Here is a 60,948-nt window from a genome sequence, read left to right as displayed (position 1 = left end):
TCTGTCTTATTAAATTGGAACTTTAAGGATAGCTCTGCCTTGAACTCTGATTTAATTCTGCATGATATTTGGAACGCTGACACCCTCATGATTAGGGGACCATGATGGTAAAAATAATTATAACCATTTTAGCAAACCATCTATGAATACTTTGCCAAGAAAACTTCAGGGGCATGTCAGGTAGTCAATAGGTGTCAAGACTGATTTGAAGACACAAATATTTATAGAAGTAATGTGGTTCTCCTCCTACAATGTCTAAAATGTGATATGAAACAGAAGATGGAAAACAGCAATTCAGTCAGCCAGGAAACTTTCAGATGCAGGTTGTGAAACAGACAGTGAATTACAGGTTTAAAATTAGAAGATTGTTATACCAGCAAGTTTTAACTTAGAAGATGTATAGCCAGGATATAACAATCAGTGGGAGGAACAGATTCAATACATTTTTTTTACATGGAGATTTTATGGAAAGAAACAAGAGACAGTGTGAAAACCAAGATAGCTTTCAGAAGAAGCAGTCATGATAACCAGGGAAAGACATGGACAGAAAGAAGGGCATACAGTGACAAAATGGCAGATTTAATAAAAAGAAAGAAAGAAAAGGAAAGATTTCTCAATCAAGATTGTCAACAAATGAAGACATATCAAGAAAAGAGACCATTTTAGAAAAAAAAAACTACAGTCAAAGTAAGACAACTCAAGAATAATTATACAAAAATGCCAGTAGAGGCACAAGGGATTAAAAGCGGTAAGACTGTTTTGAGAACATTTAAAGATGAGATGATAAAATAACAATTTAGAAATTTTCAACAGAGATAAAGGTGGTCCTTGTTTAGTGACCACAATTGGGACAATAAGACAATGAATGAAGGACAATATTAGGAATGGTACTGGAATGTCCTTGCAAGAGTTCTGTATTGTAAATTAATAGGGCTAGACTGAGATGGGAAAACATTAATACAGTCTCTGGAGTTTGACTTGATGGTACTAAACAAAAAGAAAAAAAAACATTAATGGACTTTCTGGTCCAGGACTCCAGAAAGTCTGTGGTTCCAACAGGTGATTATAATTGTCAGTACAATATTGGCAATCAACATACTGATTATGCTGTGTGCAATCCATATATACTACTCAAGGCCCTTCTTCCCACCTCTAGTGTGTAGAATTGAGGATCCTTCTGCAGTTTATATATGGAGCTTAAATCAACAGATAATTGTATTCTGTTTATACTGCATTTATTCACAAGTAAAGAATTTTTTTTTGTGAAATGGGAGATTAAAATTGGAGTATCAACGAATAAAATGTAGTGGGAGAAACATTTTACTTTAGGTAGACTGACCATGCAGTATCCTGTAATGTTACCTTGTGAAATGTAACCATTTGACCTCACAATATCATCTTAGAGCAATCTGCATATTGTTTAAATGTTTTCATGAGTATATATTTCTTGAATGCCAAACATTTGAGGGGATTGGGTCCTATATCTTTTTGTAGAGAGTACAAACTACTCTGAACCTTAATGAGATTAATGGCATTCTATTCAGCTGGCAAGCAACCCTCTTTTACATACAGACATTCATGTGCAAAAATGTATGAAATTACCTATCCCAATATCTTTTTCTTAACTTAGCCCTGGATCCTGCACTATTTATTTAAATATCCTGGCTTATGACATAGTTGAGTATTTGTAGTTCATTTCACATGTATCAAGGCAGAACTTAATATATGCAGAAAAAAATTAACCTTGCACAGACTTCCTGCTGTATGGCCAGCATCACTTTCCTAATCTATCTGGATTCTTTTGAATTTACTGTGGTGGTTTCGGCGCCTTCCAGGGCAGTTTTCAGGAAGTAGATGAAAGATGGAGAAGAGATGAGTAATTTGGGGAGGGGGGGGGAGAAGAATTAGTGTTTTTTTTTTGCTAAATGTTGTTTCCCAATCAAATGAGCAGCACTGATATCTCATATTAAAACAAGTGCTCCTAAATTAAACAGTAGAATGTTTCTCATATAATCATTTTATTAGGAATTTCTAAACAATATTAAAACAATGTTATTTTCTGTATTTTATCTTCCTCTTCAGAGCTACATCTCTGTGACATGATATGTAAGGCCAGTATAAGACTTTGTGGATGTTTTAAAATAATATCTCCATACATAGACTCATGACACCTTACCTAAAACTATGAAACTTGACATGTATAAAGGAAGCTTGACAGAAACTGAAGTTTGTTGACTTTTAAAGTCGAAAAATTGAGATTTTGTACCCTGAAGATGGTTGTTTTTCATTTTGTTTTATATCATTTTTACAGTTCTGTGAGTAATATTACTCCCAACGCCAAACATATGTGCATTATGTGTAAAGCCTTTCTCCTTTTCTTATTTAACATACGTATCTATATTTAGATAGATAAAAAGCTTTTTCTACAGTTGATAATGTTTGAGGTAATTACTAATTCATTGAAGACATACTGAGATGCTTTAATCCAAGGCTGCATACTGACTGCATCAGCAGAAACTTTAGGAAGATGAGAAGCTCCTTCTGTTTCCTGCGGAGAGTTATAGATGCCTCAAAAGATCACATTCACAAGCTTAGCACGTAAATTAGGCTTTAGGCATTTATAGATTTCATACTTTATGTGTCTCTCTGTCTATCACATACACATGCAAACTTACTGCCTCAAGCAAATAGTCACACTGTCTTGAAAACCTAAATGCATTTTTTACTTCAGGAGTTAAATTGCATATTTTTACTAATTAACCATAGTGAGTGATACATTTGAAATTTTCAGTATTCAGGATATAACAGTAAGATGGAAATTAATGAAAAATAGATAAATATATGTGGTATGTTTCTGAAATCTGATACTTCATTTTTGTTGTTAAATTTCCTTTTATTGTATATTCTCTGGGGTAGTAATTAATTTGCAGTTTTGGAAACCTGACATGCATGCTATTATAAAATCTTTGCGATGGAGGACTTGTATGTTCATAATGTAGTTGCCATGATGATATGGTTAATCAAAAATCTGGGGAATTGCTGCCATCACTGCTGTCTCTAATACTACTGCTTTCCTATTTATACCACTCCCCATAATTGTATTTTTCTAGTTAAATAAAACCCTAAATTGTACTTAAGTTTGGGGGGGGGGTTGCCTCCAGTGTCTGTATAGATCATAGAAGCCACCACCTTGGTTTTTTCCCTCAAGTAATTCTAGAAGCTTACTATGTAGCTTTCTACTTTCCCATTTACTAAAAAAAGTGTCCATATTTAGTTACAGCATTTTTTCATTTTGCAGGATTTGAAAACAGGAAAATGACTTTCATTTATATAATGCAATTGTAAGTGGATAACATGGCCCATCAAACTGTCAGCATATTATATAGTATTAGAATAACTAACTTGTAGATAGTGTATAATAGTTATTTTCTAATTTACTATTCCAATGGCTATTTATAATCTTTGCTTTCTTTCCTGATGATGGTATCTAACGTTTTCTCTCAAAAAGCACTGTGCCAATGCTTCAGGTTGTTTGTTGTGATAGATACATTCATACCGGAAATTGGCAATCATGGAGAACCAAAGTCTTACATGAGAAATTAGAAATGAGGAGAGCCAACATTTTCTGAAGACCTGAATCATAGTGCTGATCTCCTGAAAATTGAAATAGTGTAGCAAGGTGGATATATTTGAGCACCTTGTTTCCTAGTGCAATCTTTGCAAATCATAAAAGCAAAAGTGAGATTATTACTGAAAATAGCAAACATGAGGCAGATTAACTGTATGGTTTTGCAAACTACTTTGCAATATATGTATGTGTAGATTCACACTGCAATGTTTTTAAACATTTTGTGGAGAACAAATGAGAAATATTTTGTCCATATGATAACAAAATAAGTTTGAAGCTGATAAATTAGTAATATTTAACATGTGCATCATCTTTCTGTGCTATCTATCAAGGAAACTTTTTCTATTTTAAATGTTCACATAGATGGCCTTATTTTTGTATACAGTACTTGATATAGCTTTGCTAACATTAGAACCACAATTGCAGTATGATCCTTTAGGCAGCTGGCAATACTCTAATGCATTTTGTAAGTGACTTAAAAAGGAAAGAGATATATCTTCTTTCAGTAAGCATGTGTAACTCCAATTAGTGTTAATAGGAGTTACGTGCTTTGGGATGAAAACATGTCTCTGAAATATGTAACTATTTCCAGTTGAAAATAAATATACCCTATTAGCACTTCATCTTGCTTTTAATGCAAACAGTTTTTCTCAAGAAAAATGTATGCACTCCTGCAAATCTCTCATTTATTTCATTTTATATTCCTTACTTTATCAATGGAAAAAATGATGAATTTACAGCTCTTTATCATTGTACACATATCTTTTCCTTAAACTATAAGTTTGCCATGCATTCTTATGTCATCATTGTACATAGTTAGAGCCTCCTCCCCTCAATATCTTTCATGCATCTAGCTGCTTAAAAGATTCCTCTACAGTTGAAATTATTTTATAATGATTTTTCAGAGTAGGGGTGGTGGTGGAAAAAGGTGAAAGAAATGATAATGAACATTAGCTTTCTTTCTTACTCTTCAGTATTCCATAAAAAATAGATTCCCTAACTATCTAATTTTTCCTAGATCTGATCAATATCTTCTGCATTCTATCTACTAATTATTTCATATATTATGACACTAACAAGAGAAAAGGAATGCAAGTGACATTACATTCCCATTTCTATAGAAAAATGGTTATAAGTTAGACTTAGCTAGAATTGAAGATATGAAGTACAGAATGAACATAAGTAAAAAGTGGAAACAATTGAAAATAGTAAAGGGATCAGTGGCAACATAGGTAAAATAAATACCGTACATTGCTTTGAATAAAAACTATATAAATTGCCAAAAAAAAGAAATTATGGAAGTATAAACTTTTAATTAATAAGAAGGAACCAATGAAAGCAGGCATAAATTGCAGTTAGCTGTAGCACAGTGGTGTGATTAAAAAAAATTCCAATGTTTCTGTGATGGGCATGGTGTGGTTTGGTGGGCATGACTTGGTGGGCATGGCAGTAAAATCTCCATTTCCTTCCAATCAGTTGGGACTCGGGAGGCAGAGAATAGATGGGGGCAGGGCCAGTCAGAGATGGCATTTACCGGTTCTCCGAACTACTCAAAATTTCCGCTACCGGTTCTCCAGAACTGGTCAGAACTGGCTGAATACCACCTCTGCTGTACCAGAAAGGAGCCACACTGAAAGAGGAAGGAATGGATAAAATTGGATATTTTATAATCGAGGACAGATGTTTACTGTTTGGATGTGGGAATTTTGGGTTGTTTCATATATAACTATTGTTTGTTACTCAAGAGTAGAATGTACCTTTTTCGCCCTGCCATTGTTTCCTGTACTGTGTGCACATGAAGAAGATTAAAAACCTGCTTGGTCTCTTTCGGTAAAGTCAGTAGGTTCTCCTGTCTTGAGTGGAACCATGTCTGTGAGCTGCTACTCCATTTTCAATGCTAAACAGAGATGGATTGATAAGTATATTTCTAGTAGCTGTCAGTTTCATAAATTTATTTTGGCTTGTTCGTATACAACCTTTTTTTTACATAAACAAATGCCTGGCTAGGGACAGGCGGGTAATGTGATCCAAGATGGATTAGCAGTCAGGCTTTCTAACGGAGGCTTAGGGATTTCTGGGGCCAGCAAGAAATAAGGCAGCCTAAAGATGGGCTGGAGAGTAGATTCCAGAGGAGGGGGAGGAGAAGAGAGAAAAGGAAAAGAAAGTTTACTACTCTGCATCTAATTGCACTAGTAAATTGTTTCAAACTGTGATATTTAAAACAAGGGCTTATAAAGTCTGCTATATCCACATTATCTTGAATGATCATCTGCCAATATTTACACTGATGATCTAGATGGACAAGTACCTTAAGTTTTAAATCTAATCTAGTAGTTAAAAGAACAGCATCATCTACATATAGCCAAGCACAATTTTTCTTTTGTCTAATATTGGACAGTGGCTATAAATGTGATGTAATGTAGTCCCCAGATCATTGACATCTATCTTAAATAATGTTGGGGAAGAATACAACGTTGTCTCACACTCTTAGTCATTACTATGTTGCCTGTAAGTAGGTTTTTCTGTTGCATGTAACCTAAAATTATTATTTTGATATAAAGCTGACATTAAATATGTAAGACTCCTGCCAAGAACTAAATATTCCAGTTTAACCCAAAGTATGGGTTCTATTAACAGAATCACTTTTTTGAATGAAATAAACATTTATTAAAAAAAGGAAAACAATATTTTCCAGACAAGTAGATTACTGTTGATTTATCATTTCTAAAAATAACCTAAACATTTGTTAAACAGTGGTCTTTAAGGTGGGAGGTTAATTTTTCATTTAATAGCAATAGCATTTAGACTTATATACTGTTCCATAATGCTTTACAGCTCTCTCTGAGTGATCAGTGCCTCTGAATGCTCCAACAATCTAATTCCTCATTTTACCAAACTCGGAAGGATAGAAGGCCAAGTCAACCTTGAGCCAATCAGGATTGAACTCTTGGCAGTGGTCAAAATCAGCCTGCAATACTGCATTCTAACCATTGCGCCACCACAGCTCATGGCTATCTGTTTAACTATTTGGAATATAATTTCCCCAGGACTGATAGCAAGCTACCTGGCATATAATTGACATTGCCTTCCATATTTCCCTTGTTATACAACTCTAATCCAGCCTGAAACATTTAAATCTGAATTATTATAATAAATAGACCCTAAGACAATCTAAGTTTCATTTGAGAAGCTTAATGGGTGTTTTATTTGGGCTGGTTACCTTACAAGATTTTACTTTTGAAATAAAATAAATAAGATCAACACTTCCTCAGACATTAGTTCCTAGTGGACAAGGTGAGCAGCTTTGATAAGATATTATTTCCTATATTCATAATAAGCTGTTCCTGATCCCCCCCAAATGATTTGAAATATTTATTTCCAGATCTTTGGTGGTGTGCAGCAATCTTGAATTGCGAGAGCCATGAAAGCCGTGGAAATGAAACCACTCATCCAGGTAATGAAAAATAAATAAGGAAACTTGGTTACCAGACTTTCATTCAATCAATTTCGCCGCTTAAATAATCCAAAATTGCAAAGCACTCTTGTTATATAGCCCAACTTCCTATTTCTAACCCAAACTACCTCTGAATGAAAACAATTGCAATAATTCTGTATCTTAATTTATTTTAGCATACTGTACATATAAAGGGCAGATACAGGCTAACTGGCTGAGAAATGCACAGTTCTTATTACTTATCAGAAGTTGATTTTTTTTGTTTAGTATAATTGACATTTTTCAAAAGTACTTTATGCGTATCAGCCAAAATGACACAGAGATAAGTCCAAGCAGGGGCAAATTCATTCATTTCTTAATAAAATTAACTGAATTAAGTTTCAATTTTAAGATTATTCTTTTCATTACATTCCAATGGACTTTACATATTGCACATCCTTTGAAAATCCTTGCATCGCTTCACACCAGAATTGTATGGATTCTCAACATTGCAGGGAATATTTTTGTTCATGCACAAACACTTTGGATCCAGTTTAAAGTTGTAATATTATGTAACTACTACATGCAATAATTATTCACTTATTAACTACGTGCAGTAATATCGAGGAATCACAGCACAACCTAACACTTTATGTGTAGCAAACTAACGCTTCATGAGTAGCAAACTCTATGAGAATGTAGAGGATACAGGCTTTGTTTCAAGCTTTCTTTGCAAAGAATGACACCAAAAATACCAGGGATTGGATGTAGATTATTATGGCAAGCTGTTTTGGCATTAATACAAGTGCTTTAAATTAAATAAAAAGCATACTCTCCTTTGTGCACTTTATAGCAGAATAGAAACAATTATTCAAATATGAGATAAAGTTCCAGTACATTGCAGCATATATCTAAAGCAATGGAATATGACATTTTGACAATAACTTATAATTTATAGCTTTATTACATATAAGCTATGCATTGCAAGTCATAGACACTACATATTAGGCTATGAAGTGATACCATATGGCATTAGCATTATGACCGAACAAACATTTTAGCTATCTTAGTCTTAGACATCTATGTAATAGCCTTTTACTGCCAACTGAGTTTGTTTGGAATAGTTCTATTAAGTCCTGCTAAATAGCAATGTAATGAAAACAAATGTTTGTGCGACCGTGTGTGTGATGCGTTGCTTTCATCTATATAACTCAGAGAACAAATCACAGAGTCAATTACAGTTCAGTAATATAGATTATTTTTCGCTGTTTGTTTTGGATGGAAAAATGGTACTGCTCTTGGGAATTAGAAGAACATGAGCTGACATTTGGGTGGCATGAGCATTACTGTATGAAAAAGTCAAGGTTAATGTGGATTTTAAAAACCATTATGTTAGACATTCCATACTGAAAATATGGAATAAATATACTGTAAACCCAGGTTGTGCAGAAAACACCTTTGTGGTTCTCCCACACCAAGCATTTAATAAACAAGACTAGAAATAAAAGGCAACAGAAATGGCTAATTTATCATGAGATTTTTGTTAAGGAGAATGTAAAATCAAGACAAATATAATTTCCTCTTAATGCAGGGGAATATTATTGTCAATTGTTTTCTTAACAATAGTTATTAGAAAGATTTAAAATAGACAAAGGTATTTATGGCTTTGACACTATGAGGCTGAGTTTGAAACAGAATTGTGTGCAAATGATAAACAATTGCTAAAACAATGAACATGCAATTGCTAAAATGCAATTGCTTGAAATTTGAATTTTATTAAATTTGAAATAGAAGAACAAATGGAAGAATGAAGTGGGCTAAAGTATATTTTAGATGCAACAATGGGAAAATGTGGTTGAAAGAAGCAAAATTTATACTTGTCTTAAAGAGAATTATTATAAATGATAAACCATTAGAATATATCACTAGACAAATTATCTTAAATGTATAAAAGACACTTCAAATCTATGTTGGAAATGTGAACAAGAAGAGACATTTGATCATGCTTGGTGGATGTGTAAAAAAGCTTTAAAAATGGATTCAAATACATATACTAATTCAGAGGATTTTAAAGATTAATGCACAACTGAAACCAGATATTTTTCTTTTCAAACCAATGGACAAATAGTTGGGAAAAATCATGGAACATGGTTTTTTGTATAACTGCATCAAGATTACTGTATGTGCAAATTTTAAAAATTCAGCTCTACAGATAATGGAGGAATGGTTGGTGAAGGTGATGGAACTTGTTGAGAAAGCTAAATTGATTTCTTTGATTAGAGAAAAGATGGTGTATATTTGTTGATTGTTGATTGTTAACCCCTTATTGACTTTTTGTGTAAAACAGAAAAATGAACTTATTATTTGTGGTTTTGATTAGTTTAGTTTAGTTTAGTTTTAATTTATTTATATGCCACCCTTTTCCCTGAGGGGACTCAGGGCGGCTCACAACTCAAGGGAGGGGAAATACAAACAAATAACAAAAAAACATAAAACCATACACAGTTAAAAGCACAACAGTCATACCATTCGAGTGGGGCAAAGAGTCTTTAGCCCCAGGCCTGTCGGAACAACCAGGTTTTAAGGGCTATGCGGAAGGCCTGGAGGGTGGAGAGGGTACGAATCTCCACGGGGAGTTCGTTCCAGAGGGTCGGAGCAGCCACAGAGAAGGCTCTCCTCCGGGTAGTCGCCAGTCGACACTGGCCAGCTGATTATTAGGTAGGATAGATTATAGCTCCCTTCAGCTGCTTCTCCCCTTTAGGCTCACTGGGTCTAGGAGCTCGCTTTCCCTACCGGACAAATCCGGAACCCGGAGAAGAGACGGCTGTGGTGTTTTGAAGGCTACTTGCATTGCGGTCCTGCAGATGTTGCCTCAAATGTATGTAGCCTTGAGTCCGTTGGTCTCCATTCCTAGTAGGAAATGAGTGGCAACCTGCAAGGTTGTGAAATTCCGCCCCATGGGGAATTTTCTGACATTTTGCAAGGCAGCTCTCAAAGAGAATGAAGCTAAGGTCGGAAGAGGAAGAGGAGCTGAGGTTGGAGACCAGAGCCATGTTGCACACCCCCTCCCAGCCTTCACTTGCGCCAGCCTGCCCCCACAGTCCCCATCATGGCTTCGGAAGATGCTGGCTGGTGCGAAGGCATGGACAAAGTCTGGGAGGGGGCTGCAACATGCGGGAGGCTCCCCGCAGTTCCTCGGCTCCTCTTCCCTCCTCAGCTGTTGCGAAGAAGCGCCATGCTCCAAATCTGGAGAAATGATTCGGGGGCGTGGCAGGCCTAGGTCACTGCCAGTTCCAGTAACCTAGGCCTTGGCCGAACCGGTCCAAACCGGTAGGAACCCACCTCTGATCTGGTATTTGATGGAGAAGAGGAGCTACTCAGTTGTTCCTTTAGTGTCATATCTGGATCAATATTAATATGAATGTTTTGTGGGCACTTGACTGGACTGGATTGTACCTTGGTATTTATATTTTGACTAGACCTCTGGGTTTTCCTCTTTTTGGGGTGGGGCAGAGGGTTTTATCAACTTTTCAGCTGGTATGGAGCCGAGGATGGACTATGTTTGCCATGGCTGTTCTGGCCATATGTGCTGCCTTGACTGGCAACTGATGGACCCAGAGGGTTTCAGAGAGAGCTGGAGGTTGTTCCTGCCAATCTGCTGAATGATCCAACCTCCATTGATGGTATCCAATTCTATATGTCTTCTTCTGGCAAATTAAGCAATGCCATGACTCTGAGGATCTGAATGAGGAAAAATGGGCTTCAGCTGAATCCTGATTGAAGTTTAAGTTACTTTGGGTTTTGGAGCCTACTGATTATATGACTGTGCCATCTTTGGTGCTGGATGCAGTTGCACTCCCAAAGCAGACCCAGTGTGCAATCTGGGGATTCTTCTAGACTTGCAACTCTTGCTCAAAGAGCAGGTGGAAGTCATAGCTAGGAGGATCTTTGTACAACTTTGTGTTGTGTGTCAATTGCACCTATTTTTGGATCAGGAGACTCTACTCACAGTCATTCATGCCCTGGTCATCTCCTGGTTGAACTACTGTGGTACACTCTATATGATGCTTCCCTTTCAATAGCATCCAAAAGCTTCAGTTGGTACATGCAGTGGCGCAGGCAGGCATGTGTACTTCCAAAACAAAACATGTTACACCTCTGCTTTATGAGCTGCATTGGCTACCAGTTTTCTAATTGTTCCAATTCAAGGTGATGGTTTTAATCTTTAAAGCCCTTCGTGGCATGACACTGGGCTATCTGAAGGATCACCTGTGCCCAATTATAACAGCTTGGTCCATTAGTTCTGGCAGAAAAAGAATATTGTGGGTACTATCTACTAGGGATTTAAACTAGGGCCTTCTCTGCTGTGGGTCCCACTTTATGGAACATTCTCCCCCTCCCGCAAAAATCAGGTCAATTCATCATTGTTAATGTTCTGCAAGCCCTTGAAGATCTGATTATGTGACCAGGTATGGGAACCAGGGAACCAGAGACATTCTAAGATGGTTCCATTATTGCATTTAATATAGTCAGTCTTTTTGCTTTGTCGTATTATTTTTTTAAAAAATATATTTTTATTTTTTATATCTACATACTTCTTGTTTTATGTGATTGTTGTATGCCACCCAGAGTCATTCCCAAGTAAGATGGGCAGCTTCATACATTTGATTAACTTAATAAAATAAATAAATAAAATCACATTTTCTGTACAATAAAGAAATTTAGAATATAAAAAGTGCTATGTAGATTATCAACTATTAGTTGTAAGATGGAAATAAGGTAAATCTTTTTCTATTTTATAATAGGTTCGGTAAACTGATTAAAATCAAAGACTGCAGAACTGTTATGCCAAATCAAACGTTAAATAGCAAAACTGAGGTGATGATTCCTAGGATAATATGTGAGCTCTACTTCCTTAGAAGATCAAATACTCTAAAGTACTATTCTAGAAATTCTATTACTTCATCACGAGTTTTCAGGCTCATCAGTAAGCCAAATATTTGCATACTATGTCCTGAACTCAGTGTAAAATAAATATGTGAAATAGTTGGTGAGTGACGGCAAGCTGTCATTGGGAGAATTCCCCTCTTACTCAAGTTCACATTGGCCTGAATCCATGGAAATGCTAAGACTCCTGAGCTGCATGGAGATCTGCTAACAAAAGCTGGCATCAATGTAGGATTTTATTAAATGCTGCATGGCATGACCATGCATGAATTATTAACTAGTACTTTAAATAAAATTTATCCCATACAAAGAATGCAATTTGCATAATACAGTTTGTATAATACTAAATAAGCTTAGTCTTAGAATACATGTGATTTGATATTTACACATTTTAAAGGATCTATTTATTTAGAGTACAGAAAGATTTCACATAACTAGTTTATTGCAGTATCAAATTACCGTTGAACCCAAGATCTAGATTATTTAATGAATCTGTGTGTCAATGTATTAGCATGTTAAGAAACTGCTAGCTGTTATCTTCCATGCTAAAATATATTCTACAGAACAGAAGAGCTTCTTAACCAGCCTTTTTCTACTCTTGCCTCTGATGCCCAAATAGCTTTGCACTGTAAATTTGAATACAGTAACACAGTAATATTCAATTAAGTCCAAATATAGCTGCCAGAAGGTAAAATTAGCATCCTGACTTTGCCTTCATTATCTTCATGAGCCAGCAAGCATAACTTGATTGGCCACTATATGCAACTAGAAAAAATGTTTAAATATCACTGAAATAAAAAAAATACTTTACAAAATTACAATAGTATAAATAGAATGGGAAGAGGAGAACTACTAGTGACTAATATCTAGTATGCTGCAGTATCATGCAAATAAAATGTTAATGAAAACCAATATAATAACTGGAATTTTGATATTATAAAAAAATTAAAAACTTTCAACAGAAATTACAATGGTTATTGATTGCATTTCAATATTTCATATTTAAAATAATATTCCTGACAACAAATACAGTAGGTAAATTGTGTTGATCAAAATATACAATAATATGTGCATTACATGCGTTTATTACATACATAGAAAATAAATCTAATAACAAATATACGATTTTAGCACTTGAAAAAATGCCATCAGTTTTACATTGTGAGCAGTATTACAGACAATGAAAAGTTGATTTTGCTTTGATTTTTATCAATACAGAGGTCATTATTTGTACAGTTGGATCTAAAACATATCAAGTGAAGAGGACCAGTAGTGTTCCAAAAATACTTTTTCAATATTTTATGCAAGAGTTCAGCTTTACCTATAACAGTAGTCCTTTACTTCATTTTTTTTTAAAAAAACACCTTCATGCAGGTCAAATTTTTATGCAATTCCCTACTGGGATTTAGATTCATTTTTCTCACATGATGTTTTAGTGCAAAATATAAAAAAATTATTTCTGCATCTGCAAGGGCATCCTTAGACAGACCACATAAAGTCTCTTATGTCTTTATTTTATGTCACACTAATGCAAACAAACATATATATTTACTTGTTTTATGGATTATTTTGCTTATGTTCCATATCAACAATTACTGTGTTCTATTAATTCTCCCATTCAACTTTCTGTAGGGTGTTGGGGGTGTGTATTCGTATATATGAATATTTGAGTGAAGCCATAAGTATTATGGAAGATTAAATGTGTATATTTGTCTTTTCAGGGGTGTAAGAATACACACTGATTAAGAATGTACATTGCAAAAGAAGAAAAGAATTTAACATACCAGTAATCCAAGTACAACTTTATGTGGTAGAAAAAAACATACCCATGTGACGCATCATATACTCAAAGTAAATTAAAAAAAGAAACATTTATTTACAATATAGTATTTTTTGTGTGTATATAATAAACAAAACTTGTAATATATCAACATTTTATTTTACAGTACTGTGCTCATTAATTTACCAATTGTATGTCATTAGGCAAACAAGGTTGCAATATGACTATAATAATTTTATAATTAAGTACTTTTGATTTTTTAATCTTGTCAGTAGATATTTGCTACAATAAGGACCACACATAAGCACACACAAACTTTAATTAAAATTTCCATGCTTTGTGAATAATTAATAAACTATAATTTAGAATCCTATTTATTGTGCTATATGTGTCATGAACATTAATGCCTGAAACCCTGTTGGTGTGCATTGTTCTACTACAGTATTCAGTTTACAGTAATCTTATTTTGGGTTCTTGCAACAAATAGTTAGGATTGCATATTGAATCTACTGTGATAGCACCTTTGCCAGAAAATAATTAAAATAGTAATTATAAAAGGAATGAAAAGACAATGAAATTATCATAATTTGTGGATGTATCTGCACTGTGGAATTTCATCTTATCTGTTTTTATACTATAAAATCAATTCAAGTCTTTTGAGGATAATTCAGTGGTAATCGTCATTCTGTATTTTGCCAGAATATCCTCTAGTGTAAATATAACAGTAAAATAAATTGTTAAGACTATGTACTATATTAATAAACTCCTTTTAATTCTTTGGAATACAAGGAGGAGTAACTTTATATATTTCTATTTGTTAATATATGATTATGGTTCTGTGTAAATGAAAAGATAGCTCTTTTCATAGCAAGTAAATCATAAAATCTTGAGCGGTTGATTGTAGTTTATCATATTCATTGATTAAAAAACACCACTTGCATTAAAAAATGTCTTTCAGTTCATATATTGTATTTTGCCTGTTAGGAAATCTTTACAATAGCCTAAATATAACCTATAAGAGGTAGGCCTATTCTTTAAAAATTCACAGTTTTCAAAATTGCTGAATATACAAATATTGGTAAATTCCATATTTTATGAAGCAGCAAACTTAATGCCGAATTCATGAGCAGCCACAACGATCTACTACCATAGCTGGTATTTTCCCATATATTATTTGTTCTTTTCCATTGAAATACAGCATATTTATTGGAGACATCTTAGTAGGTGTGCAGCAAGGGCCAGCTGAACCTCTTGGATTTGCTTGATGTACCAGATGAGTATGTGGATATTTTTGTAAAAATACAAATTCACATTCTCCAGAGCAATAGTTTGCTTTATATCTTTTGGGTGCAATAATCCAGTCCCATCCAAAGGCTTCAAAATCCACTGTCAATGGGTAACGACAACATCGAGATTCTGTTGAGTGTTCGTCACAGTCAAGCCCAAAATCTCTACGTGATCTTTTTGGCGTATCTGTAATCTTGACCTCTAAAAAAGGATTCTATAAATAAAAGAAAATGAATAGTATGTTGGGAAAAGATAAATTACTCAACATTTCATATAGGATATATATTTTTCCGTGACCTGACAAAGGTGCGCCCGACAACAGCGCGCCGACAAAACTGCAGCAAAAAAACCACGACGTTGACAGCGCGCCCACAAAGGCGTGCCAACAAAAGAGCGCCGACAGAAGCGTGATTAGGGTAAAGGTAAGGGTTAGGGTTAGGTTTAGGGTTAGGTTTAGGGTTTTTACGTTGTTTTCACGTTGTTTGTTGATGGAGCGCTTCTGTCGGTGCTCTTTTGCTTTTTTTGTGCACGCCTTTGTCGGTGAACCATATTTTTCTATCTATTCTCTGCCATTTAAATACTGTCCTCTTTGAATGTCCAATTTTGACTACAAAATAATGACCCCTTGCAACTGATTCTAGTAATGTTTGTATAAACTTTATTTTTGCAGATAAATTTTAAAATTTGAACTGTAACAAACATCTCTTATCCACTGAATGGTCTCTAGGAACTACAAATACTTGTATCCTTGAGTTTCTTGACCAGCAGCAACCTCTAGTACATGGCAATTTATTTTAGAAAAGGAATTATGCTTATTGAAATATAATGTAACAGGTTTACAATTTTTGGTAGTTATTTAGTCTCTGATGTTATAACTATTGCAGAATGAATAGAATAGTTACAAAAGAAACTGATGAGCAAATGTGTAATCCACTGAAAGTCTCCTTTCATTAAGTAAGTGATATCATTTCCTTACCAATGTTATATCACATGAGATGTCAGAACTTTGAACACTACTTTTCTACAATTTAATGAAATGACTTCAGGATGCACATTCTATTCAATTGTATATAATAGTAGAAAGGATAGGCAGTGTTTCTTTCTGTCAATTCCTCTCACAGTGGCAGAACTATAGTAATCTAGTGAGTTAGTGTGGTCTAATAAATTAGAATGGCAAAATACATTTTTATAAAACATTACACAATAATGTCACAATTCTTTCATTTAAATTAGTAATTCACAATTTTAATATATAGATATATAGTATATAGATATCCTAACAGATAGTAGGGTGTATAGTGATTTTCATCCATTATTTATTGTAGATATTTGATATTATTGTTTATAGTGGATGTTTGATGTTTACATTTACTTTGAAAATTTTATTGTTTTACGCTATTGTTTGAGCTGGGAATGTATTCATATGCCACAATGCATAGGAATGAAATTAGCAAAACATAAACTTGATAAATAAATTTGGCTAATAAAGGCTGTGCATAGCATTCAGCATTCAGGCTTTGAAGCAGCTATGCAGATCTTGCAAAAGATGTAGAGGCTTTAACAACTCTAGGGGAGATGTTTCATTTCTGCTCTCCATTGCAAAGCACTTTTTTCTCAAAGCTACCAATTGCTACTATTGTAATGGCTCTCTACCTCTGATATCAGAAGCAAAATGCATAACATGTTTCAGAGAAAAACAACACAAGAAGGCTATTTGTTGCCGTCTGTTTTGTAGGGTTTTCCTAGGTATCTTATTGTCCACTATTGGAACCATGATTTTAAGGATATACATTTTGCTCTACATAATATATATTATTAGCTTCATTGGCAGAAAATTAATAAGGGTCATATTTAATTTTACTCGATTAATCTGCCAAAGTTTTCCTACTACAGTCCTAAACAAAATGATCTAGAGATAAATTCCAGGAATTTCAATGCCAAGTAAATATGCTTATAATCACCACCTTTAAAAAGCTCTGAGGGTTTTTTTGCTCATTACTGATACCAAGTGACAAAAATGCTGAGGGCTTTAAAGAAGAACTTACCAAGCCTTCTTCTCCTGGTCCTGGGTAGGTCACTGCAATATCTCTTCCCTTTTCATTCAAAGCTTTGATTTCAATGCCCAAGTTGGATTCAGGTTGTTTAAGCCAATTTTGCAAAATAGTCTTCACATCAATGCTCTGCCAAATACCATTGCCAGGGTTCATGTCAAGTTTCAAGGATCGAATTGCAATCGAAGATGTACCATCTTTCATAGGTCTGATGAGTCTCAGGATCTGCACAAATATTGTTGTAGGCCTCTGGACTTGTCTTAAGTAAATCCACAACTGGGCTTTAACTACTCTGTTATACTGTATTTTAGAACTAAATTTAAAGAAGCAACATTTGGGTTTTCCTTCCACGGGTATAGGAAAATCAGCTATAAGTAAATGGATAAGAAAAGAAAACTTGCTTGCAAATGAAAAATATTTTTTTAAAAGTATAATATTTCATGACTGCAGATTGGCAGTACAAGAGCAAGGAGGTTCATTCTGAATTGTGGGAATGATCCATAAAGTATGCCATTTCAAAGATCATCTCCATAACCCAATGCCCCATATTATACCATTTCTTCCTACATTATGAGGTTACTATATTCTTTCCACATGCTCTTGATATGAAGTTAATTTTTATGGTCAATCTCAAAGAGTATAATTTCTATGTAGAACCAATGCATCAAACTGTTTACCACATAGACACAAGCTTGTTGCAAAAAAAAGTGATTCTTTTTTTCCACTGAAGTTGATCACACTAAATAAAAAGGAACAGTGAAAAAATGCATATTGTTTACTGCTGCAGAAGGAGGGAATCTGTGCCTTTGAGTACACAAATACAACTCCCTGCATCTCCAACTTTTACATCTCTCATCATGGACCAACTTGGATTGGACTTCTAAGAATGATTGACTCTCAGTATCTGGGTGTACTCCATCCTTGCCACAGGAACTGTATTGGACTTCGGATGCATGCTATAATCTCTTTATTTAGTAAGAATAAAAATTAAATTACTGAAGTTTCTAAACTAGTTTAGAAACTAAACTAGTTCACAGTACTCGTAACATACAATAATTATTTTATAAATGGCCCTATGGAAGCACATACAGGTAGTCCTCAACTTACAATAGTTCATTTAGTGACTGTGCACTGAAAAAAGTGACTTGTGACCATTTTTTACACTAATGACCATTGCAACATCCCCATGGTCACATGATCAAAATTCAGATGCTTGGCAATTGGTTCATATTTATGACGGTTGCAGTATTCTGGGATCATGGGATCAGCTTTTGCAACCTTCTGACAAGCAAAGTCAATGGGGAAGCCATATTCATTTAACAAATGTGTTATTAACAACAATAATTATTCACAACAACTATTGTAAGAAAGCTTGTAAAATGAGGCAAAACTCACTTAACAAATTCTTTTAGCAACATAAATGTTGGCCTCAATTGTGGCCATAACTTGAGGACTACCTGTAGTAGAAAAATGCAGAACTTTGAAATACTAAAATTAAAATATTCTAACTTTATTAAGTCTAAGACAGTGTTTCTCAACCTTGGCAACTTGAAGATGTCCGGACTTCAACTCCCAGAATTCCCCAGCCAAGAGCTGGCTGGGAATTCTGGGAGTTGAAGTCTGGACATCTTCAAGTTGCCAAGGTTGAGAAACACTGGTCTAAGAGATTTAAAAAAAGCCCTGTGGGACAAATTCATTAAATCTTAAGAAAACTAATGAAAATATTTAATCCAAAAGCTGCAGAGTAAATTAAAATGTTCATAACACTAGCATATGCATAGATTTTTTTAAAAATTTATCTTTCAGCCTAGTATTTCATGTTTTGCAATGTGCTGTGTTCTTGTGAAAAATTAAGTATAATCTTTATTGTCAATTGTACTTAAATACAACGAAATTGGTTAATTACTTAAGAAGAAAACAGATTGTAAGTACTCCCTGGGATTCTTTGGGAGTTTATTACTTAAAGTAACTGACCAGCTGTACAAGTCACTCTTTGAAAAACAATTTACCTAAGAATACATATGCATGCCTGCAGGATGTCTTTCTTATATGTGCCTTGGTGTGATATGGATTATATTAATAGAATCACATCACTTCAGTGTACAGAAAACCATACCTGGAAGGCATGTTATATGTGCTTGTAACGTTACTATTCTCAATAGTAGCAAGAGTGCTAAAGTTGCACTTATTCTTTGTCTCTTTTTATGCATGACTCTGCCTCCTGATTGAGGTGAGATTTGGGACAGATCTGGAGATTATAACAGAGCACATCAAATTGCACAGCACAGCTTTGTGCCTGAATGCCTTGCTGTGATGTAACTAACAGCAGTGTTTAAATTCTTCTTATAATCCTGGAAGTAAGATCCACTGAAATATATTCTTGAAGATAAAACTCCACCAGATGTACACATTTAACATAATGAAAATGAAATGAAATGAATGAAATTCATTTTCATCACAAATGAAAATTCAAATAAATAGAATTTTTTTTTTCCAGAAGGTTCTCCAGTCTACAAAAGTGAATAATTTTTGAAATGATTTGCAGGCATTTTGTAACAAAAGCAATTTAACTCCTTCTTAATACTTACGATTATTCTTAAATAGATTTAGATTATTGCATTTAGATAAAATAGATGCTATTCTTAGTATTATATCAAATGAAATCTCAGTATAGTATATCACTTCTGTCTGCTGATAGCAAATCTGTGTCATCTGGGCCTAAGTTTTCATTTTACAATATTTCATCATTGCCTTAAGTGTTATTCTGAAGACAGCTGCCATGTCCAACTTTAGCTAATGAAGAACATAGGATACTATAATATAAATTCAGCAAAGATACTTGATAGGAGCTGTGGCAGATGCGTAGCACTAAGGCAATAACGAAGAAATGCTCATTCAATAAATAACTTCATTTCTTCTTAACATAACTAATGTTTATTCATAAACGTTAAATATAGCACTGTTGACAATTAAGGAGTGAGTTTCATTATGTGGCTGATAAAACTATATAGTTTGTGTTCATTGATGTCTGTTGTCAAGACCATGAGTTGGAAAAAAAAATATATAACAGTTGAGCTCAGCTTGTAGTGAACTTTTTGTATACCACTTAATTGATTTTCCAATCAATTCAGTGGTTCAAAGGGAAAGGCTTCATTAGGAGAATTTATCTGAAAGTGGATTCCAATGTTTTGAATATAATTATACTGGAACAAGGATTCAGGGTGAAAACCTTGTGGATATTTATCTTGGTAGTGAATCGTAATCACTCTGAGATGAAATTGAATTGGTTCTCCCAATATATGATGTCATAGTATTTGTTATGTTATTCCTGACTGGTTGATATTATGTAAATACAAAAGAAATTAGAATAATTAAAAAAGCACAAACTAAAGGAACAAATCAACATAACTTTTAATGGTGTAAACAAACTGTATGGTAAACCAGTTTGCTGTAGTGGCTAAAACACCACACTAGAACCTGGGAGCCTATGAGTTATATTCTCACCTAGGTAAAAAGCCAGTTAGGTAACTTTGGGCCAGTCATTCTCTCCCAGCCCTAAGAAGCAGGCAAGGGCAAATCACGTCCCTTGCCAAAAAAACTAATCCAGGGACTAGTCCAGGCAGTTGCCAGGAGTCAAAATCAAAAGCATCAAAAATAAAAATAAAAACCTACAGAATTGAAAAATGATTTTTACATAAATATTTTAAAATTCTAACATATCTCTGTAATAAAAACATTAACATATGATACATATGGATACATATGGATTGGAGTGATGATATTTGTTTTGTTTCATTTATGTGAATGTATTTTGTTTTCCACTTTTCAGAAAAAATGTTTTTAAAACTAGGCTCTTCAAAATGTTTCAGTATGTTTTTTCTATGTATTTTTATGTCTTCTCTCTATATTTCTTTTCATATCTACGGCAAACATGTTTATTGTAGAATAATTTTTATAAGAAAATATCTTTTAAATATCTTTTAAAAATAGTGTCACTGTATTGCATGCTTTAGAAAGCAGTTTGTTTGAAAAGTCTGAAATGTGGCTTCTCAGCACAAAGACAAGTGTTTGTTAATAAAGGAAATATTAACAAAAATTACTTACAGTCTGTAGGCATTGTAATAATAGTTTCTGTTGTAGCATGATAATCATCATCTTCTAAAGAGTCATCACTATTGTCATCTCTCTGGATATCATACTGATCAATCAGTTCTTGTAGTGGAGGAGCTTTAGGTAATAGTTGCCTTATAATATCCCGGCTAATGTTAGGTGCTTGTTCTAGACGCAGTTTACTGAGGATCTGGATTTTTATAGCTTCTATTCTTGAAGATTTTGTATTCTGCCTCCATGTACATGCGCTGCATAGTCCACCTTTTTCTGTATTCTCATTTGCCTGATTACTTTCATTAAGTTCCACAGGTATGATTAACATGAAAAGATAAATACACAGATACATTTTAGTTAGCGTATAATCACACTTTCAAAAGAGTTCTTTTTCGTCCTTTTCTCTTTCTCCTTTTCCTTTCCTTCTCCTTTCCTTTCCTTTGGTTATTTTTTAAAGAAATCTTTCAGTACTCTGTGAATCACTGAAGGCAAATGCAATCTGAGACAACTCAACACTCTGGTGAATCTTGTATGTTCCAAGAGGGCTTTTTATATTCCAACCTTCATTAGACATGTGTCGTCAAAACTAATGATTGGCTGTTAAACCAATAATGAATCTAGCTGTCAGATGTTAAAGCTGTATCTGTCATAAGTTTGTTGGCTGCATTTTGTTTCTGCCAATGATGAACTTGGTTTGCTTATTATTCCTTAGAGAGTATCTGCTCACATGCTGAAAAATATTTCCAAAGAGCACAGCGAGCAGTATCAAAAGATAATATTACCATTCTTAAATTTGAATCAGCTGTTTATTTTATAATGGATCTGTTCCTGTATCTAAAAAAGTCATCTTATGAATAAAAATAATCTTACATTGTAAGTACTTTATCACAAACATTTACCCCAAATATTATATTACAGTATTAATTGGAAAAATGAGATTCATTTGATTCCAAGGGATTTAGAGCTTCATACGTCACAGCAATTATTAAGAATATTTTTATTCATTTAATTACATTTAAAAAGAGCATACAAATATTCAAAACGAAGTGCTCCTCACTTTGAATTTGGTTCTTGGTACCTGAATCAACATAATCATGTTGTTTTCTTTAAAAAGAGTACAAAGTGGTTTGCCTTTTTTTCTTTCAAGGATGTTTTCTCAATTTCCAAGTTTAGCTTATATCCTAGGATTTCCTATTGGTCTCCTATCTAAATACTAAATGAGTCTGATCATTCTTAGCTTATTTGAGATCTCCCAAAGTTGGCATCGTGCTGTTATATCCTACGGTCATATAATTATTCAATGCATATGGAAACAGATGGAATTTCATTTTCTTTGTGAATGTTAACCTTCTTATCAGTGCTGGCTGTTAATTTTTGGGTCTTGGACCCTGTCAGACACTGTCAAAGGGTTATTCACTAGGCTCATGTTCTTTTTTAAAGTTTTTTAACCATCAAGTCATTTGTTATGTAGAGAACCGCATTTAAGGACTTCCCATTTCTGGGGATTCTCCTAAAGTTCATTCTCAGTGGCGCTGCACTCCAAAGTTGGGATTAGTGTGTAATTTGGGGATTCTCCTGGGCTCTCAACAAAGTCTTAGCTCTTAATCAGTGAGCAAGTTGCACTTATGGCTAGGATAGCCTTTGTACAGATTCATTTGATATACCAATTTTGTCATCTGAATCAGGAAGCCCTTCAACTAAAGCTGATAGAAGATGCAGGAGAGTGAATAGCTACCGTATAAGCATACCCCATTTTATTCAAGTAACACTCAGTTTCATAATCTGCACTGACTAACAATTGGCCTCTAGAAACAATTCATGGTGCTAATATCAACCAGTATGACTCGGATTCAGGGCCTAGATACCCATGAGATTACTTTTCTCTGCCCATCTTGTAAGATTTGGCAGGGTCAGAATGTCCTAGGCTCCATTCTTAAAACAGTATCATTTTAATTGGCCTTTTCAGTAATAGTCCCTGCCCTTTGGAAGAACATTCTCCCTTATGTCCACGTCAACCTGAAAACATTATCTTTTAATACCCCCTCCACACCAGCCCTGATCCAGAAACTAAATTTAATACACAAAAGGGACACCTGTGCCAGAAAATTTAGAAAGCCAACAGGTGGCCACAGGATTGGAAATGTTCAGTGTTCATTCCATTCTGAAAAAAGGTGACTCTAAGTATTGCTCCAATTATTGCTCTCATCCCTCACATCAGCAAAATTAAAATTATATAATGACATCTAGCACTAACTGTCAAAAGGAATTACAGATGTCCAAGCCAGCTTCCGAAGGGGTCATGGCACCTGCAACAATATTGCAAATCTGCACTTGATCATGGAAAAATCTTGTGAATATCAAAAGATCATTCACCTGTGCTTCATCAACTACAAGAAAGCCTTCAATTGTGTTGATCATGAGAAGCTATGGAGAGCCCTACATGACCTGGGGTCACCAGCACATCTGGTCAAGTTAATGGAATCACTGTTCACAAATCAGGAAGCCATGAACACCATATGGAGACACCAATTGGTTTAAGATGGAGAAAAGTGAGACAAGAGCAAAGTCGGACATGACTGAATGGATAACACCATCATCATCATCAACATACAGTATTCACTAAGGCAATTCTTGACTATAGTGGATTTATACCATATTGCAGGATCCAATCAGGGTCGATCATTGGGACCAGAGGTCTAGTTTTCCAAGCTTTTGGACTCATGCTAGAGCCCATCCTCAGTGAACTTCTCTCGAGAACTTCTCTCACACATTCTGACAGAGAGAAATTATCTGAGGATAGGCTCCAGCACAGGTTTGAAAGCTCAGAAGACTAAACCTCTGCTAAACCAGTGACTGGCCCAGATTGGATCCTGCAACGTAATCCTGGGACATATATATTTGCCTTATATTAGATTGTTGATGCTAAATTTCATGCGAGCATAACTATTTAAAGTTATGGGTAGCTTTAAAAACGCTAGTTATGTCTTGTTACATACAGACACCAGTAATACATTTAACTATCTTAAGATCCATCTGCTGACTTAATCATCAATATATTGCTATGTGGATAGGATGCTGCTGTATGTAGCATATTGTACTTGGTAATATAACTTGGCAAGGTATTTTCCTATTCATCTTTGTTTCTTTTAAGTGATATTAAGAAATCCTTTTTTTACATTAAACTCCTGTGGTATCCAGTATTAATTTACTTCTTTTCTAGTCTATCTTTTAAGATTGTAGACTTTATATTAGGGTGCAGATAGATATTTAACAGTCACTGAATAGGCAATATTCTCCATTTCCTTTGAATTAAAAGGCTATGTTTAGATATTAAAGAGACATGACATCGGCTGACTTTGTTCCAAATTGGTCTTCAACATGCTTGCAGAAAACAAAAAAACAAGTTCAGTAGTATGATCTGGAATAAGAAGAAAATAACATTTTCTGAAATAAATGTATGGTTTATTATTATTCAGGAAAATGGGCATAACAGTCTAATTGCTTTATTAAGCAGATTTCAGTGAAGCAAAATATTCACAGATCAAATCCCTCCTCTGGGAAACAACATATAAAGGTTAAAACACACCTCCTTATGAAAAGCAAGTCAAGTAGGCAATCTGGTTGCAGCTTCGGTTACCATGAATCCCAGCCATAGTATAGTATGATAAGTAGGAAGGGATTGTGGGAATCATAGTCCGAAGGATCTAAAAATTATTAGGTCAACAAGCCCTTTGATGGAAAACCTACACTGTATGGCTAGAAAAACTTTTATCTTAAACAAAACGGCTTTTCTTGAGTGATGGGTAGAGATAAGTTATGAAGGCATATTCAGGGATCTCTGCTATATAGTTCCTATTGCTGGAAAAGGGAACATCATGATACTACAAGGAAACCATTTGAAGAGAGATTCCTAAAAGGAGATTTTGTTTTTAATTTGCTGACGTATTTATGCCAAACTAGGGCAAGATATTTAAACTGGGCAAATAGATTCCAGGTTTCACTAATTGACTTTTGCTAGCTATTGCCAGTATTCTTTTAATACAGTTGTGATTTTTTTCGTTTGTTCTACTTTATTGTCTAACATATTTGCATATGAAAACTTATTAAAAAAAACCTGTATTATGGAGGGGACTGCATCAAAATTTTATCCTGAAAAACATGGTATAGAAGGCAGGTTGGAACCTAATTGAACCTTTGTTGCTTCTCCAGTATAATTATCTTCATCCAGCCTATTACTGGCTAATTGAAGGAGGAGATATCATAAGCTCCAAGTTGATAGATAATATGTTGATGTTTTGCACTGAGATTAAATGCAACAAGAAATAAACACCAGGTTGCCAGTGTAAATAAGCTATTCTACTACTTGCTTCCTTGTGCTTTGGATTACTGTAAATTGTTAGCATTATCCTCAGTTTTACTTGTTCCTGCAATTTGAATATATAGGACTTTTTCATATAAAGCATAGTTATGACAATTTAAACCACCCTTCCTGCGGTCCTGTTTCCTCCTCCTCCTCTTCCCAGTTCAAACCTAAATAGGTTTAGTGGTCTAAATCCTAAAATAAAGAAATAGGACAAAAAATATCAGGTGTAATTCCTGAAAATATACTGTATATAGATAGACTGCTTGGAGGCCACAATTCCCTGGGCAGTTTTTCCCATCTTTGGTGGCATCCTTCTTCCCTAGAAGGTATAAGGAAAAAGTTCATTTAGTTTTGTAATTCTGGAGTTGGGCTAATAAAAGGCTAGGGTTTTTTCCCTATCCAATTTTTAATGACGTTTTATGAAGTGATATAAACTAGAAAACAAAATGTATTTCTGTTACAAACTTTGTGTTATGATACTAAAATAAATTGTGGTAAGTATTGTACAATGTTAAAAAGAGCCAATTTGGTCTAGTGGTTAGACATAAGAGTAGAAAGCAGGAAACTGTGAATTCAAGTCCTGCCTTAGCTATGAAAGCCAGCTAGGTGACTTTGGGCCAGTCATTCTCTCTCTGTCCCTCCACGGGGTTGTTGTTATTGTTGTGGAGGAAAACAGAAGGAAGGTGTGTTGGATATGTTTGCTGCTTTGAATCACTTGTAAACATTTAATAAAGGCGGGATAAAAATAACTTTTAAAAAATTAAAAGATTCCCTATGGAAACACTGTTCCGATTACTCCCCCTTTTGTCCATTTTTAAAACAATACTGGGTAGATTAACTCCACAGAATCAGATTTTGAATGTAAAAATTTCTGTAACTAAAGAAAATATCAGAAAAGAGATTGAGATTTGAGATTTAGTTTATTTGTATGCCGCCCTTCTCCGGGAGGGACTCAGGGTGGCAAACAACTCAGGAGGGTTCCCTTGTGTCTAGACTTGAAAATATTATAATCATGTCATAGTGCAGTGGTTCCCAAACTTGGCAACTTTAAGACTTGTGGACTTCAACTCCTGGAGAATTCTGGGAGTTGAAGTCCACAAGTCTTAAAGTTGCCAAGTTTGGGAACCACTGTCATAGTGTAATGTTTACTTTGGTTTTTCTGAATTTGATAAAATAAAACTATGTAAAGCTGAGGCTACTTGTAGAGATAAGCCTGTGTAGCCTTTTAGTTATCAGGACAAAGTACAAAAAATGTAAAAGTAATTACAGTACAAGAAGCTGCTGATGGCCCCAGATTTTTTTTAACTTCCTTTTGATGCTTGAAATCTGGTTAAGCTTGCTCCTTTTCCAACAGAATAGCAGGTTGTTGCCCTTCACTATCAATGCAAAGGAAAGAATAATGGAATAAATTGGTGAAAAACTTACATTAATATTGCTTTAAATATCTTGGTATCACTCAGACCACTATTTAAACTGTACCTAAAGCCTTGAGCATTGAACATTTTAAAAAATATTTTTTATTTTTCCAAAAATAAAATACCAATACAGAATAAAGAAAAAACAATGTGATAAAATATACCTGGAGTTTGATTACATTTCCTGCATTTATTGGAAGTTCCATTATACATTCTTGCTAGTGGTGGGATTCAAAAATTTTTACTACCGGTTCTGTGGGCGTGGCTTTGTGGACATGGCGTGGCTTTATGGGTGTGGCAGGGGAAGAATACTGCAAAAATCCCCATTTCCTCCTCACTCCAGGGGAAGGTTACTGCAAAATCCGCATTCCCTCCCGATCAGCTGGGACTCAGGAGGCAGAGAATAGATGGGGGCGGGGCCAGTCAGAGGTGGTATTTACCAGTTCTCTGAACTACTCAAAATTTCCGCTACCGGTTGTCCAGAACTTGTCAGAACTTGCTGAATACAACCTCTGATTCTTGCCAATCTATCAGGAGTCAAACTCAATCAATATGTCATCTTGCAAAAGTAATTTTTCAAACTGTAATTCAACGTAAACTTTAAACCATTAATCTACATATTTTCCCATTGGTCTAGGTTTTTTTACCCATTTTACCATACAATCCTTAACATTCATCTTTCCAAATTCATTCTAAGTAGCATTTGATAAACTTTGGAAATCAAGTGGTCATCTCCAGAGCATAAATTCCATTCCAATTCAGATTTGTGAGCTGCAAAAACAAAACTTTTATCAAGTTTAAACCTTTCAAATATTTATAGTTAATTAAACCAATCACAATTAAACTTATCACTTACTAGTTGTTCCCTCATTTTTATCTTGGGTTCCTCTTCTTCCAATATCAATAGGTCACAATGTGTCATCCATTTGGACTCAATTAACATCTCTTTCCTGTATAGTGCTTCATGTGGTGATATCCACAAAGGTATTTTACTGGTCAGTCTTCTTTTATACTTCACCTATATCAGTGGTGTGATTCAAATAATTTAACCACCAGTTCTCTGACCTAATGATTTCTTCCAACACCCAGTTCACCAAACTGCTCAAAAAGTTAACAACAGGTTCTCTCGAAGTGGTACGAACTGGCTGAATCTCACCATTGACCTATATACACCTAATCGATTGCCTAATAAAATGGTTCTTAAAACCTGAGTTAACCTTGACCTTATCATACCATAAATATGCATGCGCAACTCACCTTTATCTTGGTTTAACAAACAGTACAAATACAAATATTCTTCCAAATGTTTGGAAAAAAATACTTTGACATATGCGGCAGTGAACTGCAGTGTACTCTGGTTTCTAAACTTCAGTTTAGTTTTTATTTCCTCCTCACACACACAGTACAAAATCCAACTCTTTTCTTCAGTCAAGGAATTTATACCATAATCAGATGCTTGCATTTTGTCTAATTTTGAAGACTGTCAGTATAAAAATCATTACCCAAAATAAACAACTGAATTACATAGACACCTAAACATAGGCTGACCCCTGCTGGAATATTTAAAACCCTAATATTTTAGGAGAAAAAATTATATTCTACCTAACTTTTTAAAGCAAATAGATAAATCAATGCTTGACAAAATCATTTTTGGATTAAATATTATGAGTTACCATTTTTTGAATTGCATTACTCTTATTTTGTAATATTTAAAAATTAATAATTTTGTAAATATTTTTGTGTGACGTTAGCAATTAAAATAACTTGTATCTGTTTAAATTAGATTTTTTTCTGTCTGCCTGTTGAAGTTTTTTCTTTTTGAATTGTTCTTATTTGAATAAAAACACTGAATAAATTTGGATATGTGTATAAATTGGCTCCCTTTTTTCTTTTGTTTTACCATGAAGTACCCTGTTTCCCTGAAAATAAGACCTCTCCGGATAATAATCCCAATTGACTTTTGAACGCATGTGCTAAAATAAGCCCTCCCCGAAAACATTGCAACACACTCGCCACCTCCTGCACCTCAACAATAATAAGACCTCCATGAAAATAAGGCCAAGTGCTTATTTCAGGGAAACACAGTATACAAATAGGTAAGGACTAATGAGGCATCTCTTAACAAAATTAATTGTGATAGAAATACTCACCTACTAAATTGCATATTAAATATATTTTGTTACTTATGTTGTTGATTTAACAGCCTTTAAGTGAGTTATAAACACAATTTAATATCTAAAACAGAAAAGATAATGTTCTTACAAATGAAATAACCTTATGGCAGTCATTAACTAAAAATACAAGGGAATGGTATTAACTATCCAATAGAAGTATAATGAGAGTAAGCAATATTCTTATCTCATATGAATTCTCAGTGCCAAATTTATTCTAGGAACTCCCTAGTATTGTGATGAAAGGACAGAATTAGATACACTGAGATTCAGGATATTTTATAAGGAAGAATTTTAATATTATTTTAAATCATGCTTCTTTTGAGATCTGGTAATCAGTTTTCTTATTACCTATAAATGTAAAATTATTGGCACATAAACTTTTTATTTTATACAGGTAGACCTCATTTAACAATTGCCTTTAAAGTTACAGCGGTGATGAAAAAGTAACTTAGTGATCCCACGTCACCACGATTTATGACTTTTGCAGTGTCTCTCAGTCAGGTATTCACAACCTCAATCAATTAGTAGGGGTTGTTCTGTACCAGTTGTTTTCCCTTTCCTTTCCCTCTTACAAAGAGGAGATTACATAAACAAATGATCTCTTTCTGAGCTCCTTTTTTCTGCCGCACAGTTCTTCCCAACCTAAGTCTCAGACCAAGTCATTTTGTCCCACAAGACTCTGGATTGGTCTTTAAAAGCCTGCATATTCTGCATACATATACTTTCATGCTAACTTTAAGAATGAAAATCAAGTATGACCAACTTAGTGACCAACATTATTCCTCTGTTTTCACTAGGTAAAGGTTCCCCTCACACATATGTGCTAGTCGTTCTTGACTCTAGCGGGCAGTGCTCATCTCCATTTCAAAGCTGAAGAGCCAGCACTGTCCGAAGACGTCTCCATGGTCACGTGGCCAGCATGACTAAACGCTGAAGGTGCACGGAACGCTGTTACCTTCCCATCAATGTGCTTCCTATTTTTTCTACTTGCATTTTTACATGCTTTCGAACTGCTAGTTTGGCAAAAGCTGGGACAAGTAATGGGAGCTCACTCCGTTACGCAGCGCTAGGGATTTCAACCTCTGAACTGCCAACCTTTTTGATCGATAAGCTCAGCATCTTAGCCACTGCGTTCCTTGTGTTTTCACTAGCTATTTTAAATGCTTATCTATATTCTTTACTTTTTTATCCAATAGTATTTTGTATCTTATGACCAAGACTTAAACCGATTTAGGCTTTTTCACAGCACAATGCTCCAAAGCTAGACCCCATTTCAGTCATAGGATTAAATACTAAAGGACTAAAGATAGATTTTTATTAAGCCTATGGGAAGAGTCCTGTTATCTTTCCATTTAGTAGTAGGTCAACATACCAATCACTGATGTAGTTCCAAAATACAAAGTTATACTTTCCAGTTAAGCAGGACGGGCAGAGGAAAAAAATCTTTTGTTAATGACATCTTCAGATTATATATATATAGGTGTCAATCACCTAGGGAGAAAACAGTGAACCTTTAAATACTTGAAGGAATGCATTGTTTTAGTGCCTACTTGCATGTTTTTATTTATTTCTCCATTATTTAAATTTTATCTTAAAAAAGATAGAGAGGATTCACAGAAAATATAAAATAGCTATTATATCAAAATGTTGCAGAATATAAAGGTAAAATACAAACCTCTCAGTTGGAAAAAAGTATTCCGTTTTTTTTCCCTTTCTGTCAACTTGGTTTGAAGCAAGTACAGATAGTTTTTGAGTTACAACAATTCATTTTGTGACTGTTCGAAGTTACAACAACACTAATAAAGGTGACAAGACCATTTTTCACACTTCTGACCGTTGCAGCATCCCCATGGTCATATGGTTTACATATGGATCAGGGGTGGGTTTCAACTGGTTCACTGCAGTCCCCGCGAACCGGTTGGTCGGCAAACCCGGAAGTAAGTAACTTCCGGGAACGGCGAAGGGCCCACTTGCCCGCCCTCCTTACTGGTCTTTGAAGGCTTCTGCGCTTCCATGCAGGCGCATGGCACATACAGCGCCTGCGCGATTCTCCGCAAGCAGCTGGATGGCACATACAGCGCCTGCGCGATTCTCCGCGAGCAGCTGGAGCATCGCGCAGGCGCTAAGACGCATGTGTGAACTGCGTGCATGCACGAGGACGCCGCCGGCCCCGTTCCAACCGAATCGGTTGGAACAGGATAAGCAACCCACCACTGATTTGGGTGCTTGACAACTGGTTCACATTTATGACAGTTGCAGTGTCGCTGAGTCATGTGAGCCCCTTTTGCAACCTTCTGAAAAGGAAATTCAACGAGGAAGCCAGATTCACTTAACAACCATGTTACAAACTTAACAACTGCAGTGATTTACTTTACAAATATGCAAGAAAAGTGATAAAGTGGGGTAAAATTCACTTAGCAAATTTCTCTCTTAGCAACATAACTTTTGGGCTCAATTGTGGTCGTAAGTCAAGGACTATTTGTATATAGGTAGTTTCATGAAGTTGTTCTCAGTTAATAATGGCAATTGGGACCAGAACTAAGTCCTGGTAGCTATTGTTAAGTGAGGAATGGGTAGATTATTAAATGAAGACCACACATGACCACTACTTCCCACTTCCTGCTGGCTTCCCCATTGACTTTGTTTGTGGAAAGGTGGAAGGCGGCATTGGAAATTTTGATCACATGACCACCATGGCTTGCTGCAACTGTTAATCACACCATTTGTTCAATGCTGTTGCAATTTTAAACAGTTGTGGAACAAATGAAGACAAGCTGAATACTATCTGTATTTTAGTACTGTTTTATTTAATTATTGGGCCAGTAATGTTTTACACTGACATGATGGTACTTAATCGAAACTGAATTTTAGATTAGCTAAATGTAATAAAAATAATAGAATTTTAGTTCCTTTATTTTAAGAAGACTCAAACTTCAGATGTGGCAGGAAGCCATATGCAGAATTGTACTTCATAAACTATTTACAAGTTAAATTAAAAATAACATTGGATTTATTTCATAAATAAAATTATTTTGAATATTGTTGAATATTCCCATAGTTTAAGCTGCCAATCTTTTAAGGAAAGAATTAAATGTGCTATCAATAAAAACATAAAATAACCTGGTAGCATTATCAAATGCAAAGCTAATTCAGTATATTCTGTAGGTAGGTAAGATTTAATAATACATAACATAAAAATAATTGGTAAAAAAAGAAATATCAATATTTGGGACTTGTTTCATTGTACAAGAGATCACCTTCCAGAATAATTGAACTTTAAAACATTGCCACCAGATACAGTAAAACATTACATCTTGTGTTTTTTTTTTTTACATAGCTAACAATTTTCTTAATATGCATTTTCCATTTTAATAATCTTCACTTAATTAAAGTTGGAAGAAAAATCTGACCCAGTTCCAAGCAGGGAGAAAGATGCTGGAAATAAAATGAAGGCTGGCTGCAGGAAAGATCATCTGTTTATTTGGATGCCAGAAATTTGGATTCAGTGACAGCAGCATGTTTCTGGGGTGGCTGGCAAAATGGGGTTGAGATAGATAGGTTTTTATACGTTCTTTGAGACCTCATGATTGAGATGTCTGTTCCTGTGCAACAACATGTCCTTTAATATTCTAATGGCTATTGCCAGATGCCTATGGGGTCATGTAGGGGTCATGCTTGGCTATACAGACAAAGGGAAAATGCAAATCCTGGGTGTTTGTCAGAGCTAATCTTATCAATTTTGGCTTGCCTAATTGTATTGCTTATTTGGAGTCTCCGTTTGCTGTTTGCTTATGAATCTAATCTTTCTGGATGGTTACAAAATCTCTGCTTCTGCTGTTTTCCTATAGCAGGAAAACTGGGGCTGCTTTCTGACTTTAAGATTTTTCTCAATTTCTCCTTTAGGGGAAATATTTTATCCTGCCTCTTCTTCTTATTAAAAATAAATTATATTTTAATTTTGGGGAAGGGCTTTCCTACACTAAATATACCAGTAGAAAAACATCTTGTACCAGTTTTCTTTTGTTTTCCATTGATAATCCTTCTATTGCATATCAGTTGTTCTATTTAAGACCTTATATGGTTTTCTTTTGTCTTGCTACAGTCATCTAATATTTCTTTGCTTTGAGGCTTACAAAACATTTTGCATCTCTAATAGTACCTTGCATTTTGCGGTGCCATAACACAGCAGCCTAAATCTATGCTTGTCGTTCTTTATATTTAGATAAATCCTCTTAGAAAAGGTTGGGAAGATGAAAAGTTAATCTTTCAGGCAGAAAGCTTTGGGGTGTTTTCCCCCCTTAAAACCCAGAAACATGCCATATTTTCTGAGAAAATCTGCTTAATTTGGAGCTCTACCTAACTCTTTCAACGTAAATAGAAATCAGGTTCCCAAGCTAACAGATGTGTTCAAAATTAAACCCGACACATTCGAACCCTGAAATTTCGTAGCAAACTACAGAGAAAAAGCTGCCCCACTCTTTGAATCCCACAGGCACGGGAGGAGATTTCCAAAAACGCAACATTTCGAAGAAGTGACCGATAACCCACCTGCAATTTTATTTGCGTTTCTTTTATCAATCTGTCAAAATTGGAAAATCTTTAAAAAAAAATAAAGCTAGTAAGGCTCTCTTCTCCTCCGGGTGTCGCTGCAGAATTAATACGGGCGGCTGGATTTGCAGATTGACTGAATGGTTAATTGTGCAGGTTAAGCGCATGGAGGATCGGGTGAATTGGTTGGGATTTTGGATCAACAACCAGCAGCCTCAATTTCCTGGTCAGTGGATTCAGACGTTTTTAAGTCATCCCGATTTTGGGCCCGCTCGGTTCTGTGAAAGATGCGTCCCTTTTATGTTGCCAAGCGAGCGGGCGTTGGAGCCGCAGCAACAGCCTCGAGAAGAGTGAGTAGCCCAGGCAGAAAGACAATTTGTCCTTTTTAAGATTATTATTATTATTCGTTAGTCGCTACGGGAGGGGCGGCTGCCTGGGGCCCTTTAATGTCTTGGCAAAGCCGAGAGGGGAAGGCTGCGTCGTGGCAGCCCAAGGCGGCAATTGCTCTGTGTGCAACCTGAGTGAAACCGGAGAGAAAGGGGAAGTTGGGCGCTGCCCCCAAAACAAACGGCGTGACGTTCCTGGGCCACAAGGGGGGGAAGAGCGATTTGTGGCTTGGTCGGAAGACGGCTCGCGTTTTGTTTTTCTGCCCAGCTGTCTCCCATCACGATCAAAGTGGCTGGAAAACTGTTTGCTTTCCCGGCGTGGCCCCAGCTCCACCCATAGTCAGCGCTTCATATCTATTCCACCTCGTTCTCCCGCCTTCCCCGCTAAGTAGTTGGAAAGGCACAGCCACCTACTTACTCCGGTTAGCTTCTCTGAAGCCGACAAAACTAAGGCGGGGCGGGTAAGTGGGGGCTGAAGCGATTTGCAACCCGTCCGTTGCCAAAAGGTGGGCTTGGGAGAGAGTCGTCAGCAGGGGTGGAGAGCAGGGCTGGATGAGTGGTGTCGCTGTGTACTTGCTGAAGAGGAACCGCTGGCACCGAGTTCCTTCCCTTCCCTACTAGGTGTAAGAACCCTCATTCGTAAAAGCCTGTGTTTGCGCGCCCCTTGGTCCCCTTAGGCTTAGATCTTGACCGTGGGAGTCGTGCAACTCGCAGACCTCTGCTCTGGGGGCAGTGATGTGATAGCTCAAGACTTATTTGCCGTTCCCCCACCCACCCTACCTCGACTGCGATGTAGTTTATTAGAGGATAGAATTTGCAAAATTAAAAATAAAAAAAATCCGTACACCAACAAATGCGGCGTGGTGCAAAAGGTTAGCACTTGCTTGTTTACATCCATCTTGGAGGCAACTACACAGTAGTGTAGAGGGGAAAAGCTTGCTTGGTTTACATTGATTTAAACTGGCTTTTATCTACCTCGAGAGGATTTCCACCATCTTCCTGCCTGTAATTTACAAGATAAGGGCTAAACTGCAAGGTAAACATGGCTAAAAGGCAGGCCTGTGAATAGTATTTTAAAAAAATATGACTTTGCTCCTTGCTCAATCTAGGTGTAGGCATTGGTTTTACAAGTAACTTTACAAGTAACTTCTTATAAGACTGACTTAGAAATAGTTCAAAAGATAACAAACTAGGGCTCCCCTTCCCTTTTCATAAGTAAATGATATATTCTATTGCTATGTTTATAATAAATTCATAAGTTATAGTGAAAAGAGCCAGCATGGATAGTAATTAAAGATATAGTGGCTAGATCAGTGTTTCTTAACCTTGGTCACTTGAAGATGTCTGGACTTCAATTCCCAGAATTCTCCAGCCAGCGAATGCTGGCTGGGGAATTCTGGGAGTTGAAGTCCAGACATCTTCAAGTGGCCAAGGTTGAGAAACACTAGGCTAGATACTGAGAGACTATGAGTTCCAGTCCTGCCTTAGGCGTAAAAACATATTAGTGACCTTAGGCCAGTCGTCATCTCAGCCCTAGGAAGGCAGCAATGGCAAAACAGTTCTGAAAACTTTGCTAAGAAAACTAAGAAATCGTCCATTTCATAGCCAGTGACAATTTTGACTTGCACCATGTACTGAAAGCCAAATGGTATGCCTATCTAATGTGTTATGATCATGCTTGTTAATCAGTTTATTTCTTAATGTAATTTACATTCATAGAATTACAAGGAATATTTTGCAATCTGAGGAAAACTTTACCTATTTAAATTGCTAAGATTAAAGCAATATTTTAAATATTTGCATAGTGAAAACAAATCTTGATTTTAATAACTCAATAGCAATAACCATTTTAAAAAAACAATGATCACTCAATAGCACCAAAGAGTTGGATCTTTTTATATAACCTTGTTAGCGGCTATCTTGATTCTTGTTTATATCAGTCATCAACAAAATCTTGGGCTTCTGAAAATGGTCATTGTATGGTTGCTAGGAAAACAGCAAATTATATTTTAGGAATTATGAGAGTGATGAAAAATGAAACTGACAGTAATGCCTCTATGCCAGACCTAGGCATGTTATGGTCTGCAAGGCCTCATCTGGCCCTTCAGCCGTCCCTGTTGGCCCCCGGGGGGGGTGGGTGGGTTAGGGTGGTGGCAGGGGATGAGACGGGGGCGGTGGGTGATAGTGGCAGCCCTCCACAACAATCCCAGTTTCTCATAATTTTCCCTTTGGGAAAATTAATTGCCCATCCATGCTCTATGCAGATCTGTGATATTGACATGTTTGAAATCATTTCTGGTCAACAGCTGACAAAACAATTGTTACTAAATTCAGCCTTCAAAGCAGGCTCTCAAATTGAACATTTTCTTTGTGAAGAAGAACACCTGTAGAGTCAAAAGAAAGATGGCAGGAAATTCAGGACATAAAAAAGTGCTTCGTTATATACTACAAAATTTTATAGAATTCATATGATCATAGCTTGAAAGGTAACATTTTCTTTTGAGTTATTCTCGACTCCTGCTGATTTCATCGATACATCAATACTATTGTCTTATAAGTGGCTTTACAATAAAAGTGGATTTGATGAGTTGGCCTATTAATGGGTTAGCCATTATGTGTTTATTTAATTGCGTTATCTATTGCTTCAATCTAGATACTTTAGGATATAGTAGTTACTAAAATTATTACACAACAACAATACAGTTTAAACATGTAGGTTGCATAGATTAGAGACAAACTTGTCTGCAGAAAGAAAAGTTGGTCCAAATTCGAGTTCATAAACTGATGCAAGCATTTCTACTCAAAATGCAAGCAACTGTTAGTGATTACTGTATTCATCAGACGGTATAGAGTATAAAAGGATAGGCATATATTCAATTGATTGGCAAAATGAAATAAAGTTGAAGAAAAGAGACTCCACTCTCAAAGAAGTTTTGAACGGGGTGTGGTGGGGGTAGCCCAAGGGGTCTGTCAGGTCTGAATTTAAAATGTTTACTGGAAAAGTGATGAACTGTCTGTAATAGATGGTTGTTTACTGTGGGGGGACCAGGTCGTTGTTCCACCCAAACTGCGCATTGCAGTATTAGAGGCTTTGCATGTAGGGCATCCTGGAATGGTCAGGATGAAGTCTTTGGCCAGGAGTTACGTGTGGTGGCCTAACATGGACAGGGAGATAGAAGAATAGGTGGCTACCATGCCAAGAGTCCAGACCAGCTCCCCCAGAGGTGCCCGCTAAAGTGTGGGCGTGACCTCAAGCACCATGTTCTAGGGTGCACATAGACTGCTGGCCCAGTTCACGGCCAGACTTTCATGGTAGTTGTGGACGCCTACTCGAAATGGCTAGTAGTAGTCCTCATGACTTCTACCCCGGCAGAAGTGGTCATCAAGGCACTATGGAGACTTTTATCCACTCACGGCCTGCCCGATGTCTTGGTCTCTGACAACGGGCCCCAATTTATGGCCATGCAGTTTGAGACCTACTTAGCAGCGCAGGGAATCAGACATGCCCAGCCGCGGCCTGGGAAAAGTTCCAGGAGCTTCCACCTGGCGAAGCTGCAGAGCCAACAGGTCAGTCCGACCTGACTGAAGAACTCCCACCAACTGAACTGCGCAGGTCTGGGCGAGCCACCAGAAAGCCCGCCTACCTGCGTGACTATGTCACAAGTCGGTTGATCCCATCTAAGAGGGGAGGGGTGTTAGATACCAGAATCAGTTACAATGGTTTACACCAAGGTCCTCTGTTCCGGCGGGAACAGAGATTCAACCTGATTGGTCGAAGGGTCTGACAGCTCCCTATAAAAGGGCTGCTGTCAGACTGAACCTTGGCTGGATTGTACATAGTTGTCTCGGAGTTAATAAAGAGCTGTTGCTGCCTAAGCCTGAGTGTGCCTTTCCTTTACCCGATCCAACAGTGAGCCTAGCATTGAGTTTGTATTCAGCAAATAATGAGCTCTGGTAATTGGATGAATTATAGTAGAATTTGAGCAACCAGTGGGATACTTTAAATACATCGCACTGAAGGAAAAAAACAATGGAATCATCTTGTGCCAATAAGGGAACATTTATGCTAGGCAGCCCAAGGCCACTCTTATTAAACTTTGCCCTATCAGTAAAAGTGGAAATGCAGGAGTGCTGTTACATTCTGTGACACAATAACTGTCAGAAAGAAATAGACTTTTAGTAATATTAAGATTTGCTTTGGCTTTTTGCATGCAATTGCATTTCTGTACTGCATTTAAGGAATGGCTTTAAGGTCCTTTCCCCACTATTGAGTTAAAAGTGCTAACTGATCAAGTATGAGTATAAATAAAACAATACCCAGCATGAAATACACTTTCTAAATTGCTACTCCCCCTTCCTGCCTATTTTGCATCTGTGTGAACTCACACTTCAATGTTGTCTTGTGTTTCAAGTGTGCCTATTTACTGTTTATTAAATTTATAGGCCGCCCAATCCCGGAGGACTCCGGGCGGCTTACAGCAACAGAAATTAAAAGAAATTAAAAACAGATAAAACACGACAAATTTAAAAAGACACAACATGCACCCAATCTAAGCAGAGCTGGACCTGAATCCAGAGGTCAACAGCCCCAGGCCTGCCGGAAGAGCCAGGTCTTAATAGCTTTTCGGAAGGCCATGAGAGTGGGTAGGGTCCAGATCTCTGGGGGTAGCTCATTCCATAGGGCCGGAGCAGCAACAGAGAAGTCCCTACTCCGAGGCGTCGCCAGCCGGCATTGTCCAGCTGATGGCATCTGGAGAAGGCCTATCCTGTGCGATCTTATCGGTCTTAAGGAGGTATGCGGCAGAAGACGGTCTCGAAGATATCTCGAGAGAAGATATTGTGCCGCTCTTTACAGACAAAGCAGTCAATTTCTCTCCTAGTTTTGCTGATATTTTCTATCACTATATCACAAACCGTGTGTGGAGGGGGGATCTCCATTTAACAGGCATTATCACATGAAACACTAGGCCACACTTCTGAAATCACTGTGGACCTCTCAAGGGTAGCTTACTTTCTCTTCCACATACTGTAATATTTGGACATTTTCCAAGTTAAAATAATGTCAAAGAAGGAAACATTTGGGAGAAAATGCTTAGGGGTTTGGGTTAGAGTTAGAAATATCTCCAGAATGGAAAGTGACAGACCACCATCCCATGATTTTGAAGCTAGCGAGTTTCTGCAGAATTGAAGCAGTGAATTAAGACTGATCAGCTGCTGGGCAACTATTTCTGTTCATGGTTATTACAGAGATCAATGACTGAAAATAATACATGCTGAGAAGCTTGTTGGAAGCCTGGAAGGAAGCTGAGGTTAAAAATAGGAAATACGGTGGTGAGACAGGAATGATGGGTGTGAAGAAAACTTCGGGGAAGCATTGTTGATGGAAAGAGCAAAAGCTGGAAAAGAAAGGACTGAAATGGATGCTAGCTAGTAACCAGACTAGAGATGTTCCAACACCACACAACACTCCAAAACCAAACCTCTGATCAACTTTTCTATTGATAATTTGACTTTTCCTCCAAGGTAATAGATCAGTGTTTCTCAACCTTGTCAACTTGAAGATGTCTGGACTTCAACTCCCAGAATTCCCTGGGAATTCCCTGGCATTCGCTGGCTGGGGAATTCTGGGAGTTGAAGTCCAGACATCTTCAAGTTGACAAGGTTGAGAAACACTGTAATAGATGAAACCTTCATATCAACAATCATATCTATATACACACACATATAAATACATTTACATATCTTGATTCTGACTTTGGACAACGTTGAAATAATGGGAAAATACTTTTATAGTGATTCAACATTATGTAACTTAATAATTGTGTGGCTGGTGATGAAACAAAGGCAGTATCATGGGGACAGTAAAAAATTATTTTTGTCAATAAAATGTGTCCTGTTAAGTTGCAAGTCTATAAGCCATTATATTTGTCATCTCAATAGGATTTTTTTAAAGATAATTGGTGCATACCTTTCAATACTTTAGCCTCATTGTGTCACGTCTACATTGATGTTAGTCCCACTCAGATTAGGAATTAATTCTAAAGATGTCTGAAATATATGCTCATATACATGACTTACATAATAACTTACATTGTCTGAAATGGTATAGAGTTTCCTGCCTGAGCAGGGGGTTGGACCAGAGGTGGGTTGCTGCCAGTTTGGCCCAGTTCGGCCAAACTTGTAGTGGAATTCAGGCCTGGGGCGCAGAACTAACAATGACCCAGGCCTGACACGGCCCCAAACCAATTCCCTCACTGCCACTTGGGTGCTGCCATTTTGAATTTTAGTGACTGCTCATGCTCAGTTCACGGTAAATTGTTCTGCACATGCGCGCAGGACCATTTGCATTGAACAGTGCATGTGCATCCGCGCAGGTTACGAACCGGCAGTAATGCCGGCAGCAACCCACCCCTGGGTTGGTCTAGAAGACTTCCAAGGTCCCTTCCAATACTGTCATTTTATTCTATAAACAATTTATATTGCATAATGTTTGAAATATAATTTTTAGTATGCTGGGTAAGTTTGACTATAGAAAACTTTGGGTTATTTTACATTATACTGGAATTATATTTCATTCTTCATGTGTCTAAAACATCAATAAATAATGTCAGTTATTCTGAAGACCTTTGTTCTTTACCCTTACAATAGAAATACAGAAGTATCTTGACCCAAGGTTGCATTGCAAAAAGGAATGCATTTCAAAGACTGTGCAGTGTTTGAATATAAATCTTCAAAGGTTGGACATACTTTAAAAAGCAGTTACCGTATCTAGTTGTGTCACTGTAGCTCTTAAAACAAGCAGAATCTAAAGTAGTTTGTCACATGAAAAGCTAGTAAAAGGAAAGCCTTATGAATGCTTCCTCAAGCACATTCATCTCAGTACTACACGCTCTAAGGTGTGTGTGTAGAATTTCCCATTTCTGTGCTCTTTGGAATTGTTAAAACATTCAGGAGCACTCCGATTTTAACTGGGTCTACTATTCACTCAGATTTTAACTGGATTTACTATTACGCTCTAATAGTGCTCCACCTCATTGCACACATATTTTTCAGTTGAGAATTCTTGCTAAATTGAGGCTAGTAGTCTGAAACATGCTTACCATAATGTAAATTCCACTGAAATTGGTGTGATTTATTCCTGCAAACTTGCATCAGCTTGGATTGTAGGAATCCAGTTGGGGGCAAAGAGGTGAGAGGAATTGTAATTCATTTGAAACTATTATTTAACAAGAACAAATTCTCTCTTGCTACACAGGAATCTAAACCTGTTGCGCCTCATATTCTGTGGATCATTAGGAAAAATATATTCAAAACAAGATACTAATTGGTAAGTGGCCTTCATAAACCCTTATAGAGATCATTGTGGTGACTGTTTCAGTGGAGAATCTGGCACATCTGCTTTTGTCATTAAGACAGAATATGCTTGCATATGCAAAGTTTTGTTTCATAGTTTCATTATACTTTCATTATAAATCATAATGAAAGGAAAGTTACAGATCTAGCAAGCCAATTAGGCTTGAGCAATACGTAAAATCTTTACTGGATACATAACATAGTTTGAGCACAATGTTTAGGTATTCAGCTTTTCCGGGTGTTTTATTACCATTCTGAATTCTAATCACATAGTTTTTGTGTATAATGTACAGGGTATGGTGCAGCTTTGCTCAAAATATTGAGCAAATTCAGCTAGATATTAGCCTATATTCCACTAGCGTGCATGGAGATTTAGACATTTTGAGTATGGCTTCTTTTTCATATCAGTTGTCTTCACTTTACTTTCACTTTCTAAATATCTGACAATTAAGTTTTGTGTTTCGTACACTGGCTTAATTCATGGATTGTAATGGACAGAAGTTGGGGTTGGGAATGACGCCAGTTGTTCTGAGATCATACAATGAAAGATCCTAATCTAAAGTGTGGTTGAATGTTGTAAATGACCATGTGGCTTCATAGGTTTCATTTAAGATGGTAAAGATTTAAATACAGTATTGTGTGTTTAGAATATAATGTAAAGTTGTTATGGATTTTCTACATACTCTAATCCATTAGCCCGGTAAAATAGTAGAGTAAAAGTTTGTACTGAGATTGGCTGTTGAGAGAAGAAAGAAGACTAACATGAAGTTTCTATCCCCAGGTTTTCTCAAGAGTCTTAGAAGCCCTTAGTGTAATCATGACCCAACTAGTTGGCAACCAGTAATTGACCTTAACTGACTTGAAAAGCAAACAGGATTAGATCTGGTTATTATTTGAAGGTACCACCATGAAATTCCAGAACTCGAAACTAGTCTCTAAAGTTAGAAAAATATTCTGAAAAAAGGGAATAGCAAGTGACTTCTGTTCTGTTGTCAATACAATTGTGTGGACATATCCATGAAGTCATCAAAAATGAGCTTTATTTGAAGGAGACTTTATTTTACATGCTCCTCTGTTCACTTTGCATGTAAGAAAAGAAAGTTTAAAGATTCTTCAGTTCATGGGTTGTTCTGTAACTTTCCATTTTGTTTCCAGGATACAAAATTAAAAATCTCATTAATTATTGTAGAGTTTAAACCAACCTTAGTTTATATTATCTAGTTTCCCCTATTAACTATGGTTTAAAATTAACTAGAAATGTAAACATTAAGAATATCAATGGGTTTTTAAATAGCTTTATATAATAATACACTTGTAAAAGAAGAGGAATTGCTTTTAATGGTTTTACAATGCAGAATAATAGAACATTGGTACAAATGAATAATAAAATAGGCTTCTAGTTTTGAAAGTTTTTTTAATGATTAATTGCAAAGACATATTTCTTTTAAAACTGGGATATAAGAAACAGTTCATCATTTGAGATATTGTAGGGGGAGAGCCTTATTTGCTGAGACAAAAAAAAATCAAGTGTCTGGTAACACCTTTTCTTACTAACCAATTTTTATTTAAAGGATTATACTTTCAGGAACTGCAGTTCACTTCATTAGATGCATAAAATAACAAGATTGATGTTGGGATGGTAGGGAGAGGAAAAGAAGCTGGTTATGCATTTGCAAATTATGTGGAAGACAGATTACAAATACCATATCAACCGAAAATTGTAATGTGTTAAATTGGATATTCCAATTAAAATTAGAAATATATGTTTGGAAGTATTAAGAAAATATAGTATACTATTTTATTTGACCTGTTGAGCTAATTAAACATTCAGTGTTCATAAATTAATGTCAGTAATAAGGCATATGGTTTCTGTAGTTCTATTTCACCCTACCTATTTACCAATCTAGGTAAATGTTAATATATATTGCTAGTCAATGAATGAACTGCCACATGCTAAATAAATAAAAAAGCCCTGCCTATTAATAATGTTTTTTTCATAACAATAAAAATGAACTCTGACATCATTACATTGATTATCATTTACTATTCCCCTGCCAACTCTAAAAGCGCTGAAAACTACCATGTCATAGGCATAATGCATGTTTTTACTGTGTATGTAATGATTAAATAATTTCTCTCATAACCAAAATCAATCAAAATGATTTAGAGAAATGTAGACACGTCAAACTATTTGCAGTGACTGTTATCTATGCCATGTACCCTCATGGCTCAATAATATTTTTCCTGTGGCATAGGAAAAACTTTCATTTGTATCAAACTTTGTTTAGAAGTTGTACATTAGCTTCCGTAGCCAGCATTGCAACTCATGTTGGATAGCAGGTATTTTAGAAAGATAAAGAGTTAGCCATTATAATGCATTGGCTCCTCAAAATGACTGTGAAAATCATTAAAAGATTTTAGCGAGTTACACTGAATGAAAATAGTTACCGTATATACTCGAGTATAGGCCGACCCGAATATAAGCCGAGGCACCTAATTTTACCACAAAAAACTGGAAAAGTTATTGACTCGAGTATAAGCCTAGGGTGGGAAATGCAGCAGCTATCGGTAAATTTCAAAAATAAAAATAGATACCAATAATGTTTTTGAATATTTATTTCAAAGAAAAACAGTAAACTAGCGGTGTATTCAATGAAATACTTCACTCACCTCATGATGCTGATGTCCCGCTGTGATGATGATGTCCCGTGCAGCCGCGGGAGCGATGTCCCGCCTCCTATGACACACGGCACAGTGATTCCTATCATTGGATCACTGTACCAGAGGAGGTGGGACATCGCTATGTGGCTGCTTGCCATAACAAGGAGGAGGTGGGACATCGTTGCAGAGCGGCAGGAGGGGGAGGAAGGGGAATCGTAAGACAGCCCTGCATTACATTAGAACGTGAGGAGGGGGGATGGTGCGGTGCGCGCTGCGCGGCAAACTGACACAGAGGGAGGGGAAACTCACAGGGGCACTGGGCCATTCACGAGTGTCACCCAGCGGCATGGCCCCGCCCCTTTTTCTCCTCCATTTCGGGCAAATTTTTCACTGACTCGAGTATAAGCCGAGGCGGCTTTTTTCAGCCCAAAAAGTGGGCTGAAAAACTAGGCTTATACTCGAGTATATACAGTATCTAAGATGTGTATGTGTGTGTGTATTTTCTCTAGAGAGAGAACATGACTGCACCAAAAAAATTACACTGTTAATTAGAGAATTCTGAATGTGTATTTATTGAGTAAAATTTTAGAGAAACTCCAAATAGTAAAGCTTTTGGAATAGAGTATACTGGGTATAAAGTAGGTAGGCTGCCGATAAAGCTGTATAGCATTCTGATTTTGAAAGAAAAAAATGTTTTAATTATAGTTGCATTTGTAGCATCTATTGCCCTTCTCCCTAAATGAAATACCGCTATGCCTTTTCCTTGTCTTCGATGCAAATATAGGAAAAGAATAAAACTTCTTTAAAGGTTTTAAAGTTCTAGTTCCCATCTTCTTGGGAGCTTGATTGCTAACTAGGTTGACTAAATGGGAATTGGAAATCCAACATCATTTAGAAGGTGCAGATATTTCATCTTGATTTATTTACTTAATGTATTTCCTTTCCCTCTTTGGATCCTTAATGGGAGATCATGAGACTCAATAGTCTACCCTGATCGGCCATAGGAATGCATTTGATTGACACCAACTGTCGTACAGTTTCCCCCATGGGAAAATAGAAGTAATTTCTCAGATCACCTAGGAATGTAATATTTTTTAGCACTTTCAGATTTTGATGCTGTACGATCTTCCTACAGATGTAACTTTCTTTTTAATTGTCAAAGACATACATTGAAATACATCCAAGTATTATATAATTGACAGCAGAGGATGCTTGCATTAATGCACATATTGTGTACTTCAGTGCTAATTAATCTCCTGTTCTTAAAGCATTTCCTCTTCAGTGAACTGTAGCAACAATTCGGGACTTGATGAAATCCTCCATAATTGATAAAGAATGTCTCTGAGAGCAACACCCCCCCCCCGTATGAAAATTATGTCATTTTTTATCCAACCCATCATTTCCTTAGAAGTTTCATATATCAGTAATTTCAGAATGATCTTCTCTGTGATGAGGATTGCTTGATTAAATTCATTTTTCTTGGCTCATATACCAAATTCTATGTGTCTGAGTAAAGCTAGCCGAGATAATGATCTATTAAGAAATCAAAAAAGGTTTGCTTAGCATAATCATTTCTCAGGACCAAAAGATAGTCTTAAGTCTCTTCAAAATAAACAATGCTTTGAGATGTATAGTCAATTGGTTTAACTTTTCTATTATATAACATTGGTGGGTATAGTACTCTAAGTAACAAATGCAGGATCAGAATTAATAAATGCCACAAAAAGTTTACACTTTTAGGTATGAATTATATCCTGACCAATCCTTACTTTTATTTTAAACAGATTATACCAATATATGTAGTCCTCAACTTATGACCAATTGAGCCCAAAATTTCTGTTGCTAAGTGAGATAGTTGATAAGTAGGTTTGGCCCCATTTTACAACCTTTCTTGCAACCATTGTTAAGTGAATCTGCAGTTTTCAAGTTAATAATAAGTTGCAAAGTAAATCTGGCTACCCCATTGATTTTCCTTGTCAGGAGATTAAAAAAAAGTGATCACATGACTTCGGGACATTGCAGCTGTCATAAATGAGTCAGTTGACAGATGTCCAAATATCAACTCTTGCAGTTACAGATAAAAGCTATGTGCTAGGCAGTACATTAAGGGTAGGGACATGTGTATGTATGCTATTGTGCGTGCATGCACGCTTTCAGCACACAAGGACAAAAAGGTTAGCCATCACTGGCCTAGAACATTAAGTGAGCATCCAATGATAATGTTTAGAGACATACGCAATAATCAAAGCTAATAATTACATATTGGTTTAATGTTAGCTAGCCTCGTCACTAGCCTTTCCCTAGGTGCAAATTCTTAGATTTGGACTCAATGAATTTGAGAGGCACTAGGCGGAGAAGGTTGTAATGGATCATTTTAGATCTTCTTTTTTTTCAGAACAGAACTTTTTTATTTTTCTTTAAAAAAAACACAAATATGTCATCATTTGTCAATCATTAAGACATTGAAGTACAATTTTTTTTTGTTGTGTGTACCCCTCCCTCCCTCCACCCCCCCACCCCCCCCTCCTCCTTCCCCCCCCCGACTTCCCAGAACCCGTACACGGTATGGATTTTTAACTAACACAGTCTAAAATCTATTGAGAAAAAAGAAATAAAGAAATTAATAACATTCTAGATTGACCTTAGCTTCTTCTTACTGAACTGACTTTTAACAGTTTAAATCATTTCTGATCTTAAGCATAGGCTAACTGGAATTTCTTAGTCCCGTATTTATTTTGTATATAGTCAATCCATTTTTTCCAGTCTCGTTTATATCTCTCATTTGAATGATCTTTGAGATATGCCGATATTTTAGCCATTTCAGCTAAGTTTGTTACTTTCAATGTCCATTCTTGGATTGTAGGCAAGTCTTCCTTCTTCCAATATTGCGCCACCAACAGTCTTGCTGCAGTTATCAGGTGCAGAGTCAAATTGGTCTCTACCACTGTAAAGTCAGTACATATACCTAGTAAAAATAACTGAGGACTAAACTTTATCCTTCTTTTAAAAACATTTTGCATGACCCACCATATTTTTATCCAAAATGCCTTAACCTTTTGGCAGGTCCACCATATATGATAATATGTAGCGTCGAGAGAACCACACCTCCAACATTTAGGCTGTACATTCGGATACATAGAAGCCAACTTTTTAGGATCTAAATGCCATCTATAGAACATCTTGTAAAAATTTTCTCTCAGATTTTGAGCTTGTGTAAATTTCACATTTCTTACCCAGATTCTTTCCCATGTATCCAACATTATTGGTTCCTCAATATTTTGAGCCCATTTTATCATACAATCTTTAACTAATTCTGTTTCCGAATCCATCTGTATTAATACATTATATATCCTCTTTATATGCATTAAGCTTTGATCTCTTATTTGTTTAAACAGGTTATCCTCAACTTGAATAAAACCAATTTTTTGATCTATTTTCCACCTAGCCTGTAATTGCCCATACTGGAACCATGTTTGAACTACCTTCTCCTCTTTTAATACCTCTAAAGATTTTAATTGTAATACCCCCCTTTCCGAGGTAAGAAGCTGTCTGTAGGTAATTCTGTCCTGTTTTTGTGCTGTATTCATATTTTCAATTGTGTGTCTAGGAATTGCCCACATGGGTAACTTGTCATTTAATTTATATTGGTATTTCTTCCAGACCCGCAATAAAGCATTTCTTAAAATATGACTTTTAAAGTTCTTATCCAATTTTTTGTTGAATAACAGGTAAGCATGCCACCCAAATACCAGATCGTGTCCCTCAATGTTCAATATTCTATCATTGGTTAAGTGAATCCAATCACTAATTACAGATAATGCCACTGCATCATAATATAGTTTTAAATTAGGTAGCTTCAATCCTCCTCTCTCACGTACATCTTGCATTATTTTCATCTTTACCCTCGGCTTCTTTCCTGCCCACACAAATTTATTGATACCCTTCTGCCATTCTAAAAGGTTCGCATCTTTTTTAAGTATAGGTAACATTTGGAAGAGAAATAAAAATTTTGGTAAAATGTTCATTTTCACTGCCGCTATCCTACCCAGCAAAGATAAGTGCAATTTCTCCCATTTTTTCATCTCTGTCTGTATGCTATGCCAAAGTGGTTCATAATTATGCTTATATAATTTCCCATTTGAAGTTAAAATGTTAACTCCAAGATATTTGACTTTTTTAACTACCTCACATCCTAGCATCAATCCTAATTCTTCCTTTTGTTTAATATTCATATTTATAGCTAATATTTTGGTTTTTCCTAAGTTTATTTTAAAGCCCGACACTTGACCATATTGATTAATCATATTCATTAAAACCATACTGGATTCCTGCGGTTGTTCCAATATTATGACCAAATCATCCGCAAAAGCGCGGACTCTATATTCTTGCTGCCTAATCTTGATCCCTTTTAAACCATCCAAGCCCCGTATTTTATTCAACAATACTTCCAAAGTTATAATAAACAATAATGGGGACAAAGGACAGCCCTGTCTTGTACCTTTTCCAATTTGAAAAGAGTCTGTTAAACTTCCATTGACTATGATTTGTGCTGTTTGCTGTTGGTATATTGCTTTAATTGACTGTAAAAAATTATCTCCTATCTGCATTTTTTGCAATATCTTCAACAGAAATTGCCAGTTAACTCGATCAAAGGCCTTCTCAGCATCCAAAAATATAAACGCAGCAGGGATCTGGTTGTTCTTTCCCAAATATTCTAATGCATTAATAATTAATCTAACATTACTTTTCATCTGTCTCCCTTGTATAAAACCTGTTTGGTCCGTATGTATCAATTGTTGAGTGACCAACATTAACCTATTTGCTAATATTTTAGTAAAAATTTTATAATCTACATTCAGTAATGAAATAGGTCTATAATTTTTGGGTTGAGTAGTATCTTGATCTTCTTTGGGTATCAAAGATATAAACGCTGTCTTCCAAGATGGAGGGACTTTACCTTCCGTTTGAATCATATTAAATAATTCTCTAAGAGGTTCTACCATTTCTAACTGTAAGTTTTTATAGTAAACCGCTGTCAAGCCATCTGTACCTGGTGCTTTCCCTGACTTTAATTGCTTAATTACCTGCAGGATTTCCCCCGAGGTTATTGGTTGATTCAGTTTTTGCCTGTGTTCTTCTCTAACTGAAGGTATTTTCTCTTTGTCTAAATATTTGTCTATGTCTAAACCATTAATTTTATCCCCTTTATACAGTTCTGTAAAAAATTCCCCGAAAGCCTTTTGAATCTCTTCCTGTTGAAACACCTCCTTCCCTCTGTAAATCAGTTTAGATATATTTTGAGTTTTCCTTTTTTTCCTAATCTGATAAGCTAACCATCTCCCAGGTTTGTTTGCATTACAAAAAGTATTGTGTTTTGCATATAATAGATTAGTAGCCACCTGGTCAGAGATCAACATGTCAAATTGAGATTTTAATATGTTAATAGCTTCCTTAACCTTTGTATCGTCTGGGTTCATTGTTAACTCCAGCTCTTTTCTCTTAATTTCCTCTTCCAGTTCTGTTCGTTTTAACCCTTGCTTATTTCTATGTGTTTTATTTATATTCATCAAAACTCCTCTCATATACGCTTTGCTTGCGTCCCATACAAATTCCATAGATGTACCCTTATTCATATTCAAAACAAAATATTCAGATAGTAATTTTTTACAATCATTAATATACTTTTCATATCTAAATAAGTTTTCATTCAATCTCCAAGACCTTCTTGCCTGCACTACCCTTCCCAACTCCATCCAAACTGGGTTATGGTCCGAAAGGATCCTAGCTGCAATCTTTGTTTTCTTGACCCTAGAAAGCAAATCATTAGTGGTTAGAATAAAATCAATCCTTGAGAGGGATTGATGCCTGTCCGAGAAGAAAGTGAAGTCACATTCCTCTGCATTTCTTTCTCGCCAAATATCTCTCAATTCAAAATCATCCATAATGTCAAAGAAAGATTTGGGTAACTTTGCTCGCATCTTGGTATTTAGGCGGGAAATCTTCTTATCTCTCTTAGTGTCTATCACTCCATTCCAGTCACCCAATAGTATACAGGAACTATAGTCCCACTGTACTAATTTAGCATGAAGATTTCTATAGAATCTATCTTGCTGTTGATTGGGAGCATAAATTTCCAAAAGTAATGTCTTTTTCCCTTCTAAGATTAAGTCTAAAGCAATATATCTTCCGAAGGGATCTGCTTCTATTAATTCAGCTTTCATATCTTTTCTTAAGTATACAACTATACCATTCTTCTTTTCCATAGCAGAAGCTGCAAAATGTTGACCAAGTTTTGAGTTGATCAAATATTTTTGATCAGTTGACTTGATATGAGTTTCTTGCAAACAAATTACATCGTTCTTAAACTGTTTGAGATAATGAAATATTTTCTTCCTCTTCTGTGGAGAGTTCAGTCCGTTGACATTCCATGTTAAAATCTTAGTTGTCATCTTTGGTTGGTTGAAGCATTTTTAGAGCTTCCTGCACGGCCTGTTTAACCTTAGGTCTAGCTCCTCCCATTGCTTCCAGATTTGTTGTTGTAGATCCTTGATCGATGGCCGATGATTGTTGATGCTGTTGCTTAGCTTGTTTCTCCATACGTCTAGTAGTCATGCGGCTTGGTCTTGGTTCCATAGCACCTTGCACTTCTAGAGAAGAGAGATGCTCCATCTTATCTGGTGGTTGTGTAGTTTGCTGTCTATCCTGTCCTTCTTGTGGTCTTTCTCTAGGTCCAGATGGTGCAGGGTGTCCGGCCTTCAATATATTATAATAAAAATCTCGGGCTTTCCATACAGAGTTGAGGCGGTACCTTTGCTTATCAAATGTAAATATGATGCCAAATGGTGCATCCCATCTATACTGTATCTGACGATTTCTGAGTTCTTCGACCAAAAAAGCGTAGTCTCTCCTGGCTCTTAACATTTGAGGTGGTATCTCTTTCAAAACAACCAGGTCTTGACCGCCAATTTGAAGCTTAGTGTTATAAGATGCTTGCAGTACCATATTTCTAAACTCTCTTGTAGTAAAGTATATAACGATGTCTCGAGGAAGCTGCTTCTGCTTTGCCAGCCAGGAGTTAACGCGGTAAGCTTTGTCAATTTGCCAGTCTTGATTGGTCCCTGGTCTTCCCATCAGGCGGTCAAAAGCTTCCGATAGGATCTGTTTCAGGTTCTCCTGTTTCTCCTCACGCAGCCCCCTTACTCTTAATGCGAACTCCATTTGTCGGTACTGTATCATAATAATTTCTTTTTCAGCATTTTCCACTTTTTGTTCCACCACCTCTGTTTTCACTGTTAAGTTAGCATTGGCATCATTAAGAACCTCTAGAGTATCTTCCACTCCAGAAATATGTTCTGTTAATACAGTTACAAGACTCAGCATGTCGTCTCTAATTTTATCAACCTTAGCATCAAATTTCTCATACAGCTCCTGTTTAAGTCCTTTTATTTCACTTTTAATTTCTTCTTTCATTTCTTTTATTTCCTCTTTTCTCTCCTGCTTTACCACCTCTCTATTATCTCTAAACTTATCTTCCATTTTAATTGTCTGTGCATTAAGAGCCTCGCTTAGATTACTCAGGAAAAATTCTTTCGTTAACACATCCCCAGCAGGGGGTGTAGGAAGCGGAGGCTGCAGCTTTGTGCCAGGCACTGAAGATGTGCCCCTGGAAGTAGAGGGTGACGACTTCAAGTTAATATTTGGTTTTGAGGCCATTTCAAAATTTATCTGCCTGCAGTTAATGAAACTCTATTGCCTGAATATGCAGCTTTAAGTAAAGAGGCTTTTATTTTGAAGTTTAAGGCTTGGCAAAACTTTCAGTGAGTAAACATTGTAACAAGACCATTCAGCAGATTCATCACCATTTAACTTCCAAATAAGCAAGGTTAATGAAGGAGTAAAATTCTTCTATTGTGAAACCAAAACAAATGATAAGCAATCTCTTTTGTTTTGAATTCTTGTGAGGATTTAGCAAAAAGTGTTCGTTATTACCGGAGAAACCAGCCTGCTCGGCGCCATTTTAGAAGCCTCTGAGTAAATAATTTTTCGGAGGAGAAAAAGAAAAGAAGCTAAAATGTTGATAAGCAATTATTGTCCACAGTAAACGGATTCAGCTCGTGATAAGAATAAATCAAACAAAACTTTGAGCAGAGTGGGAGAGACCTACTTTGTCCTGCACAAGGCAGTTTGAAGTTCCCAGCACGGACAGCCGTTCTGCCTTGGGCTAGCCCCCCTTTCCTTGCAAGCACAAAAGCTGCAAAAATCGAAGAGCATTTGCCAGCAAAACAGTTTCTTCTTTCCTTCTTGCCTGAAGGATAAGAAAACCTGATAAGACGTCAGATGGAAGATCCTCTAAACAGGTACGTAGCCAGGAATTCGGAGGCAGCTGATTTTTTGCTGCCTCCACCAGTAGGCTCCTCCCAGGAACAATCATTTTAGATCTTCTGAAGAAGTAGTTCTCATCTCTTGTTGGAGGAAAGTATTAACTAATATTTTAAAAGATCGAGGGCTTGTAGCTGACTTCAGTGTTAAATATATTTTTGAAAAAAATATTATTAAGCCTAGTTCAAAGCCATTAGTAATATTTAAAGACCTAGCTATTCCTCCAGGCATTTGTGCCAGGAAATTGAGCAAGCTCTGTTGACTGATTAATTTGTAATGTTGTTTTCTGTAATTAGAATTATTTCTCTGATAACAGACACTTGTTATTTGGTCTGCTGACTTTTTTTTGTTTCAGTTGGTTTTAATCTTTGCATACCACGCAAAGATCAAATCCATGTGGTCGCTGGATATATAAATTGAATGAAATAATAATGAATGAATGAAATTGGAACTGATAACATATATTGCATAATTTCAGTTTCATCAAGTTTCTGAAGGTACCTTAGATGCTAAACTGTTCCATTCTGCTCTCTTTAAACTGAAACATAATTCTTATAGCTTTATATAGATTTAAGGTTGAGTTGACATTGTACCATTTGGAGTGATCTATAGCAGTGTTTCTCAACCTTGGCAACTTGAAGATGTCTGGACTTCAACTCCCAACTCCCTGGCTGGGGAATTCTGGGAGTTGAAGTCCAGACATCTTCAAGTTGCCAAGGTTGAAAAACACTGATCTATAGGTTGTACAAAGTCCTAGATGGCCACAATTTGATTTGTTGCGCCTATTTAATCTATAAAAGGAGTCAGTTGTTGCAAGGTCAAATTGTTAATATTGTTTAGAAGAAGCACAGATTCAATAAACGAGGGGTAAGCTAATTTTCAAATTTTAATTTTGAACCTACAAGAAAAGCTACCCAGAAAACTCAGTCTGTCACTTCTCAGTTTAAAATCTATGTTATCAGTGGTAGCTGGATGATGGGGGAGGGGCTTTCCACCTCTTCACCTGTGATTGGTCTAAGTGCTACATGGTCATAAGGGTTTTATGAGCTAGAATAATACCACATTTCTATATATAGTATAAAGTAATCTTAATGAATCTGAACAATATTGCAGTGAGTATCAGTATTGATTGCTGCTTAGGGCCCAGCTGAGTATGGGTTTATAAGACTTGTTTGTATGCTAACACTTCGAAATATGCAGAACAGGTTTCCATACGCTCCACACAGTATCATAGTGTTTTAAACAACGTTGTGTCTTCATGAGCAATTTAGCACAAACCATTCTGCTTTCGATCGATTTTCTAGTGTTGGGTAGACTATTGTTAGATTCAAGGTCTACTCCTATAGTGCAATGAATTGTTGCTGCAAGGCTGCCAGTATTCAAGGAAATTCACATCTTCTGCTCCAACTTGGAAAAAGATCACGTGGGTCAATGTAAGCTTTTTAAATAATTGAGGAGTGGAGGGACAAGGCAAAGCAGTTGGCTGAGAGGCAGTTCTTCAGAAGAGGTCTGCTTTCCTGAGGTTTTATAACTGAAGCATGTGGTAATCAAAAATTGCTAATGTGAATTGCAATGTACTTTCATGCATCCATAACATTTTTTTTTCTTCCTGTCTTTGTAGCTGCTGTAATACTTTGCCAACAGCCTATTGACTTTTCTTAAGAAGTAGTTAAGAGTAGGAAGTAATGGCTATAATGTTAATTTAACATAATACTCGATGTTTGCTGAGTTACGAATTTTATTTATTTTTATTTCTTTAACATCCATAAGTGTTTAGTGGACAGTGTGTTATCTGGGTCAGTATATTTTGCATACAATTCTGATAGTGATATTACCATTTAAATATACGTAATCATACTTTTTCAACTTCTAACATTTGTGCATACATAGTAATCATAATATGCTATTATATTTCAGTATACTTATTATTTTCCCAATTTCTACTTTCTACTACTTTTTTCCTAACACTTATTAGAATAGCCACGTTAAAAAGTATTCTACGTCTATCCATCCATGGATGGATAGAAGCTCATATTCTTGATTCCTGTTCTTTATCTTACCATTGAAAATGTAATAAATCAGTCTGAGTTACTGAATTTTCTCCAATGTAATCTTCAATGAGGGATTGCTGTGTTAGTATGCTGTAGCTACTTTCTTTGATTATTAAATATTGCGTATCCAAAACCAGTTCCAACTGTAAGTTGAAACTATTGGTAAGGTCATTATTTCAAGCCCAGTTCGTTATAAATAGGAAGGAGGTACGATTTTTGAGTATTTATTGTGGTAGTTAAGATGCTGACAAGAACTCAGAGCCGAGGTGGCGCAGTGGTTAGGGTGCAGTACTGCAGGCCACTTCAGCTGACTGTTATCTGCAGTTCAGCGGTTCTAATCTCACCGGCTCAAGGTTGACTCAGCCTTTCATCCTTCCGAGGTGGGTGAAATGAGGACCCAGACTGTGGCTGACTCTGTAAACCGCTTAGAGAGGGCTGAAAGCCCTATGAAGTGGTATATAAGTCTAACTGCTATTGCTATTGCTAACTCAGCTGGGAGTCTCGAACTCAGATTTATGAAAAACAACTAGTTTCATTTAGGGTTGAAATCAAAAGAAACTCCCAAGATTTCCTTCCTACTGGAATTTTTCTTTTTTAAGAAATCTGCTTTTACATGTGCCAAACGCAAAAATAAATGGAAGAAGTAACATTCTAAACCCTGCAATGTTAATTTTTTTTTACCCACAGATATTGGGAGAATTGCATACTCTCATCTCTGCTTGCAAGAAAGCGACATACCCTTCTAAAGGACAATACATCAAGGCTGACTGTGCAGCTAAATTGAATAGCAGTCGTACCATGGGATGTATAAAATCCAAAAGCCCCTTCCCGCACACTATTCTAGACGATGGAAGCAGGGAAGTCGGCAAATTCGATAGTGGATGTAACCTTGAAAAATCTTCCCTTATTCAGGCAAACTCTGAGATGCCATCTCCAACAAACACTGCAGTGCTGGACTTTGCTCACCGTCTTTCCCTTGAGATTCTGGATCAAGCTGTGAAGCAATGGGCAATAAATGAAAGCAAATACAGTGACATCCCGTTCATAGAAAGCGATGAGCCATGAACTGCAGGGCTTGGCTTCCTAACATGCCTGCGAGGCGTCTCGTGTTTTGGTGCTAGCACAAATAAAGCAACATTCATATGAGAACAGTTGTGATTTTAAAAGTCATCATACATGCAGCTAATCCTGACTGAGGTAACTTTTTGCCTTTAGGTGCAGTAGAACCACAATAACATCCAATGGTTCTAGGGCTAGTATGTAATTCAGTATTCCAGTAAGTCCCATTTCAGTATCTACAGTATAGGAATATAACAATGCAACAGAGCAAAGTATGTACCCTTAAAAGCAAAATCAGCCCTCCCTCAACCAAATAGCCATGAAGGTTTGGGTTAGGGTGTCAGAATAGGGTTTTAGCTATATAATTCCTATTGAGCTAAATAGCAGGTGTCACGCGCACGCCAAGCCCACCTCAGCTCCGTGAAGGGAAAAAAAGACATCATGAAACGTCACGTGGTGGCAATGTGACGCCGCGTGTTTGACACCCGTGCGCTAAAGTATCTTGGAAAAAAGAAAGTAAAGGGAAATATTGGTGCTTAACTTCCCTGTTTACATAAAGGGGATTTAGTTACTTAACATGAGTCTGAACCCTATCAGGGTGATATGTGAATATCAAAGGTTGCTTTCCAAAGGCATCTCACATCTTGTGGAAGTGAGACTAGTTATTTTACAATTTTACTTGGTTGAGTGTGCTAAACTCAGACCAAAGACCTGCACGGATAGGTTTTATAAACGAATATAGAAAAAAAATTACATTTAATAGTTGGAAGAAAAAAAAACAGAAATTACGATGATTTTGCAAGTTATCAGTGTACTAAAAACACTGGGAGGGATTATTTCTCTTGATTATCAATTATCAAGGGAACAATAGGAAGAGTAGACAAAGGGAAAGCAAAAGTGCAATATATAATAAGTGTGGCAGCTTGTATATATGGATAAAGGTGACTTGAAAATGTGGGAATATATTAATTTAGTATTAAATTAAGAGAAAGCACAGCCTTTGTTCTCTTGGTTAGTCAGGCAACATAATTAACAGTTCAAAGGGAAATTATAATACAGTAATAGTGAAGAATTGCTGTTCCTAAACTAAACTCTGTGTTATTTTCTCTAAATAAATACACCACTCCTAGAATAGCAGAGTATATTTTCAGTACAGAATTGAAAGAAGCAAGGCACTTTTATATAAAGGAGAAAGCTTGTCATTTTGTTTGGGTATAATTCATTATAGCAAAAATGTCACCCCTAATGGTTTGAAATTACGCATTTCAGATACTTTATAGTGTAGTTTCCCTTTGGAGCAGAATGTTTTGTAGCAATTCTTTTGTCAACAATATTCAATAAGCAATTGGTAATTATTCTGGCAATAATAAAAAGTAATTTGACTTCTCTAGAGCCAGAACTCCTTCAGTTCTAATACTTGTACACACATATATATTCTACATAATATTATCCCATTTGTGGGTAAGGGCCAAACACAATTTTACGGTGAATGTCAGACTGACTTCGTATTAGATTTTATAAAAACTATACTATAGCAAGAGTTATATAAATGTATCATCACAAACGGTCTAATTATGATTATGCCATAAAGTCATTGTTGCTCTTAGCAATCACATAAATAGATTTTATCCATGATGACCTGTCTCTTTTGGAATTAACAGGATACTTTTAAAAAATATATTAACTAGGCAAATAATAAGGATACCAACTGAGCAATTTTACATTTTGCAGACTGGCTCTCATTTCCCTCTTTCTGCTCTTGAAGAGATAACAGCAGGAGTTTCCACAGGATCTTCTCAGAAATAGATACGGAGATCCAAATCTCAAGTTTGAATGTGGATCTCTTTACATAGGTTAAGTAGGCTAAATCTATTCTGACCCTTATTTGTTAAACCACAGTAGCCAGTTTTTAAATTATTTGCAATTTGACTATCATTTAAGTAACAGTTTAAGGAAGGAAACTACTATTGTTTTTAGAATATGGATTTTCCTTTTAATTAATTAATTGCTTGGAGTTATATTTGAATAAAGGAAAAACCTTCTAACTTTGTATTTTTATCTAGAACTCTATATAGAGAGTCCTAAAAAGTTTGGGCTCTTAAATATTCATATAACGATTACTCATCTATGAAGTAAATTGGCATGTTTAGACAACCATGTCCAATTGGGAATGAATATTATTTTATTTTAGACAAGAGTGTTCACTCTGGTGCCTGACAAGACCTTGCTAAAACCTTTCAAAAATTCAGTGCCAATAAAATGCTAAATGTACTACTAAAAATTCTCAGAGTACCATTTAGACAGGATGTTGGGTGGAATGAGGAAAACAAACTACCACTCATGCTATGAATGGAATGGGACAACTCGCCGCAGCCAACTCGCCATGGCCAACATGCTGTAGGACAACTTGCCATAGGACAATTTAACAATTAAATTTAATTATTTAAAATAAAATTTAAAAATATTTTAATTTTTGTCATTCACATTTCACTTTGTTCCTCATTTCTTTAGTTTGCAAGTTTAATAACATTTATATGCCGCCTAATCCCGTAGGACTCCGGGCGGCTTACAGTACAGAAATAAATAAATAAAAATAGAGAGAAAGAAAAGATAGATTTAAAATACAACACACCATGCACTCCGTTCTAAATGGGGCTGGACCGTATTTTGGGGTCAACAGCCCCAGGCCTGTCGGAACAGCCAGGTTTTAATGGCTTTCTGGAAGGCCGAAAGAGTGGGAAGGGTCCGGATCTCTGCAGGTAGGTCATTCCACAGGGCCGGGGCAAGAGAAAGACCTCCCCCGAGTAGTCACCAACTGGCATTGCCCGGTCGATGGTACCCGGAGGAGACCCAGCCTGTGAGATCTTATAGGTCGTTGGGAGGTATGTGGCAGGAGGCGATTCTATTACAACATTTCTTTGATATTTGTGTAACTCCTGCCCCACAGCGAGTTGGCCTGTGGCAAGTTTGCTGAAGCAAGTTGGCTATGGTGAATTGACTGTCGTAAATTGTCATAGAACCTGCTATGAAATACATGACTGGCCAGAATAAAATGAAAAACGTCTCCGTATTTCTGTTTTCAGATTTTTCAAGAATGCAACACAATGTTTGGATTAATCAGTCATTTTCTAGTGCTTAAGTCAAAAAGGGAACTTTCTTTGAAGCTGGGAAATGGCTGAAAAAGGCAAGGCATAGCAAATTAGGCTAACAAGATAATTATCTTTTTACCTGATCATTTCATTCCCCCCCCCCCCTTTAAATGAAAAATGCTTCAGGAAGAAAGAATAAAATTCATCTTTCTAAACACTGTAAAGAAATGGATAAGTGTGGTGAATAGCCCAGCAAAACAATAGAAACATTCACAGCAATTTATGGGTGAGGATTGCACATGTATGGACATTTCTCTACTCACTGAGGCTAGGAAGAATTTCCTTCTATTTCTTAAAATCTTGATTTGAAAGGCTACAGGTAATTTATTACAGCTGTATGATGTTCTGTTGTGTCATTGTACTTTGTTACTTCCTCATGGTTTCTGAACACATTTCAAAGATTTCCCAGTTCTTTCTGTTGTTTTTTTTTCCAGAAAAATCTAAACTCCAATATTATTACATCATTTATTGCCATGGAAACTTGTGGAAGAATGGTGATAGGACCTATCTATTTATTTAAAGATGTATACACAGTTGTGATATAATTTACTGGTTAATCACTAGTTATCTTAAAAAAAAACAAAGTAATTAAAATGGTCATGTGAAAAATAATCAGAACAGAAGAATATTAAAATGCTAATAAAATGTAATTCTTGAATAGGACCGTGTAATGAAAGCATATGGGGCTGTCTGGCGTATGTGCATATGTTGTATGTACCCATCTTCTAGGGATTACTTACACAATAGCAGCATAATAGTGTTTTTCCTTACAAAATATTTTCACATCCTCATCTTTCATCAAGTAATGATGATTGGTTCCCAAAATATGCATTTTTTTAGTCATAAGCGTGAGACCATATCTTCACCATATAGTTTTGAGGTAAGTTTTGTTTTGCTGTAGCTGTATTTCAATTACAGTTATTTAGAACAAAACCACTTTCTAGTTGGATAGTCACAATTCTTTATCTTTCTAGGATTTCCTTCTTGATAAAAACCCTGGAAGTAGATTATCTAAACCCATTTATTTGGCTTTTGGGCTGGGATTCGGTACAGAAATAGCTCTGATTACACTTGTAGAGGGGCGTGACCCATCAAAACTGCGCTCGACTAAGCCGTGCCCGATTAAACCGCGTCACTGACCTCATCAACAGGGCGACAACAGCCAGCACGGAGAAAGAAGGGCGCTTTAAATAGCGCTTTGAAAGCAAGCTGATTCAACTTAAGGTAAGGGTTAGCTTTAGGGTTAGCTTTAGGGTTAGGTTAAGGGTTAGGGTTAGGTTAAGGGTTAGGATTAGGTTTAGGGTTAGGTTAAGGGTTAGGTTAAGGGTTAGGTTTAGGATTAGGTTTAGTGGGGTTAGGTTTAGGGGTTAATTTTAGGTTTAGGGTTTACAGCGTGCTTCTGTCTCCGTGCTGTTGTCGCCCTTTTGATGACGTCAGCGATGCGGTTTAGTCGAGCGCGGTTTTGTGGTGGAACCGTAGATGGGCTATATAAATGAGTTATGGCAGAACCAGGATGGTGGTGTGAAATTCCCCAAAATTAAACAATCAGTTCTTGCAAGCTGGAATGAACCCGCTTAAGCATACCACTGGGAGGATCTGTCTCTAATTCAGTTCTACCAAGACCAAGTGCTGTCACAATCTGGATATTTCATCTTTAACTTTGACAGGGTAGCATCTCCCAATTCAAGAATCATATGCAAACTGGGAGTGTGGACTCACAGTTCTTGCTCAATGATTAGATATCAAATGTGGCTAGGAAAATTTTTCCATTGCTTCACCTGGTGCACTGTTGTGTTGTTTCCTAGATTGGGAAGCCCTTCACACAGTCACTCATCTCTAGTCATCTAACAGCTAGATTACTTCAAAAAGTTCTACATGCGGGTGTCCTCGAAGACCACTTGAAAGCTCAACTGGTCCAGAATCAGTGTGGACAGCGAACTGAACTGACTGACTGACTTCTGGGTCCATTTCAAGGTGCTGTGTATGACCTATAAAACCCCAGCTGGCATAGATACTGGTTATTTGAGGGATTGCTTGTTTCTTATGGTGTTGGCCTATCTCTCCAAGTTCCTTCAATTAAGTGACGCTACTGGGACCTGGAAATGTGCCTTTTCTGCTAAAGTGCCTGTCCTGGGAATGAGGCTCTCCCTGATCTCTAGGTGGATCTCACTCTAATGGAA

At 36.4% G+C, this 60,948-nt stretch overlaps 2 protein-coding genes across 5 annotated transcripts; one reads left to right on the top strand and one right to left on the bottom strand.

Moving 5' to 3' along the window:
* Positions 1 to 14,908: 14,908 nt before the first annotated feature.
* Positions 14,909 to 21,585, bottom strand: MSTN (myostatin). Its single transcript, XM_032223334.1, has 3 exons — positions 21,231 to 21,585; positions 17,121 to 17,494; positions 14,909 to 15,289 (listed from the first exon to the last, which is right to left on the bottom strand). The coding sequence occupies exons 1-3, from the start codon at positions 21,580 to 21,582 to the stop codon at positions 14,909 to 14,911; spliced, it is 1,107 nt and encodes a 368-aa protein (XP_032079225.1). The 5' UTR covers positions 21,583 to 21,585.
* Positions 21,586 to 33,867: 12,282 nt separating this feature from the next.
* Positions 33,868 to 57,756, top strand: C1H2orf88 (chromosome 1 C2orf88 homolog). 4 transcript variants are annotated; one of them, XR_004255997.1, is made up of 3 exons: positions 34,002 to 34,080; positions 41,372 to 41,443; positions 55,248 to 55,334. XR_004255997.1 is itself a non-coding variant. In XM_032224638.1 (2 exons), the coding sequence occupies exons 1-2, from the start codon at positions 34,018 to 34,020 to the stop codon at positions 55,623 to 55,625; spliced, it is 441 nt and encodes a 146-aa protein (XP_032080529.1). In that variant the 5' UTR covers positions 33,868 to 34,017; the 3' UTR covers positions 55,626 to 57,756. The 4 variants fall into 4 exon arrangements, 1 of the variants encoding a protein (XP_032080529.1); XR_004255996.1 differs by lacking the exon at positions 34,002 to 34,080 and adding an exon at positions 34,250 to 34,577; XM_032224638.1 differs by lacking the exon at positions 41,372 to 41,443 and having other exon boundaries at positions 33,868 to 34,080; positions 55,248 to 57,756.
* The last annotated feature ends 3,192 nt before the right edge of the window (positions 57,757 to 60,948 follow it).

This window comes from Thamnophis elegans, chromosome 1 (assembly GCF_009769535.1).
Source record: "Thamnophis elegans isolate rThaEle1 chromosome 1, rThaEle1.pri, whole genome shotgun sequence".
Taxonomy (NCBI): Eukaryota; Metazoa; Chordata; class Lepidosauria; order Squamata; family Colubridae; genus Thamnophis; species Thamnophis elegans.
Note: the sequence above shows the minus strand (reverse complement) of the source record. Positions and strands in the feature narration are given on the sequence as shown.

Excerpts from the sequence above, each read along its gene's own strand:
- MSTN (XM_032223334.1), bottom strand. The coding sequence starts at position 21,582 with ATGTATCTGTGTATTTATCTTTTCATGTTAATCATACCTGTGGAACTT. Across the intron at positions 17,495-21,230 it reads TATTACAATGCCTACAGACT|CTGATTTTCCTATACCCGTG; the intron begins GTAAGTAATTTT and ends ATTTACTTATAG. Across the intron at positions 15,290-17,120 it reads GACCAGGAGAAGAAGGCTTG|AATCCTTTTTTAGAGGTCAA; the intron begins GTAAGTTCTTCT and ends TTTTATTTATAG.
- C1H2orf88 (XM_032224638.1), top strand. The coding sequence starts at position 34,018 with ATGCGTCCCTTTTATGTTGCCAAGCGAGCGGGCGTTGGAGCCGCAGCA. Across the intron at positions 34,081-55,247 it reads CAGCAACAGCCTCGAGAAGA|ATATTGGGAGAATTGCATAC; the intron begins GTGAGTAGCCCA and ends TTTTACCCACAG.